A 72,089-nucleotide genomic window follows, 5' to 3' on the forward strand; every position below is an offset into this window, starting at 1 on the left:
AAGTTTATAGGATTACTCTCTATGCCATTATCCAAATCAATTATGAAGATATTGAATAGAACCAGACCCAAGACAGATCCCTATGGGACTCCACTTGATATGCCCTTTCAGTCTGACTATGAACCATTGATAATTACTCTGAGTATGGTTTTCCAGCTGTTGTACACCCAGCCTTTATCCCAAGCTGGTCTTCCAATAACTAGAAAAGTGAGTAGAACAGAAGACTCCAGGAAGTCCAGTAGGGAACTCACTCTGGTATCCCTATCAGATGGGGGAAGTCATAAATAACAATGAAAGAAACTAATGACAATTATTTCATTCTTGGTTAAATGGTTGCTAACATTTCTGTAGGCAGCAGTAGTGGTTTTTTAATGCTACTACTAGTGGGCACTAACATCTTATGTTATGAACAGCTTCACTTTGTAAATTTCCAGCTGCTGCAGTGACACTTTATAAATAAATAATAAAAAACCTAGCAAATGTGTCATATAGTATGTATGTTCTTAACACATCATACATTGTAATGTAAATTTTAGCTCCTAGGAGAGAAAGTATAGTATAGCTGAATTCTACACAAAATAGCTGATTTACTTACTATGTGTGAATATGTATATACACATTATTACTTTGCCATTGGTTGCTATTTTGTAAATCTACAATAACCCCCAACAACAAAATTGAACATATAAAGGCATGTAACAAGTAAGAATTTAAAGTCTTATATACTAATATATTGTACTTGTGATCAAATTCATGATTTCTTAATTCTGGGATGAAAAGTAATTAACGTAGTAATTAACTCATCCATCACAGAAAATTGGCTAATGCAGTCACTTGAGGAAACATTGCCGAGTGCACCTTTCTCCAAATCAGTTCCCCAGTCAAGATTTTCAATATTGCTCTTCAGTTTTGGATTTAGCACAATCATCAGTCTATCATAAATAAAACAATCATTTGGTGTTTCAATTATGCTTGAAAACTTTAGATGTGAAGTGGGATTAGTATTGTCTTGGAATCACAACACACTGAATTTTCAACTCTCTGTATAAGACTAGAGCAGTGGTTCCCAAACTTGTTCCGCCGCTTGTGCAGGGAAAGACCCTGGTGGGCCAGGACAGTTTGTTTACCTGCCGCGTCCGCAGGTTTGGCTGATCGTGGATCCCAGTGGCCGTGGTTCGCTGCTCCAGGCCAATGGGAGCTGCTGGAAGTGGCATGGGCTGAGGGATGTACTGGCCACCATGTCCAGCAGCTCCCATTGGCCTGGAGCAGCGAACCGCGGCCACTGGGAGCTGTGATCGGCTGAACCTGTGAACAAGGCAGGTAAACAAAGCGGCCTGGCCCACCAGGGGCTTTCCCTGCACAAGCGGCGAACAAGTTTGTGAACCACTGGACTAGAGTAAGGGATGGTGTATAAGATGCACCAGTTCAGGAGTAGTGCTGGCAGGAACATTTACAATCAGAAAAACACACAAGTCACAATTCCTCCCCTGCTTCTAGCCAGGGAAAGACATTTGTTGCTGGTGTAGATACCTCCTGCACTGACTCAGCCAGTCTGGCCCCAGTGAGTGTGTGGGGGGTGGGGAACCAGCCAAATGGTGTAAGTGGCAGGGTGTGTGTGTCCAAATCTCCCAGTGGGACTGCGTAGCCAGAAAAATGATGTAAGCAGCAAGTGTCAGTCTGGCCCCTACTGTTTCTGACCGTAGACATAAGGATTGATTTTCACCATCATTTTAAAATGCAGACTTGGGTATGTTAATATGCTAGGAATTAAATATTGCTGTGTTAACCATTTGACCTCTGGAGTAAAGGTTGTTTCATGGCAAGATACACTCTGTTTCTTAGAAATCTATAATTCAGCTATAAAATTCAAAGTAGGCTGAAGACTTGGCATACAGGTTTCAGTGAAGAGTGCTTTATACATTTTCCTAAATTATATAAGTATAAAGAACCAGAAGGTCAGATGCATCTATTCTTCACATTATCATCTCTCTCACTCAGATACCTTTGTTGTTGGCCACCTGTTATTCAGGGGCTAAAGAAGTCTGGGAGTTAGAACATATGGCCCAGATCCACAAAGGGACTTAGGCACCTAAACTCCAGATTTAACCACTACTGTGATCCATAAAACCCCTGTTCAGCTGTCACTTAACCCGATAGGCATCTAAAATGACAAAGTGCTTAAATTTTTGTTGTAAATCTTCCCAACGTGCCTAAATTTCTGCCTCTCATTATGTACACTGCTGCCTCAGGCAGGCACCCAGATGCCTCTCCGAAGCCAAAGCGCAATCCACAAACCGAGTGGAGATAGGTGTTTCTCTGCCTATGTCACCTGCAGGCACTGATCTGGTAGGCAGGCTTACAGTATCCCTAGCTCCACACACATTACAGCTGGAGGAAGAGGACAACTCATTTATAACACTGGGATTTGGGAGACCCTGTTTCAAATCCCCACCTGCCTGATGAAGAGAAGGGATTTAAACAGAAGTTTCCACTTCTCAGGTGAGTTCTCTAGCTCCTGGGGTATGGGATATTCTGATGTGGGTTTCTCTCAGTTTCTCCTGTTGAAGTTGTTCCAGTTCCTTAAACAATTAATATCCAATGGGCCAGAGAGAGTGGGAGAATGGTGCATCAGTTTCTCTCTCACACACACACACACTCACACACACTCACCCCTTAAACAGAGTCAGGATTTCACCCCAAGCGTGAGGGGCATACTTTGTGTGTGGATGTAAAGAAGACTAAGCAATAAACATTTTTGTCTGCACTGAATGGAGCTGGCTCTTAAATCCTAGAAACTCATACTCCTATTTTCAAAAATGTGAAAGAAAAGGGGTGGTGTAGGCATATGGGGTAAATGAAGATCTCCTCAAAAATCTCATCCTGGGTTTACATGTGGGGGTACTTCAAATCTTCACTCTGATCTCGGCTACATCAATGTAAATACAAACGATTGCCCCTAACTTCAGAGGAATTGTTCTGGATTTACAAGAGGGTAACTGAGATCACAATCTGACACTAAATTTTTTCCTTGATCTCCTATAGAAGCAAAAGGTGTGTATTGGCAGAAATTGTTATAATTCATCACACATATTTGAATTAGTATATAGATAGACATCAACATTACCTCTACATTTCAGCACAAGTAAATGTCCTCAGCTGGTGTAAATTGTCATACTTTCTGTGAAATCGGGAGCAGATCCTCAGTGTCCAAAATACCCACAGCCCAAATAAGACATTTAAAAATAATTCACTATTCAGAATGACCAAAATAACCAGCAAAGGGAGTCAGTTTGGCATCTTAGAGGTTAATCATGTGCCTAGTTTCAGGCTGTTTTCAACAAAGACACTGCTCATAGTAATTATTGGGACACCTTTCTGTTTATTCTGCAGTGCTGCATTGCCATTATAATTTTCCTCCTGCAATGGTGCTATTCATAGACATATTGCCTAGGGATGCTAGCAAGCCAGCAGAATACAAAAGGAAAATGACTACCGCAGGCTGACATGCTGATTTGCTTATTTTATAGTCCAGTCTAACGGTAGCTGCCTCCCACCACCAAAAAATATACAATAATTTTGTGTGAAGCTGATACAACACACACATTCCAGTTACCAACCTATGCACAATTCTTTTCTGTTGAAATGCTTGCTTTTGATAATAGATGGAATTCTGTAGAAAATTCCACAAATCCTTAGAAAAACTGACATGAGAAATTACTAGACACAGGTAATAGTCATATGAATCAGACCATTAGGAACAGTTTACAAACTGTTACAGGCCAAACTTCCAGTTAGTAATGGTTTAATTTAGGTAAACAACTAAAACATTATAGGCCATATCCTCAGGTAGTGTAAATCAGCATAAGTCCATTGTATACAATGATTTATGCCTGTAGAAAAAGAAGTTGGGTGGAGGTGGAGGGGAGAAGATATGTTATTTCAGCATTTTTTTAACGTGCAGAAAAAATAAGTTCAAGTTTTAGGTAGAGATTTTGGTCAGAAATGGGCAAATAAAACCAAACAAAACCAGTAGTAGTTTGAATGTTCTTAACAGATTTACTTCAGCTGTGTTTATGTCCTTTTCGATGTTTGGTTTCTATTAATACAATGGAGATATTAACACAAATGCTTGTGGAAAGCTAATTTTAACTAATGGGCTCATATAAGTACAGAAAGAAAATGTAAAATTCCCTTTCTATAAGCAATCACACCAGAGTTTTGATTACAAAAATTGCATTTATCCAAACAGGAAACAGAAACCAAACCATGTGACCCTTCACAACTCAGCAACATGGCTCAAACTTCGGATTTCCAATGTGGAATACCAAAATGCAGAGTAAATTAAATATGTGAAAACTGTTGTTGAATAATTTCAAATACTAGTACATCCAAGTGTGATCTGTTTGGGGATATTCCATGAGCACAGAGAGAGAGAGAGTCAAAATTGATTTAAGAATTATTTGTTATGAAATAGTTGCTTGGTTCTAGTCAGTTTCACCCTGTTCACTCAACCCTACATTCAGTTTTTCAAGCCATTTTACTACATTAAATCCAGGCTGGTTAATAAGCACCTCTGTCTCCCTACTTTATTTATACTTGTCAACACATTCCTGGGGTTTCCTTTCACAATGGGTCCCAGAGCAGTGGAAGAAGAGGGAAGGTACATGAGCTGCATGGCTATTCTTAGTAGTGTGTAAGATGTGCCCCCCAAAGTAATCACATTCTTGCTCTAAATAAGCTACTTAATGGTTGCTTAGCTAATGAACTAGAATGCATCCTCCCCAAATCATGATCCTCCTGGTGACTTTTACAAGTACACAAGAAAGCTGAAAGATCTTCATTATAGATTAGGAGGAAAAGGGAATTTTAGGAAACTTAACATTTCCTTTGTGGGCCACCAAGGCTTCATTCTGATATATATTAGGGTACTTCAAGGTTCACTGGCTTGATAGAGTTGAAATTAATTTTATATCTTAATACTCAAACAAAGAAACTGCATGTTTACACATGGCCTTAGTTGCAAATGTGTTTTATAGCCTTTTCTATTTATATAACAGTCTCTGCCCAAGGACTCTGGCAAGAGGTTTCTAAGCTGCCAGCCTGGATCATCTCATCAGAAAGGATTTACTGCCATGTCCAAATTTCTTTCAAGACCTCCCTGAAGGAGCACAATGTACTAACTCAAATGCAGAACTTAGACAAAAGAGCCAAACAAAACAATTCCTCTGCCCACCCTGGGCTACTATGCCCAGAGCATTATCCCCTGCCTTCAGTCTCTTGCTTCAGAGTCTACTGCAAGAACTTACCTCCCTCCTACAATTCCTCCTTAGAGGAGCCACTTGCTGGCTTTTGTAATCACTTGATCCCTTCCCAGCTGTGTTGGATAAATGAATAGGGGTGGCTAGCTCAGACTCCCTGGCCTTTAAAGGGGTAGGCTACCCTGTTACAGAGTTCCAAGCTGTGTAAACATATTTCTCACTCCTATAAGATATACTGTTTCCAAAGGAAATATTCAAGTGTACAAGCTTAATACTGTGTTCCCCTGAGCATTTGAGTGAGATAAACAATCATTGTAAGCTTTGTAGAAAGCAAAACCAAAAAGGGATATGAGCTTGTCTCAAAAATCATTCATTTTAAAATGCAGATGTATACTTGCAAAAATGTTTTGTATCCACCTAGCTGTATTCCTCACTTACTAGAATAAAAAGAATATTTCCCGTCTGTCTTTTTATTAACCATAATGCTCAGTCCTTTCTATCGCCAGAAAAAAATTTCTTCTGAACATATTTATACTTTTCTCTTCAATTAGATTCTTCAGCAATTTATTCAAAATACCTGTTTATTACTCTTTGAGCAATAGTGTAAGCAGTGCTTGCAATTCCACAAAGAATGTGTTCTAACATGAAAAGCATATCCACCATGGGTAACTGAGAAAAAATGGAGAAAGAGATATTAATTTGAACTGCTTCAGTTCAGTGCCATTATGTGATTCCATTTTTTCTGTTAACACAGGAAAAACACTGTTATAAACGAGCTTAGAAAACAGTTTTTTGGGTAGTGCTCAGCTACGCGCATATGCACACCTAGAGATAGAGAGATATATTCACTTACATACACACACACACACACATACACATCGTTCAAAATCAACCAACCATTACCAACTTACTGTTGTAGGAAGTATCTGTAGTATCTCAGATACTGTAGGGTGATAATGGATATTAAAAACTGACTTATTAAATGAAGAGGACTGAAGCTGTGTGTGTGGAGGCATTTTAAAGAAGAAAGAAACAGCGTTATGGAAGAAGAGACAGAAATACAGCATCACTTTCTGTAAAGGTTCTTTAGAAGTTGCTATAATCTCTGGTGCATTTACAGAAGTTCACAAAACATAGTCTACTACATAGGCACGCTGAAGACAAAGTGAAATAGTCTAAAATATCAAAATTGGGAGACCAAAACATGAGAAATTACAAACAGTTCTTGATTTTTTCCTCACAACAATTAAGAGAGCCATCCCAGTTATGATTGTAATCAATTTTCAGCAGATCATTCCAAAAAATTAATTACATTCAATCTTGTTACTATTAACTTTCAAACTGCAATAGAACTTCTAAAAGCAAAGACTGATTGAAGTTTGGAAGAGGCATGAGACAACTGTCATGTCGCAATTTCCCAAGGAGCTTTGGATCCCTGTTTGGCCTAACAATCGAGATGGGCTGGATTGACAATATCCTCTGATCTGATGGTTTATGTGAAATGTTGTCAGGCAGTCTAAGGTAAATGGTGATGAAAGGTTTCTACATCCCAAAACCACCACCACAGGTATCACCCCGCTTGCATAGAGGCCAATGAATGAATGGGCCCTGAATACTGAACTATTCCCCAATCCATAGGAGAGGTTCCAACAGGGCTCAGTTGAAACAGAGAGCCAGTGTAGGGAAATTTACATAGTCACTTCCCATGTTGTACCTGTGCAGCCTCTAATACCAGTTGTCTAGTACCTTTCACCAGCAGTAAGCTTAATAAGCCAGATAATATGACATGTGAGTATGCTGAGCATCCCAATCAAGTTGAAAGGTGAAAGCTGGTGGGTTTGACTAACCAAACAACTTGACTCCATTTTTCCAGCAGTAGAACTCCATTGGTTTCACGGACAACACAAAGTAATGAAACATAAGGCATTTCTATAATTGTGATGTGAAAGCGTCAGTCATTTAGCATTTCAGAGGCTTCAGCATCATTATTACTGCATGGAATGTCACTAGAAAATATGATACTACCCACCATTCTTTGGAAGGAAGAAAAGTACTGAAAGAAAATTACCTGACCTCCCAAGTCCTTGGTGGGGCCCAATTTTTGTTTTTAACCATCTCACTCTACGAGTCAGGAAGGAATTTTTCTACCATGTACAATTGCCATTTTATATTCCTCTTCTCCCATCCTCGGTCCTCCACCATAGAGTATCAGACACAGGACACTGCTGGAAACTGGATACAACATCTGATGGAGGAAGGGGCCAATATGGTATGTTAAATTCTATGCTCCTGTACTCTTAACACAATTTGTCACATCAAAATGTTTAATTTTTCCCCAACTTTCTTGGTGTTTCTAAAAATAAATGACAGCTCATATTGTGCGTAGGTTCTTGTTCATGACAGTTCAGTCTGCTAACAGATTGCTAAACTGATAACTGGTCTTATAAAATATCTTAAAGATGCAATTTCCTTCTGCTTTCCAGCTACAATATGAGAAACTTATTTCCTCATATTAAATCATTATTATTATGAATTATTTCCATGGTACCCAAAGATATTTAAAGGGATACCATACTCACCCATTCCTACTTCAAAACACAAGTACCAAAAGGTGAGTTAATCGACCCCACTAGTCCACAAAAATATGGGTTAAGAAGATAATTAGCACTGAGATTCATTAATCAAAATGCAATGTCTAATGATGGGAGGAAAGAACCATAATGGAATTTTACTCTTGCACATAAGACATGAAAAAAAGGGTGTGGGGAGAAGAAACCACCAACAATGAACACTGGGAAGAAAGAAAAAGAAAGGAATGAGTTTTCCTCCGATAGGACTCTTTATCTTCCCCTTGGTAAGGCAGTTGGCAGTGGAATTAGTACAGTACCTGCACATCTGCATATCTGCCAAACAACCATGTAATGTGATATTTGCTGGGTTTCCAAAGCAGTAGATAGATGAGTTGCAAATAGAGGAACCGTAATGCATTAATCATCCTCCACAGGCTCCTTGCTTCAGTTTCCTTTCTCTTCTCCATGCACTTGCATGACATGTTTGGATTTGCAATACAAAGCATATCGTCAACACTGAGGACGCTCAGGGGGCTCTAATGAACGTGCTCATTAGCATGATTTCTTTTTTCTCTGTCTGGAGCAAGTACTTATAAGTTTGAAGAGAAACATTATTTTATAGTCCCCAATGAGTTTGCTGTTGATTAACTTATCTGACTAAGCATGGAAGCCATATCAGTCATTTAAAATTATTATTAATATTATTGATTATTTGTATTGAAGTAGTGACTAGGAACCCCACTCCTGGAGCAGGACCATATTTTCCTGGGTGCTGTACAAACTCAGAACAAAAAGATGGTCCCTGCCTCAAAGACGGTCTCTGTCTAAGTAATGGTTTTCATATAGTTTCATGCACATAAGGTCAAATGCTGACCATGCATAATAGCTTCATGCTGACCTGACTGGCACTAGTGATACTCAGGCCATGGGGAACAGAGAGACTTCTTAACTATTTCATCATCCTGACTCAGAAAACCTCAAAGGGGGATGAGGAGCTCCTGCAAATTAATTCCCTGACGCCTCCACTGTTCTTCTATAGATCCTGCCCCTCTATTTACTCTAACCAGGGACCACAGAACAACCTGTATGGGATGGGAAATAGAATGGACTAAGTATGAGGAGTTCTGTTACAGCCCCTCCAAATGGCACTGGTAGCTGGAGAGGGGGCTTGCAAATAATTAGGGGATGTATGTTTTTCTCCTCACACTTGTTTTTCTCCTCACACTAGTAGCCCAGGGAAAAAAAGTACCTTACACCCTTATTGATCATACTCCTGTGTGACAACTGCATTTTGGAACTGTCAACTGACTTCATATGGTGGAGGCTACCTCACTGTTTCTCTGTCAGTCAGGGAAAGTCTACCCGTCCTTTAATATGACTGTCCAGTGACCTCACCACTATATACAGAAGTGAGAGAAGAAGAGGGGTGCGTGGAATCAAACTGTACTTTGGGGGTGGCTAGGTCATGGTGGAAGATATTGAGGGAGCTTCCCCTCTCAGAATTATTTTAGCAGGATTCTATGAGTGTAGTATCCAGTGAGCCACAGAGTTCTGGCCAAACTCCATGCTTATGAAGGACCAGGGTCAGGATTTTTTAATTATTATTTAAATTTCAGTGCCTCTCCAGAGGCACCTCTCCAGAGGCACCTCTCCAGAGGCACCACCCACATTTTAAGAACAAACTGTTAGAAAATCCAAACTTTATGAGAACAATATTTCAGTTAATCAAATTTCATTTACTTGTTTCCAATTAAAAGACTCTCCTACAAAAACCAAAGTGCTCCAACAGCCATACAATTCTATAAAGAATGCACTCAAACCATCTCTTAATCTTCAGCCTGCACCCTCCTTAAACACCTTTGGGGAACTTTGGACAGTGCTTAGAAGTGACCAGGGAGCTTTTGCGACCAGGGGCTACTAACAGGGAGTTTCGCAAGGGAGTTTGGAAGGGGAGTGGGAAGGGAGCGGGGGTCCCTTTATTCCCCTTAAAACTTATAAACCAAACTACATTCAAAACCTTTTGCTTCAACAACCCTTTCAGTAACTAGGAGACAATGCAGGCAGAAGCCCAGCTGCAGAGTGGGGGCTATCCAGTTTATTGCACTGAGTACAGCATATATGATTACCTGACCTGTGGGCGGGTGGCGTATGTGTGCATTTGGTGCAAGGAGCTCCTGGCCCTCAGAGACCACGTACGGACTTTGGAGGCCAGGGTAGTGGAACTGGAGGAGCTAAGGGAGGCAGAGAGGTATATTGATGAGGCTTTCCGGGACACTGTAGAATTGTCCCACCTCCGGTCAGACAGCCCCTGTGCTGTTGAGGAGGATGAAAGCCCCAGGGAAGCAGAGCAGTTAACGGGAGCAGAGGGAAACCTTCCCACAGTTGGGACCCTCCTTCCAGATGATGCTGGGGTTACCTCTCGCACTGAGGTTGCCTCTCCAGGGGAGGGAACTCCAGTTGCTAAGAAAAGGCAGGTGTTAGTAATGGGAGATTCAATCATTAGAAACGTAGATAGCTGGGTTTGTGATGACCGGGAGAACCGCATGGTGACCTGCCTGCTCGGTGCGAAGGTTGCGGATCTCTTGAGGCATCTAGACAGTCTTATGTGTAGTGCTGGGGAGGAGCTGGTGGTCGTGGTACATGTAGGTACCAATGACATAGGGAAGGGTAGGAGAGATGTCCTGGAGGCCAAATTTAGGCTGCTAGGGAAGAGACTGAAATCCAGGACCTCTATGGTGGCATTCTCAGAAATGCTCCCAGTTCCACGCGCAGGGCCAGGTGGGCAGACAGAGCTTCAGAGTCTTAATGCGTGGATGAGACGATGGTGTAGAGAGGAGGGGTTTACATTCATTAGGAACTGGGGAAACTTTTGGAATGGGGGGAGCCTATACAGGAGAGATGGGCTCCACCTAAACCAAAGTGGAACCAGACTGCTGGCACTAAACATTAAAAAGGTTGTAGAGCAGTTTTTAAACTAGGAGATGGGGGAAAGCTGACTGCTGCAGAGGAGCATGTGGATCGGACAGAGACTTCTCTTAGGGGAGAGTCTAATGATAGAGAATCTCCAGCTTATAGTCAGGAGCAGAGGATGGAGGAGGATAATGTAAGGGCCAGATCAGATGATAAACATTTACATAAAGAATCGGACACATCAGAAAAGGGCAGACAAATAAACAGTGACAAGTTTTTAAAGTGCTTGTACACAAATGCTAGAAGTCTAAATAATAAAATGGGTGAACTAGAGTGCCTCGTGATAAAGGATATTGATATAATAGGCATCACAGAAACCTGGTGGACTGAGAGCAATCAATGGGACACAATCATTCCGGGGTACAAAATATATCGGAAGGACAGAACAGGTCGTGCAGGTAGGGGAGTGGCACTATATGTGAAAGAAAATGTAGAATCAACTGAAGTAAAAATCGTAAGTGAATCCACATGTTCTATAAAATCTCTATGGATAGAAATTTCATGCTCTAATAAGAATATAACATTAGGGATCTATTATAGACCACCTGACCAGGACAGTGATAGTGATGATGAAATGCTAACGGAAATTAGAGAGGCTATCAAAATTAAGAACCCAATAATAGTGGGGGATTTCAATTATCCCCATATTGACTGGGAACATTTCACTTCAGGAAGAAATGCAGAGATAAATTTTCTCGATACTTTAAATGACTGCTTCCTGGAGCAGCTGGTACGGGAACTCACAAGGGGAGAGGCAACTCTAGATTTAGACCTGAGTGGAGTGCAGGAGCTGGTCCAAGAGGTAATTATAACAGGACCGCTTGGAAATAGTGACCATAATACAATAGCATTCAACATCCCTGTGGTGGGAAGAACATCTCAACAGCCCAACACTGTGGCATTTAATTTCAAAAGGGGAAACTATGCAAAAATGAGGGGGTTAGTTAAACAGAAGTTAAAAAGTACAGTGACTAAAGTGAAATCCCTGCAAGCTGCATGGGCGCTTTTTAAAGATACCATAATAGAGGCCCAACTTCAATGTATGCCCCAAATTAAGAAACACAGTAAAAGAACTAAAAAAGAGCCACCGTGGCTTAACAACCATGTAAAAGAAGCAGTAAGAGATAAAAAGACTTCCTTTAAAAAGTGGAAGTCAAATCCTAGTGAGGCAAATAGAAAGGAGCATAAACACTGCCAAATTAAGTGCAAGAATGTAATAAGAAAAGCCAAAGAGGAGTTTGAAGAACTAGCCAAAAACTCCAAAGGTAATAACAAAATGTTTTTTAAGTATATCAAAAGCAGGAAGCCTGCTAAACAACCAGTGGTGCCCCTTGATGATCGAGATATAAAAGGAGCACTTAAAGACAATAAAGTCATTGCGGAGAAACTAAATGGATTCTTTGCTTCAGTCTTCATGGCTGAGGATGTTAGGGAGATTCCCAAACCTGAACCGGCTTTTGTAGGTGACAAATCTGAGGATCTGTCACAGATTGAAATGTCGCTAGAGGAGGTTTTGGAATTAATTGATAAACTTAACATTAACCGGGACCAGATGGCATTCACTCAAGAGTTCTGAAAGAACTCAAATGTGAAGTTGCGGAACTATTAACTAAGGTTTGTAACCTGTCCTTCTGTACCCAATGACTGGAAGTTAGCTAATGTAACGCCAATATTTAAAAAGGGCTCTAGAGGTGATCCCGGCAATTACAGACCGGTACCGGGCAAATTAGTCGAAACAATAGTTAAGAATAAAATTTTCAGATACATAGAAAAACATAAACTGTTGAGCAATAATCAATATGGTTTCTGTAAAGGGAAATCGTGTCTTACTAATCTATTAGAGTTCTTTGAAGGGGTCAACAAACATGTGGACAAGGGGGATCCAGTGGATATAGTGTACTTAGATTTCCAGAAAGCCTTTGACAAGGTCCCTCACCAAAGGCTCTTACGTAAATTAAGTTGTCATGGGATAAAAGGGAAGGTCCTTTCATGGATTGAGAACTGGTTAAAAGACCGGGAACAAAGGGTAGGAATTAATGGTAAATTCTCAGAATGGAGAGGGGTAACTAGTGGTGTTCCCCAAGGGTCAGTCCTCGGACCAATCCTATTCAACTTATTTATAAATGATCTGGAGAAAGGGGTAAACAGTGAGGTGGCAAAGTTTGCAGATGATACTAAACTGCTCAAGATAGTTAAGACCAAAGCAGACTGTGATGAACTTCAAAAAGATTTCACAAAACTAAATGATTGGACAACAAAATGGCAAATGAAATTTAATGTGGATAAATGTAAAGTAATGCACATTGGAAAAAAATAACCCCAACTATACATACAATATGATGAGGGCTAATTTAGCTACAACAAGTAAGGAAAAAGATCTTGGAGTCATCGTGGATAGTTCTCTGAAGATGTCTGCGCAGTGTGCAGAGGCGGTCAAAAAATCAAACAGGATGTTAGGGATCATTAAAAAGGGGATAGAGAATAAGACTGAGAATATATTATTGCCCTTATATAAATCGACGGTATGCCCACATCTCGAATACTGCGTATGGATGTGGTCTCCTCATCTAAAAAAAGATATACTGGCACTAGAAAAGGTTCAGAAAAGGGCAACTAAAATGATTAGGGGTTTGGAACGGGTCCCATATGAGGAGAGATTAAAGAGGCTAGGACTCTTCAACTTGGAAAAGAAGAGACTAAGGGGGGATATGATAGAGGTATATAAAATCATGAGTGATGTGGAGAAAGTGGATAAGGAAAAGTTATTTACTTATTCCCATAATACAAGAACTAGGGGTCACCAAATGAAATTAATAGGCAGCAGGTTTAAAACAAATAAAAGGAAGTTCTTCTTCACGCAGCACATGGTCAACTTGTGGAACTCCTTACCTGAGGAGGTTGTGAAGGTAGGACTATAACAGTGTTTAAAAGAGAACTGGATAAATTCATGGTGGTTAAGTCCATTAATGGCTATTAGCCAGTATGGGTAAGGAATGGTGTCCCTAGTCTCTGTTTGTCAGAGGATGGAGATGGATGGCAGGAGAGAGATCACTTGATCATTGCCTGTTCGTCCACTCCTTCAGTGGCATTGGCCACTGTCGGTAGACAGGATACTGGGCTAGATGGACCTTTGGTCTGACCCGGTATGGTCATTCTTATGTTCTTAGAAGGTTAACACATTTGACCAATAAAGATAAGATTTTGGGTTGAATATAGCTGCAATTAATGAAGAATTTATGAGATAAATATGTGGATTAACCATTGGAGTAGACGCCACATGATAGAAATCACTATTATAGCTAAGGTAAAATGAAGGTGGTGGATGGGTCTGGCATATCTGGTAGGGGTAATCAGACAGGAGCTCCATTCCTGTGAACTTTAGCTGCTTGTCTCCCTGTTAGCCTCATAACACTACTATCAGTAGCAACCATCATTAGAGAGATAGTTACTAGCACATATTGAGAAGTTCAGTGACTTACTCAAGGTTAAGAAGAAATTCTGTAACAAAGGCAGCAATTGAACTCAGCTCACCTGTCCAGTGTTTTAACCACAAAACCACCTTTTACCTACTGTATGTGCTGTTCTACATTATCCTCTCTATAGTCAATCCTTACTTCATTCTTCTCATCAACAATCTCCACTTCCTGCCTCACCCTGTATTTGTCTCTCTTGTCTCTTTAGGGTAGTGATCATATTGTAAAGCTTCATATACTTATAGTTCTCCAGAAATATTATTAATAAGAATGCTAATAATAATATTATAACAACTTTGCATATAAGGAAATCAGTATCTGTAGAAAAAAAGGACACAGCTTTTGACTTGATTAATAAGACTTCCCCAGTTAAGCAATTAATTAACAAATTTATTTCAAAGGCTATTGGTTAATAGACTTATTTTATTGTTTCTTTGGTGATTTTTAACATGATACTGAAACAATTGTCCACACAACCCACCCAAAAAAATACATAGTGGTAGAAATGTCACACTGAGAGTTCTTAAAACAATAACACTGTGCTAATTTTTCTGACATAGTGTGAGTGTAGGGTGTTTTTTTTTTTAAAAAAATTGTTTCCATTTGTTTCTACAGCAATTTAAATTTCCATAAACGTGATTGGATGTGTTTTTTTCTGAACCTTTATGGAATTCTTAAATGCACCGAAGCAGAATGTGCTGTTGTAAGTGTACCATGGCCATCACCAGTTCCTGAAGGAGATGCCTTTTTATAACATACAGGCATTTTTTAAAAAAATTAAAAATAAAACAAAATACAAATAAAAAGTTCTAGATGGCTCAGATGTTCCAAGGTCAAAACATCTGCTCCAAGGGAACAGAAGTAGATTTCTTGCTGAATCCTTTTTTCCCAGGCTGATAAAATAGAAAACAACCTGAGATATAAACAAAGGGAATAGCTGATAGAATTAGCTGAGCATCAAATGATTTCATGATTAAGAAATAGACATGAGCCAGTAGAAAATGACTATTACCCAGAGGTAATGGTTGGCAGAAAACAGGTGAATGGGACAGTAACAAGCAACAGCAAGTCTGCTGGGATTCTCAGTGGGAGATAACTAATTTCTGCATAATTAGTGTCTTCTTTCTGTATTATAATTTTTCAAAAATGGAAAGACGTGTTAACATTTTCGGGTTATTTTTGATTCCTATTATTTTTCAAGTTAAAAGAAATTCAAATAAATTAATTTTCAAGGCATCTGGCCTAGGACCAGGAACAGAAAACACTTCAGGAGAAAAGCAAAGTGGAAGAAAACCCAGTACCCAGGTAAAATAACAACAATCAACAACAACAAGACATTTAGGGATAGTTTTTGATTGCCTTACTCATGCTAAGTTGTAGTTTAGGAGTAGTCCAGCTGAACCCAGTGGGACTACAGTTTCAAAAGGGGAACGCTTAGCATAAGGCTATCAGAATATTGCCTTGAGCACTGAAATAATAGAAACAAGAAGGTTAAGGATCACGTGCAGTATCTAGAATCTGGAAAGTCAACTGAAGTCAGTTAAGACTCTAAGGGCAGGTCTATACTATGGGGCTAAGTTGACCTAAGTTACACAACTCAATAACATAGTTGGAGTCGACGTAGCTTAAGTCGACTTATTGTGGTGTCTGCACCACGCTGGGTTGATGGGAGAAACTCTCCCGTCAACTTACCTTAAACTTCTCATTCTTGTAGAGTACCAGAGTCGATGGGAGAGCTATCTGTGGTTGATTTAGAGGGTCTTCATTAGACCCGCTAAATTGACCCCTGATGGATCGATTGCTGCAGCATCGATCCACAGTAAGTGTAGACATGCCCTAATTGTCTTCAGTGAACTTTGGATAGGCCCATATACCAGTTAAAATCAAGTACATATCCTTTGAAGTCAATGCAGTTACTGCAGTGTAAAATTGGTGTGAAAGTATCACACCCAGAAATGTGTGCAAGAGAAAGTAAAGGAGAAAATGGGCAGCACCTGGAATTGAGATGTGCCAACTGCCCCCCCCCCCCCGAGGTGTCACGCAATGCTGTGACTATGGGTAACAAACCCTTGCTGCATATATACAGATGTCATGGGACACCAAAGGGGATTGAAGTCAGGAGCATTAGAACCAATGACATAAATCATTATGAATTAAGATAAAGAAAGAAATCTACTGGCAGTCAGAAAAGGGCTTTAACCTCATTGGGGTCAGCCAAGAGAGGGAGACATGATTACACATACACAAAGTTTCTGTATTACACTTACAAAGTTTCAAGCCATTCAGGCTGAGAATCTTTGGAGTCTATCTAATTAGAAATCCCCAGAAGTGCATGTGATTTGATCTGACTATACATAGGAAAAAACAGACATATTCTGAGCTCTACGGTGAAAACTTCCTGCACAGAAGATTGAGTTTGGTTGCAGGTGTAACCCACACACCTTCTGGGTGTGGTGCTCTGTCCCATCTAATGACACCGAGACCACTAGAGAAAGATTAATGAGTCTGCTTTACAGCCTTAGCTAAAAGCTGTGTAGCTGTTAGCTCATGCAGTAGCGGCTCATGCATTTAGTTCCAGGGGTCCCAAGTTCAATCCCAATGACCAAGGTCTGTCAGTGTTACCAAGGAATATGAGAAAGTTAAATACCTGGTGCAAGGGGAAAAAACTGGAAAGAACTTGTAAGGAAACCTGCCCAGGATACATCTGTCTCTGGCATAGATAACTTCTTCTTGTTTCCATAAAGTTATATTAATGCATTCACAAAGCTGTAGCAGCAAACGTTCTATTAGAGTTTCCATTCCAAGTCCTCATTTCTAAGGTAAACAGTTTAGGAAAAATAAAATCAATTTTGCTTGAAAGTTGGGGTGCAAGCTGTCGGAATCAAAACAAACTTCCGTATGGCTTTAATAATCAGTTGACATTTGTTTCATATGCAACAACTCATCAAATCTAAAGAGAAGGCTTGATTGTGCTGGTTGGTGCACAGCTGGGGGATTAGTCAATACTTTGCCCCGGCTGACCAATCCTTAGCCAATTGTACAAGAAGAAGAGTAGCTGTTGTTCAAAAGCTGATTCTCCCTGTGCGAAGACTGGCTACATAGGTGGCCTGCACTAGGGCGGAAAGGAGTGCCTTATGCCACTTTATTCTTTGGTGAAGGGATGGTAAGGCTGATCGCAACTAAGCCAAAATACATTGTGAACATTAATTAAAAGACTGATCAAATTTATTGTTTACAAACATAAATGGATTAATCCAACTGAAGAAAAGAGATTGGAAAGTTTAACACTTGAATTCTGAATTTCCTAGTTTCCATTTCCCCCCAGTCCATAAGAGCCAGGCAAAGTTCATTTTAAGCATGAACAGGACAGTTTTATAGCTAAATGATATTTTCCCCTGGCCTGTATTGACTAATGTTTACTTGAAAAGGGCAATAAAACATACCTGGGGAATACAAAAATATTAGACAGGTTTCTTATAATGGAAAATGATCCAATATTATTGACAGTAATTTGCCCCCTGGTTGGCTGTTTCAGCCCAGAGGCCAAAGAACGAATCTGCCATAGACACTTATCTACTTCCTTTTCCCAGAAACAGATTCTCCTCTCTCTTACTCCAGTGTAAGTCTATAGAAGTAACTTGATTTACACCAATGTGAATGCAACATGCATAAGGCCTTGTCTCTCCAAAAAGAGTTAAGAATAAGCTATATGGATAAGCTAGCATGGAGAAGCACTCATGTCTGCTATTTGTTCTGTACTTTTGCTGCTGATAAACAGAAGAGTATTGGTTTAGCATCCTTTCTGAGCACTAAAAATCACACAAATAAATAGGCAAATAAAAACAAAAATAAAAAAGAGATTATCCCTCATCTGTATCTGGCACAAAAAAGATAAAGTTCTTAATAATTTGCCTGGTACCTTCTTAAAACTGAACACTTTGAAACCTGAAGATACATTAAAGGCATTCATGGCGGTCATATTATTTGATGCTGCTTCCATCATAAAATTTAGTTTTATGGGTTGCTGTCCATGGAGCTGTGATCCCTAAAAAAATATTTTTTGTTGTGCAGCCCCCTTTCTACACCTCATAAATTCTTCTTGCCCAGAGTAACTGGAAATTGCAATACCCAGCCTTAAAGAGAGAGAGAGAGAGAGAGAAGAGTAGATTAGTTTAAGAGGATTAGCTAGCCATAGGCTTTTCAATGACCATCTGAAAAGTGGGGTTCCTAAACATAGGTAGGCAGAACTTCTCTGGAATTATTGGCAACTGAAGTGTTCTTGAAAAAATGTCATGAACAATGATAGTGATGGAAGTTGTTCACATTCAGGTTTCAGAGCAAGGCTTCCTTATCTCAAGATGTTCAGCTATTGTGGTGATGATGACTGGATAGATAGTGTCACAGGGCGAGCTGGCCTCTTGAGAGGGTTTAGAGGTCAGCTACCAGATGTCATCCATCTCCCGAGGTGGACATAGTGAGTGAAGTCATTTGACAAGGGTTCGGGTGACTAGGAGCAGGACCCAGGAGAAAAAAGAGGAGTGGGTCTCATTGTGTTGTAGAGGGAAGACAGGCAACACAAAAGTAGGGTGAGGTGGCTGATTTTGAACAATGTCAAGGTGTTGCTCTGCATTCAGACAACACTGAGATCTTTTGAATTTTTTTTTTTTTGGTGAAAAATAAGAGATAGAGATGCCAGAATGCCTAACAGTCCAGTAGTTAGGGCACTCATTGGGGATTTTGAAGACTCAGGTTCAAGTCTCTGCTCTGCTTGATTTGGAGCTATTGGCAACCCTGGGATGGGTCTCTCTTAGTCTCTCCTTTTGGACATGTTCCACTTGGTATAAATAATTAAATAATCATTGAGAGATAGAGTCTGACTCTACAGCCTAGTGTCTAGGGTAGCAGATTGAGCACAAGAGTCTCACACATACCAAGTGAGTGCCCTGACCAGGGCCGGCTCCAGGTTTTCTGCTGCCCCAAGCGGCCAAAAAAAAAAAAAAAAGGCCAATTGGCGGCACCTCGACGACAGCTCAATCGCGCTGCACCATTCTTCAGCAGCAGCTCAAAGAGGAAGAGAGGGACTGAGGGACCCGCCACCGAATTCCTGCCAAAGACCAGGCCATGCTGCCCCAATAGCGGACGGAGTGCTGTCCCTTTGTATTGGCTGCCCCAAGTGCCTGCTTCCTAAGCTGGTGCCTAGAGCCAGCCTGGCCCTGACCATAGACTCAGGGCCGGCCTTAGCAAGAGCAGGGCCCGATTCCTGGGGGCGGGGCTTGCCGCTGGCAAGCCCCGCCCCCAAGAATTGGGTCCCGTTTGGGCTGGGGTCGCGGGGTTTGGGTCCAGGCCGGAGCCGCTGGGGCCAGGGCCGGGCCGGAGTTGCTCGGCCCGGGGCCGAGCCGGCGCGCTCGGCTAGGGACGCGGCCGGCGCCCCAGGGCCCGAGCCAGAGCCGCTGGGGCCAGAGGGGCTGGGGCCGGGGCCGCTCGGGCCAGCGCCCTGGGGCCCGAGCCGGGCCGGGGGTGCTTGGCCGGGGCCGGAGCCATGGGGCTGTGCTGGGGGTGCTCGGCCGGAACTGGGGCTGCTGCCCTGGGGCCCGAGCCGGGCCGGAGCCAGAGCCAGAGCCGCTTGGCTAGGGCCAGAGCCGCTCGGGCCGGGGCTGCGGGTGCTCGGCCGGCGCCAGGGCCGGGCCGGAGCCGTGAGGCTGGGCCGGCGCGCTCAGCTGGGGCCGGTGCCCTGGGGCCCGTGCCGGGCTGAAGCCAGAGCCGCTGGGGCCGGGGCTGGGGGTGCTCGGCCAGGGCTGGACTGGGCCCCCCCCAGCATACCTGTTGCTGCCGCCCCTGCCCCTGCTTCTTTTCAGACTTCCCGCGAACATCTGATTCGCGGGAAGCAGGGGAAGGGGAGGAACAGGGGGCGGAGCATTCAGGGGAGGCTAGGAGGGGGAAGTGAGCTGGGGGCGGAGTGGACAACTGCGGGGGCCCTCTTAAGCGCAGGGCCCAATTCAGCCGAATCGGCTGAATCGGCCTAAAGCCGGCCCTGCATAGACTATTATTTATTTTGCAGTTTGGGATAGGAGATGGTCTCTCTCTCTCTCTCTGTCTCCCTTCCTTCCTTTCTCTCCACCCAAAATCCCATCTTGGACCTGAGGAATCAGTGAATATTAAAAAAAATGGCTTTGCCAGCTGTATCAACCATGTGGTGATATGAGTCACCTTTCTATATACTGCATGTACATTGTAACAGTAACTCCACAGACTATGAGAGCATTACTGCATTATCTTATGATATATTATGATGATGTATTTCTAAAGGGAACTTGAGTTACCAGTGTCCTTCCAAACATTTATTTGGAAACCCTACAAATAGAACTGTAGTTAATCTATGCCCTAGGCATTCTGAAACCTATATTCTCTTTAGAGATGAGTGTTAAGATAATATATCTAACACTTTGGTCCTGGTGCTCTCTACAGAAACAATTTAGCTGACAGAATCAATGAAAAGGAGATACAAATTTTCTGATGACACCAAACTAAGCATCTGGCCAAATAATCTAGAATGACACAGGAAGGATTATTCAGGATTTAGACAGCCATTCAATAGCATCCAGTGTTTGCTGGCATTCTGCTTAGAGGCCTGCAAAATTAGTTGAGGCATTCATAATTTGAAGGACACAGAGGTGTTGGGGAGTGGCCAACAAATGTAACATGGACTCTTAACAATAATTGATTGTTATGGGGGGACCAAATGGTTTAGATTATTTGAAGTGCTGCACAATATTTAAAAAACATTTATGGACATGTGACTTTTGGTAAATTGGACACTTTATTAAAAGGAATGGATAATATATTAAGAAGAATAACTCTTTCGTAATGAAAAACTACAGCTGAGGAAAAATTCCAGAACACTAATGAATGGGGATTTTTAATTTTTTTTCACTAGAGCTGTGATAAATGGTAAGTCTAATATAATGAAGACCTTTCAAGAAACATAGTCTTTGGGCATGCACAGTAAATCTGTTCTAATGCTGTGATTATTTTAGTGCCTTAGAAAACATTAACAGTAGAGATTTTCATCTCACATATATACCAAGGATAATGGAGCATCACAGAACAGATTTGCCATTTCTTTCTTTATTGGTATCCATTTTAGCTGATAATTAGTTGATAATTCAAAACAAATAATTTATTCAATATATTTTGTATATGGTGTGGAGAGGTAGATTTGTGACTTCCATAAAATAAAACCTGCTGATTCACTTTGCTGATGTCCCCTTTTATTTGCTTATCTGTAAGTATTTAACTGAGGGAGACATTAGTCACAAAAAATAAAAGCAATCCAGAGGAAATATTTTCATCTAGAATTCTCATTTTGTTTTTCTACACTCTGACTGACTCAGACATCACCACCTTGGAGAAAAGTTCAGTGGAAAATAAGCAAGTTTTTTTTTTTCTACTGACAAGTAATCACTAACAATTTGTAACCAAACATTTCCAGTCTCTGCTGGAGAGACTACAGATAAACAGGTCGCCACACACACATTTTCCAAGAATACCCTCAGATCCAGAACTTTTGGTTGCATATATATATATATAATAGATTGCAATATACTTTCAATACAGAGTCTGATAAAAACCCTTACTTTGGAACATACCTCCCACCCTTTAGAAAAACAAACAAACAAACAAACAAACAAACACTGAAGAAGAGGTAGTGAAAATAGGAAGAGAAATAGGAGTCCAAGAAGCTGCGAAGTGGGAAGTGATCAGGTACATCAAAAATAGCCACTACATCAAGGAGAATTGGGACAGAAAAGGGGCTATTAGCTTTAGACAGGAAGGGATTGTTAGTGACATTGGTAGGAGGAGATGCAGCATTTTGAAGCTGAGGAAAACCTGGTGGAAGAGGCTTAAAGAGAAATTTGGGAGACGAACATGGAGGCAGTAGGAGTTGACTACTCCCTTGAGAAGTTTGGTGACAAAGGTATAAGAGGATAGTTAGGAGGTAAATGAGTTAGAATTTTGTTTACTGTTTGTTTGTTTTTTAATTTTCAGGATAAGCAATATAAGGACATGTTTATAGGTGGAGGGAAAGAGAAAGGCAGAGGACAAGAGAGGAATGAGGAGTTAGAGAGAGAATGGGCATTTGACTGAGGTGATAAATTGTAAGCCTGGCAGATCTAGGAAGAGAACCCAAACCACCAAATTCCCAGTTTGGTGCAGTATCCACAACACCACTCTGCCTTCCTTCTCACCTAATCCATCTCTCCAAACCTACACTTTTTTACCTTCTGTCCTCTGACTTGCTGTGCCACGTTGGACATATCACTTCATCTGTTTTCCCTCCTCTTTGTCTGTTTTCTATACTTGGATTACAAACTCTTAGATTAGAAGCACGGCCTGTCAATGACTATGTGTCTGAACAATGACTAGCACAGTTGGACACTATTGAAGCTAGTCATACAAATAATATCAGGAGAAGTCCAGTCAAGTGGCATTGATTTATTTTTTGGAGGGGAGGGGGAAGTTATTCTTACTATGCTTCCTTCAAATTACACATCTTGGAAGAGAGTGTTGTTACAATGGCACTAACTAACCAGTCTGTGTATTATGGCCTTCTTCATTTGAATTTTACTCTGCACCCTGGCTGCAGAGTAAAAGATCAATGGAGAATCACTTCTTTATCACCATTCTGCAGTTTTCCCTGACATCACAGCTGACTGCAGTGCTGGCTTACCTTAAACAGAAGAAACAGAGTGTAATTCAATCTATTTCTGAAAGCTTTCCTTCTTCAGAGTGCTGTTTACAGTAATAGCACTGCTGAACAGTCTGTGCAGGGAGCTATGACATACGTGACTGTAGAAAAGATGCTGGGAAGCTTCTAACACATGGTGTCTTTTCTGCCTCAAAGGATAAATACTTGAAAATATATATATAATGAGAAATCTTAACATACAAAGTAATGGGCATTATTCTATTTTGATTCCTATTTCAAAGATATCCCCATATAGGACCATGAAAACACTTTTGTTTTTACATGCATAGTTCTCTAGGGAGCATATGCTAAGAGAAATTTATAGACAGTAAAGCTTCTGTAAAATATGTGTTCTCATGAGATACTATATTTGAATTGATCAGTACATCAGATCCAGGAATATTTTAAATATTTTAAAATTCTATGGCCTGTGTTATACAGGAAGTCAGATTAGATTATCATAATGATCCCTTCCGGCCTTAGAATCTATGAATAAATGCTGGTAAATATAGGTAGTCATGACATATCCAAATGGATTGGTAGTGGATAAGATATATTTTTCAGGGACTCATCTTTATGGAGTCTTGAGGACACCTTTAATAATTGTCCCATTTGAACCCCCCACTCCCATTTTGCAGCCCTTTTCCAGCCAGCAAAAATGTATTGAATAGGGTTCTCTCCATAGTAAATCAACTAATTTTTAATGAACCCAAAGGGTGGTTGCTGAGTAATCCAAAGCACTCTTCTGCATCCAACTACCCAGGGGCTGAGCCTGCTGCTATCACAAATTGCCATCTTTGATACCTGAATTCCTTATTAAAAAATTCAAGCAAAATGTCATCCAATTATTTGTGAGACATGAGTCCATAAAGAAAATGGTGTGTTCACATTACACTGTGAAGTGTGACTCAGCCACTTTCTGTTCTTTTCTTGCAAATGATGGAAAGAAGAGTGGCTTATGCAACCAACAGTTGAATCAATGGAATTAGGTGCATTCACATGAAATTCAAATAGACTCAGATTTCTGTATTTAAAAAAAAAACAAAAACAATTTTTCATTAACAAGTCAGCCTTGTTTTCTCTACTTAAAAGCCTGGGCCAGGGCTGAATCAAGCCAATCAGGACTACGCCATGCACATCTCACCATGGGAGTGTACCGTAGCTGATCCCCACCTCAAGGCTCTACCCCCATCCCCTGGCGCTGCCCCTTTTCGGAGTAGTAGTGGCAGGGGCACCAACCTAAGAGCTGTCTGTTTATTCACTGGGGGTCCCATGTTGTGTGTAGTCCTGTACTCAGTTGTCCAAGGTAACTGAAATCTAGCTCAGCCTGCTGCATAGAATTGTTTGTGAAAGTCAGCAAGAGCTGGGGACAAATGGACTGGTACAAACTGAATTATATGATTTAAAAGAACTGTGATAAGGGGGCTTTAAGGCTCCTGGTAAAATCATGGATTGGCATGACAATGAACTGAAAAATCTTAGATATGGAGGAAATGTTCATTGTTGAAATAACCAAAATATGTGTTGACTGTTTTAATGACATGTGGCTGCCAACTTGTTACTTCTGTTCGGACATTGCCCTGAAAGGAATGACTGTGATGGTGGACTGGAAGGAGCAAGCTTTACCAACATGGCTATCACCGTCACCATTTCCTAGTATGCCAGGATTCACTGTAACTCCAAAAAGCCTTTATCAGCCTGATTCTGAAAGGCATCTTGACCAGACAGAGCCAGAAAGAGGGAACCAGATGATATTACCAACTCCATAGGTTTCAGCTAAATCCTGAACTACACCTGGGATGTGAACCTGTTATCCCCTCCTTAGTATGTCATTTTCCTTCCCCACCTTATTTCTCCTCTTTCCTATCTCTCTCTTTTGCCTCTCTCGATTATGAGTCTGGTTTAGCCAGCCAAGACAATGCCATCTTTTGCAACACAGCTGTGAGCCTGGGACCAGAAAGGCAACTAAAAGCAAGTCCAGAAACAGTCTAGAGCTGGTAGAAGTTTGCCAGGTCTCAAAGTGGCTGTCAGGGTTCCTTCCCCACTCTGAACTCTGGGGTACAGATGTGGGGACCCACATGAAAGACCCCCTCAGCTTATTTTTACCAGCTTAGGTTAAAAACTTTCCCAAGGCACAAATTCCACCTTGTCCTTGAACAGTATTTTGCCACCACCAAGTGATTTAGACAAAGAATCAGGGAAAGGACCACTTGGAGTTCTATTCCCCCAAAATATTCCCCTAAGCCCTGCACCCCCTTTCCTGGGGAAGGCTTGAGAATAATATCCTCATCAATTGGTGAACACAGATCCAAACCCTTGGATCTTAAGAACAATGAAAAATCAATCAGGTTGTTAAAAGAAGAATATATTTAAAAAAAGATAAAATAATTGCCTCTGTAAAATCCGGATGGAAGATAACTTTACAGGGTAACAAAATGATTCAAAACACAAGGATTTCCCCTCCAGGCAAAACAGGGATAAACCTCCCTCATAGCACAGGGAAAATTCACAAGCTACAACAAAAAATAATCTAACACATTTCCTTACTATTTCTGCAATATTAGAAGCTTAGTCCAGATACGGCTTAGGGAGATGTATTTTCCCTGCCATGGTTCCTTGTTGACTCTGAGAGAAAACACACACACACACACACACACACACACACACACACACACACACACACACACACACACACACACCTTCCCCCACAGATTTGAAAGTATCTTCTTCCCTTATTGGTCCTTTTGGTCAGGTGCCAACCAGGTTATCTGAACTTCTTAACCCTTTACAGGTAAGGAGGGATTTTATGCTACCCTTAGCTGTACGTTTATGACAGTGGCTAATCAGACTTGTATGCTGGGGCTGTGTTTCTCCAGCAGCAAGATTGTCCGTGTAAGTCAACATCAGAGGCAGAACCCATAAATTGAGTCTTTGCAATTCTTTTCATTTCCGTGTGTGTGTGCTCGCACGTATGTATGTGTTGTTTGTAGTTTTTCTTAAATGGAGCAGATTCATTCTTCAGCATCAATAGTTCCAGATCTTCTAAACTATCTTTTTTTCTCTTCCCTGTCCTCCCCACCCCGCCCCAAAAAGACAGTTAATACCATGTCAAACACAAGTTACTCTTTATAAAGACTATATATGGCTAATGGAACTGAGATGTATTGCTAAAATGAACCTTTATTTAATACTTTACATTTCAAGTGCTTTAACTATCTGTCCTTTTACTTTGTGCTTAATAAAAGGTTTAAAAGATTTTTTTAATGGTCATTGTTACAATGGGAGCAAGGCAGAGATAACTGACATGAAACCTCTGGAACACACTTAACTGTTGTAACAGTCAACAAAGGTTTTATTAACTTATCCCAGGGGTGGCCAACCTGTGGCTCTGGAGCCATATGCGGCTCCTTGTATAGGCACCGACTCCAGGGCTGGAGATACAAGCACCAACTTTCTGGGTGGGGGCTCACTGCTCAACCCCTGGCTCTGCCACAGGCCCTGCCCCCACTCCACCCCTTTCCTCACCCTCCCCTGAGCCTGCCATTACCTCGTTCCTCCCCCTCTCCCCCCAGAGCCTCCTACATGCCACAAAACAGCTGACCAGGAGGTGCGGGGAGGGAGAGGCGCTAATTGGCGGGGCTGCCGATGGGCGGGAGGCGCTGGGAATGGGGGGGGCATATGAAGCTGATGGGGGGCTGCTGACATATTACTGTGTCTCTTTGGCAATGTACATTGGTAAATTCTGGGTCCTTCTCAGGCTCAGGTTGGCCACGCGTGACTTATCCCAACACATGCCCTTATCAGTACAATGTGCATCACTCGTCTTTGGACATGCTGGGGCCTCCACTCTCAAGAGACCATCACTCCCAGCTTTCACATAGGCTGGGTCCATCCTGGAAGAAAGCAGAGGACATGGGTGGGGTGAAGGAGCCTGCTGAAACCATCCATGCTTCAGATTTGTTCACATTTTCTTCACAACTTGAGGGCTATAAACTCCTTTTTAAACAAAAGCTTAGATTCTGACATTAATCATGTGACCCCAGTAGCTAGGGCCCAAGCACGAGTCTAGAGTGCCTATGGGCACTGGTTTTAGCATATATCCTGTCTGGCCCAATATACTGGAAATGCAATGCACCCAGTATGCTGGAAGGTGTGAGCAAAGTTCCTTACAAACACTGATAAGTTAGTGTTGTTCAGGCCTAACAAAACAGTTTTTCAACAGGAAGTGAAAAAGACTACATCTATCTGAAACTGCAGGGGAACTTAGAATAAAAAAATATTTACTTGAGTTAGAATATGGCCAGGAAACTAGGGTCAATACTCTTATTCATAGAACAATATGTACTTTGATCTTAATAAGCATAAATTGTCAACGGTTAATGTAAGCCAGTATGAGTTACTGTCTGAGACAGATAATAGATGCCATATCACTTGAGACTTTTACTACTAAACTGGAAAAATGCTAGAAAATGTAGTGTGGGGAACAATCTTTCTATGAGATGGAGATGGAAAGCAGGACCTAATACGTATTTTTCATCTCTAATGTCCCTGACTGTGATTCCAGCAGAGTTCCAACTATCTTCTTCAAGGGATAATGAAAGCAAAATAAGAAAAATCTCTGTGTCTGTTAATTGGGACAGTGGGTTGCATTTCCTCAGGAGGTTTTGGAGTATGAGTGGGGGTTTTGTTGACAGCTCCATCTGGTACTATAATCTCAAAATATTCACTGCCGTATCACATACTATAATTTAAGACAAAACAATAGAGCCCAAATGACTGTCCCTGGAAGAAAAATATCCACGCTAACCTGAAGGTTTGAGCAATGGACTGGGACACAGATGATCAGGGTTCAGTTTCCAGCTCTTCTACCTTTTTGCTATGTGACCTTGAACAAATCAGTTTGTCTCTCAGACTCAGTCCTTCCCCTTTCCCCCCCACAAAAAGTGTATAATAATATTACTGACAATCTTGTTATCATCTTATTTAACTAACTCCCAGTGGTTTTTAAATTTGTGAGGTTTAATCAAAGCCCTATGAGACCATCACTGGGAAGGCAAGATAGCAAAACCCTCCAAAATAATATTGCATCACTATGAATCTTCATCTGGTAGCTGCCTGAGGCTTTTTTTGCATTTATCTACACTTGTCCTCTTAAACCATTAGCTGCTTGGAGAAAGAAACAACTCTTACCCTATTTCCTGAATGCACCAAGCATACTGCCATTATTTAACTGATAATAATACATGCATGCAAAGTATAAAAGTATTGTCTCTAATAATAATTTTATAGTGTGTATTCCTATATGTATTATTTATTAGTGATATTGTTAGCAGTAAAGGGAATAACTGACAACTGAAACAGCTGGTGGTCATGATACCTAGATTATGAACCAATACTGTGGTACACCCCTACTTGGAAAGTTATTAATACCCCAGAATCTTTACCTTCCCCACCAACTCATTGACTGGTTCAAACTTTTAGTAGTCATCCAGCTAACAGCATGCTTGAATAGATCTGTATTTTAGGTTTGTATTTCAGGAGCTAAATTTGCTGAGGTGGCTTTTCTGTGAAGCAGTAAAGCTTCTTATTTCTTAGGAATTATGAGAACAACTTTATTGTGCACATGTAGTTTTTTCAGCAGCATCAGACATCCACATGAAGTGTTTTTAAGTGGCATTGAAATAATCAACATTTCCAATTGCATACTTTGTTTTGGGCCTTTGAAAAAAAAGGTGATTATTGATGGCCATTCATTTCCATCAGTATATGAATTCCTAAATTATATTTCTGTAGAATGAAATATTCTTCAGATTTTCCTGTACCATATTATTTGGAGGGGGTTTGCCTTCTCCAAAGGAACAGATCAGGGACCGGACTAACAAATGGCCCCTCAATATGTCTGGATTGTGAGAGGATATGCCAGACCCTGGGCAGGGGCGGCTCTATGTTTTTAGCCACCCCAAGCACTGCAGTCAGGCAGCCTTTGGCGGCATGCCTGCGGGTGATCTGCCAGTCCCTCAGCTTTGGAATACTCACCGCCGAATTGCTGCTGAAACCGCGGGGACTGGCGGACCTCCCGCAGGCACGCTGCCGAAGGCTGCCTGACTGCCACCCTCACGGTGACCGGCACGCCGCCCCCCACGGGTTACCGCCCCAGGCACGCGCTTGCTGCGCTGTTGCCTGGAGCCGCCCCTGATCCTGGGATCCTTTGGAAGATTTAATTGGAATATCTTCCTGCATCTGTCTTCTGGGGAGTGAGAAAAGTAGAAACTAACAAATCCCTCAGTCCCAAATGACCCCAGAACTTTATCTATTTATTTGAAGTCTAGTGTCTTTCTGACCCCTATCTTCAAGAGTAGCTGACTGCCTTGCTCCTGTATCTAGGGGACCAGCAAGTGGGTTCACTGCCTTGCCATCCACAGAATTATCATTTGGGTGTCTACCACCTTGCAACAGCAGGTTCCTGAATATTCTCTTGATCCTGCTGCTGTCACTATATTGGTTCAGGGTGTTCCAGGGTTAAAATGCCTGTGAGTGAACTTCACTTTTCAGAATTCCCTTTCTGTCCCATGATGTAATATCCTAGTAACATTTGTTTGGCTAAATGACACTGATATTTATGCACTTCAACAAGTTTGTCTTTCATTTTGCTGAATCTTATATGGTATGATTTCTTTAAAAGATTCACCAACTTACAAATCCGTACAGCTCCCACCTGGATGTAGTTAGGTTGAAGAGGAGACTCCATCCACCCCTCTGCCAAGAACTCCAGTCTCTGGCCCCAGAAAGAAAGCTAGCAGCCCCTAATCCAAATCTTCAACTCCCTCTCATTGTTTGCCCAAGTCTATTTCTACAATTCTTTCCAGGGTTCTATCCTTAGTCCCTTTGCTTCCCTCATTTCCACAACATTTTAATTTGTCTGTGTCTTGTTCTCTGGCCAAACTAAACTAACTGTCTATTACCCCAGTAAAGATTGTCTGTTCATTTCTGCTCTGCCTTCCTAGGTTTTGCAACAAAGACAACTGCCAACATCAGATGTCCCCAGGAGTCCTGTGTCCATGTCTAAGACCAAAACTCTCCTACTTCCTTAAATAGCCTTGATCTGAAAGACCCCTTACACTATTCTTCTAAGATTGCTACACACCGCACCATTTCAATTTCAATTTCATTTTCATCCCCCTCCCCCTCCACTTCCTTTTCCTGCTTATTTGTATGTGTTTTAATGGAGCACAGGTGCAAACACTTCCTCTAACTAACAGGCTGAGTAGATTCCTCAGGCATAGTAGGTCCTTTGCCTGCTGCCAGCACCACGGCCACTTCAGCTGCGGGGAATTAACCATTTCCCTGGCTCAACAATTGTGGGGTTTGTCCATCCCATCACAAAGTCCTAAGAGGGATTCAGAGAACTGCCAAACCAGTTCTAGTTGTCATCTTGGATTCTTTCCTCAAATGGGCAATAATCCTTAAGGCAAAATTTTCAGAATTAAGAAATACAGATTTTGTCTCTCAGCAGCGAATTGTGAATTGATTCTGCTCAAAAAAAGAAGTTGGTGAGAACTAAATAACAAATTTTCAAACACTGCAAACTGCTCATGAGGACACATTTCATCCTAGGTTGCCACCACCTGATGACCCCTATGGCCCACTCCTTTTTGTCTCATACATTCACCATGCTTTTAAATCACCATTAAATGAATGGTGTATTAGGAATAGGATTGTTTCCATCACTCAGATTTTTAAATCCATCTGCACATTAAGACGACTGATCTAATAGCATAATAAATCCATTATAGGAACACTTTTATTAATAAGTTTTAGCAATTTAAGTTTCTTAGCTGGATATTAACTTACTGATAAAGAAAAGAAAAGAATATCAGGCTACTTATAAATTATGCTGATTCATCCATCCTTACAATGAGGGGAGATGGGGAGTACAGGAAACTGAAATTGCCATTACTGTCTATCTTAAAGTTAAAATAGCCTCAAAGGAAAGCACTGTTTATCATCAAAGACAGCTTTGCATACAAGCACTTTGAAACAATGACCTCAAAGGACATGTGCTTCTTAGCATGCTAATTGCTTCCAACTCTGGGTAGTGATAAAGTTCCACTTAACTGTTTTGCTTGCACAATGCATAATATGCATATTCGACACCTAAAATGCATCAGAAAGAGAATTCTAATTATATGTTTCATTAACTTTCAGAAAAATAATATGCACTGGTGACTTACAGGTGCCATAATGTATGCTATTGGATATGCTATTTCCTGCCACCTCCCCCAGCTAATTTATTCTGTTTCAAAATATTCCTCTTCAGTTTAAACAAAAAACGTTGTGGAAATAGTGAAAGAATCAGCAGGAGAAATATTTTCTTTTTACTACAGACTATTCCTGGAGAAGGAAAATGATTATAGTGTAAATTGTAGTTAAATAATCCTGCTTACTTAACATGAAAAGGCTTTGATGTCACAACATCTGCAAAAAGCAAAATAGCAAGAACAACGCTTGAAATCAACAGAAAAAATACAGTTTTTTTGCGTATGAATATATAAGAGTTCTGCTTGATTCCTTGAAGCCCATAGTGTGCTCCTTACAGACGAGCTTTTGATAAGGTATTGGCTCTACTTTAGTGCACTTTTTGATCTTCACTCAGATTTATATAACTGCCTGAGTGAAGATCAAATATTTACATATTATATATATATATATATATATATATATATAATTTGTGAAATTATATATATAATTTGTGGATAAATACAGAGCTGGTCAAAAATGGGGGAAAAAACCACCAATAAATGCCCCTTTAGGTAAAAATAATTCAAACACTGTATATATTGATTGGCCCATATAGTTTCACTTTATGTGAATGTTATGTACCATACTAAGGGCTAACAGAGTATACACTTATTTTTCATATTTTTATAACATCTTAAAATTCAGAATGCCCTTACCTGTGAAGAGCAGAAAACAAGTTTATATATATATAAGTTCTGGCAAACATATAGTCCCATGAAGAAGGAACCATGTAATAGTTTAAATCTAACAAAGAAACTTGCAGAGTATTAAACTTCAAAAATTGCCACTAATTCAGTGTGTCCCACATAAATTTCTTAATATATTGTATATTTATGGTTAACGGTTATAAAGTGGAGCCTGATTAAAACTAAGTGTTATTAAACTTGGATAAATCACTGTGGATTCTTCAGGGACTTGACTGTGTTCCTTCTGTAAGAGCCCCTTTTTTCACAGAAATGTTCCCAATGGACTTTAGGCATCTTGACTGGAATTAGAATGCCTGTCTCTGCATCAGAGAGCTACAATAGAATTGCTTTTCGGAAAACATATGCTGTTTTAAGAGTGTAAATTATAGAGACCTTGGAACATTTTTACAAATCTCAGAAGAATTAGGCAGCAGAAAAGTGACAGAGCTCTTACTATAGGCATATATCCAGAGATGGTCTTGGATTGTGCGGGTGTGGGGTAGAGGAAGATTGTTTGGTTGAGGGTTTGTTTTTTTTTTTTTTCATTCTACCACAAAAACTAACCTTGTAATCTTTTTCTTATGGCTCCTGTTATTGACTTCATTAATTGGGTTTTCTAATCAGAAACAGAGAACCAAAAGTCAAGTGCAATCAGGGATTTTTAGCAAGAAGTGATTTAGATAAGAATGTAAAGATGAAAACCAAAAGCTATATCAAAATACACACCCTTTAAACTCAGAAAGTATGGATTGTCTCAGAAAGGTAGTTGTTTTCTTCCTCTTCTACCCATGTAACTAAATAATTGGTTGAGTTATTCCGATTCCTCCCTACTCCTCAGAATGGAATATATTCTGCTCCCAATTACACTTCACCAGACTTTCTCTAGATGTAAAGTGGTGTAAACACAAGAATTGCATGTTGTATGTCTATGGTCTTCAATCAAACATTCATCAAAAAGGGAAAATGCATGGTTTAGGGTAATGGGATAAAGCCTTGTACATCCAGGACATTAGAACCCAATCCATACTAGTGATCAAAAGCTGATACTATCTGATAGCATTTTGCTGGGTTATGTGAGATCAATTCATGTTCTCTTTCTAGTGTCCAAAGTACAAATGCTACCTCAGAAAAAAAAAACCTACCACCAAAATTGGCATTAATTAGCACTTTTGTGGACAGTCTCAGCAGAGACCAAGGACTACTTGGAAAGGAGAAACAACTATCCTAGAACTGGTCCTGTCTAGGTCAATATGTAAGCACATTGGCAATGCAATGTGAGGAAGCTAGCTCTGATGTTACATACTCATGCTGCCCATGTTCTGTCAATAACTAAGTAAGTCTTCACTCTCCAGGACTGTCAACATAGTACTTTTTTCCATCTGTAAGTTCATTATTGAAATGTATTATATTCCAAAATACCAGATTGACTACAGATTTCACATGTAGGAGGCTGTGCACTTCCCACACATGTCATAAGTAATGTGGCCACCTTAAACACATATAGATAAAATCACACCACATCATCATGTATTCTTTATGTGTTTTCTAAAGAAGCTATTGCAAGAGATAAGAGACAGAGAATATATAGTTGAATTTGGTGTCTACTAATACAAAGTCAATTTTAAAAACAAAAACAGGGGAAAAAGTGAGCACTTTTTTCTTCCATAACTTAATCAGTAATAAATGATTCTCTGGGGACAGACACTGTTAGGAAGAAAAGACTTTATGTCCAGGGGATATTATCAAAATTATACACCATTCTTTAATGATTATGCTAATTCTAATTATGAAAAGTTCTGCAGAGAATGATTCTTCTGAAAATTCTTCTAAAGGAACATCCCCTTCAAAAAAGACATGAGCAGCTACACGGTAGAAAGTTACAGATCATGGAATGTCCGCTAGTGATATGTAGCATCTTCAAAAGAAGACCTCTCCCTGTCTTGGGCATCTCTGAAAGGGATATCCCTAAACAATGTGAAATTGTTTGAACTGGAGTCACCTCAAGCACTATGAGATAATGGGAAAAGGCCAATTTCAGCTACATTGAAGAATATCTCCACTACTATTAGGAACTTTTAGAAATGCTGCTAAGTGTACATTAATAACAAAAATTAGAGGGATGTTGATAAGATTTCCCCTTTCCGCCCCAAACTTTCTGAATTAATGAGAGAGTTATTTTTGTCCAGTTCAATACTGAATTGCATCTGCTTGAGTTGACAGAGTGACTGGTTGGAATGGTACTCTCAGTTTCTCATGCCCCCATTCTCCTCTATGACCATGCCCCTTAGTCAGACTGTAGCTCCCATGAAGTCCCATGATGCTCCATGGTGGTTCAACCCGAGAGGAGATCACAGGGCATCATGTAGTCCAGCAGGGGAACTAGGCCTTTAGGGGAAAGTTATGGGCATGAAAGACCCAGAACTACAACTCCCTTGAAATAGTGCATTGGCTCAGGCAGATGCAGAGATGAATGTTTACCTGAAATGAAATGTTTTAATTTGTGTCCATGTCACAGGGCTCTTCACTTTCAGAGGGGGGATGGGGAGGAGCCCCCACATACCCACTGCAGGGTCGATACACCCCATCACACAGTCATCGAAACTCTCAGCTGGATCAGACTACCACAGTCAGAGACTTCAGCCCTCCGGGTGTGGCAGCACAAATGAACAGTCTATAGCTGGGTCTCTGGCAGTAATGCCCACCTGCCAGTGCAGGGTAGAAGGTTGGGAAACCCAGGTCCATCTTACTCCACCAGGTTCTAACTGTTGAGGGCCCTGTGGAGACAGCAACCTCCCTGTTCAGGGTTCAAGAATAAATTCCCCATACATTCCCTGGGTCACTTCGTATCCTTAAGTCCACTTCGGTCCTGTCCTCTCTAGCCAGTGGCGTGGCATCTCCATTGGTATCCACAGCTGGTGGGTTGTCCCTAGCATATTCAGGGATATGTACCTCATCAGTTTGAAGGGCTGACCATCCTTCAGTAGAAGTCAGCAGCACACATCCACCCTCCTCCTCAGACAGCCCAGAGTGAGTTGACCAGCTTCCTTTTATCTGCTCCCTCAACATGGAGCATGTGCAGCAGAAGTGAGGGGGCCCTGGCCTCTTGGGCCCAAAGTGACTGGTTAACCCCCACTTGCCCAGTGTGGTGTTGATACACCCCCATCACAGTCACCAAAATCTAAATGCTTTGTTTTGATTTTTCTCAGTGGAAAATTCCAGTGAAATAGATTTTCGTCTGGACGAAAATTTCAATGTTCCCATTTTCTGATGGGAAAATATGTCATTCATAATTTTTCAACCAGCCCTAGCTATAAATCACTTAAACCCCCCCTCCCCTGCAAAATTCATGTAGAATCAGCTCCCCTACTAGGCAGTAAATAAAAGCAAGAAATGAAAAAAGCTTGCCAACTGTGGGGCTTTGGGGAAGTCATATGGCTTGCAGCTGAGACTTATTAAACTATAAGCCAGAGTTCAATTCCCAGCATTTCCATAGGTGCTGCTCACATGTGAATTTATGACAATCAAAATGACAACTTTGTAGAGTACTTAAAGAGTAAATTGTATGTCCCGGCAATTCTTCCAGTTTTCAATTTAGTAGCTTTATGTCCCAGGACAAAGCAACCAGATCATCCAGACACTGCAGCATGACAGATGACAGAGGTGGATTGTTTTATGCACTGCATGAGCAATGCATCTGATATTAAAAACACAGAAAGATTAGAAAAAAAGAATAGAGAACAAATTAATATTCAATGCACATTTTCTTTTCTTTTTAATCAGTTCTCTCTTTTCACCGTTAATATGTATACAGGGTCTATTTAACTTAACTGCTCAATAGAAATTAAGAGAAGAAATAAAAGAATAATAGTTTCCCCAAATACAGCAAGGTAGTGATTATTGTTAGAGCAAAGTGAGATCTCAAGAGTAGAAATATTTGTATGTTATTTTTCCCAAACAGAAAATTTTGTTATAAAATTGCTAAGGTCAAGAGTGTTTCAGTGGGGCTACAAAAACATTACAGCATCTTCTTTTGGCTACAGATCCTGTCCAGGTCCTTCATGGCTGATGCTGCTAAACCAATTCTTTTCTACTTTGGAAGTGAATTAAGGTAACTTAAATTAAAGCCATTTTAATTCTGAATTAGGGTATGGACACGGGTTTAATGAGATTTAACCAGTCTACTTTCAATTCACAGCTTTAGTTAATTCAGATTAATTTTCCTGGATGTTTCTGTGTAGACAAGCCCTAAATCAATATTATTGTCAATCAATTCATATTTACCCATGTCTTTACTGATTTTTTAAAATAATTTGATCATTCATGTATACTAAGAAACTATTTAAACTTCTATTTACAGGAAAAAATGTCTAATATTTTTCCATCAAAACTTGTACGGATAAATATTTATAACAATAAAAAGTATTATCTTTCCACAATTTTGTGATATATTTTCCTCTTCTCTTCTCCTCCTCTTCTTCATTTTTCTTCTTGTTTGAGTTATTAGTTTTTTTCAATCCACCCATGTTTTCCAGGCATCAAAGGATGTTGGTGACACTGGAGCCTGAATTGGTCTACTGCCATCCATATATAGTGTCATTGCATACTGCTGACACTGGAATCCATATATATATATGCAGAGATCCTTGGCTATTGTAAAATGGTGTAGGCTGATTTACACCAGCTGCAGAGTTGGATACTGAACAGACTGGTGAGAATATTGAACCTTGTGGGATTTCACATTTTGGGAGATTTAGGTGCCGATCTAATTTCCACCAGAATCAACACCTGCTCCAGTTATCAGTAAAATCTGGTAGTTCCACTGCTTCCTCACCCTGATCCTTAATCCTGGCCATAACCATGGATTGGGATGATGCAAGGTGCCTGTACCACTTCGGAGGGTGGAAGAAGAATACATATATATCTTGTCATGTCCCGCCTCTCCTCCCCATCCCCCGCCAATTGATTGGGTGTGTATATACCAGTTGATATATTTTCCACCCCAGAGATGCTTGTGTTTAAAATGACCCAGTTCAAAGCCCTGGGATTCCCTACAGCACCACACAATGTGTGACAGAGTAACCACGGTGTACATTCCAAACTGAATCTAGCAATTTCTGCATGGAAGCCACAATAATCCAGCATTTTCTTTAAGGAAGGGTCGCAGGTTTTGATTAAACAAAATGAGAGGAGCAAATACCCATATTTGTCTTTCTGATCCACCTTAGAAGTTGAAAAAACATGGTTAGTGGGCATATTTTACTTTAAATGTGAATTCAGCTGTATGTTTAAATATCATAAGGCTAGACAGCACATTTAAGTACAACCCTGAGAGTGTGACAGACACACCTGACTGTCACAATTCCTCATGTGTTTTACCCTTGTTCCTGGAGTGTAGTAATTAATTGAGGGCCAATACGAGCAGTAAGTTACCGCTCTGTGCAAGCTCAAATACTCTTGCCAATGAATAGGAGGGAAGGAGCCAATGTTCCACCAATTCCCTATCCACCCAGAACTGGCGCAACCCATTAGATGACCTAGGTGGTCGCCTAGGGCATTACAATTTGAGGAGCAGCGACCGCGGCGGTATTTTGGCGGAGGGACCTTCCGCTGCCTCTTTGGGGGGCGGCATTTCAGGGTGGGACCTTCCATCGCCTACGGCGGCAGAAAAGCTGGCAGCGCTCCTGTATCCACCTGCTTCAGCTAGGGAGTAAGCAGCTAAGTAGCCCTGATTCAAGGTTTGGTCAATCTTTGTGTTATGGGATAGGTGAAGGTTTTTACTCCCTCTGATTCTTCTGCAAGGGACAACAGTCCAAGTTACAATCTAGCCTGTAGTAAACTTGGCATAAAAATGGAAGAAGAAAGGAATCGTACCCAATTCTTCCCATCCACCCACTTTCAAAACGTTGCAGATAAACTTTATGATTCATTCACACTCATAGATGACAATAATAACTTCAGAGTAGATGTGCCATTTCTTTTACACATTTTCATAACAAGTCAGATGATACATTTAGCTTCTACTCATGCATTGCAATGATGAATTAGGACAAGACACAGATTGGCTTATAAACAGTTAATCGCTAAGGGACTGGCTGTGTCTCGGCTTTTCTTCTGCAATATTTCTAAGGCTGTGCCCATTAAATGCAAATGAAGAAGGAAGCGATCTTGGCAGAACAGGAAAAGTGATGCACATTTGATGTTCTCATTGAATTTAAATATTATTTATGGCACATAGCCTGGTCCTTTCTCAGGCTGATTCCAAGGCAGAAGTGCTATTTGGCCACTTACTGTTCCACCACATTATAAAATTGCTAAGGAGAATTTTATAGCAGCTTTCCTGGTTTGTTGTACAGATAACCAGAGACATCCACTGGCACTAGCCTCTTGACGCTATCCTTGAGCCATTTTTGCATGCGTGATTTTTGGCACTGAGAAATATGCAGAAAGCTATAATGTCTCAAAAATAGATCAATGGGCACTCTAATGCTCAGGGAACACAGATTGAATCGAGCTATGCACTAATTGCTTTCTGGGATGTTATAACAAGTAAATGGTAATGATTAACTATTGAAGAAGGATATGTGGCTACAGCATTACTGCCACTTTATTGTTTTAGAGTGGGATTATTGACAGAGGTACAAGGGAGTCATATGACTTGTTAAAGGGCAGGCAGTAATTCAGGTCTCCTGGCCACCTGGCCCTTTGCTCCTTCCAACAGACTTAGTGCCATTGCGCTCATGAATCAGTGTCAGTTTTTCCTCTGGGGCACTGAGTCATTCAAAGAAGAGAGAGAAGAAATGAAATCAGTTTAAAATAAATGTATCTTCATCCCAATTATATCTACCAAAGCAGCAGCAGCGGGGCTACAGAAAGGGCACTTCACTGAATAGCTCAGCCACCAAAACGAAGGACTGAGGGACTCTTTTGAAAATGTCCTTAATTAAGGAACACATGAAGTTATGCAGCACTTTAGGGCTCAGAGCCACTACTGAATCTGTTATTGACAGAGACAAATCCTCAGCTGATGTCAAACCATGGTGGCTCCATTTGACCCTCAGTGAGTCTTCATAGAATTCTGCAGCTAAGAGAAGAAAACTGTACTATTTTGTCCATTTTTTCTGTTCACTAAAAGCTCAGTTTTCCAGCAAGCATTTAAAAAAAAAAGATACCTAATATTTTTTTCATTTCCCTGCTTCTCAACTGCCTGCAGAACATTTCTATAAACTGGAAATGTAGTGATATTTCCTAGCTGCCTTATTCTTTACAGGATTCTATTCTTGCAGCCAATGCATTGAGACTAATACACTGGAGAACACTGAGAAGATAATCTTCTGGCATCAGCCAAATCACGACAGCTGGAATCACTGATGGGAGATGCCTTTGAGAGCACAAGGTGAAAAGCATCTGTTTTTCTTCTCACATGATTCATAACCTCTTTACTTGTATCTTACAGGAATGTCTGGTAGAGAAAAGAATATCCAGCCTTAAATGACCTTATACTTCATGACAGTGGATTCTGAGTGCAACAATCATTGTTTTTTGTAGAATTTTCCCTTTCCCATCTCCGTCTTTCTGATAGTGATGGATTAGATCTGGCTGAACACAGATTGTATGATCTCAGGGACAGAATATTTTCTGAGGGGGTCTCATGCATTATGACTACATTCTGCTTTCCCTGGAAATACATGAGCAGATTTGAGACCCCCATTTCTAATATCACAAAATGTGATAATTTCCCCTTCTCAGAAAAACAGATTAGGGCCCTTGTGGGGGGAGGGATAGCTAAACCTAGGGTTGTGAGTTCAATGCTTGAAGGGGCCACTTAGGGATCTGGGGCAAAAATCAGTACTTGGTCCTGCTAGTGAAGGCAGGGGGCTGGACTCAATGACCTTTCAGGGTCGCTTCCAGTTCTATGAGATAGGTATGTCGCCCTATATTATTATGTGTTCTGCATCATTCCCAAACACATTTTGCCATAATCTATGCATGTTTATTGGAATTCACTTGACATTTCTCACAGTCAATCTTTTTCTTTGTTTTTGATACCAGAATATTAATTGATGTCTCTCTTTCTTATGCAGACTTTTCACAGTAAATGCCTATAGCAGTTCTGGAATATAAAAAAAAAATAACCAGTTATGCTGTTACTTCTAGAATATACAATTTACAGTATTAGGCTGAGAGCTGCTGTGATTAATGGTAGAAATAAGAAACCATGTTATGATTTCATATATACAAAAAAGGTAATATTATTTTATTTATCATTAATACCTAGGCACTGTCATATTACTGCCTTTGGCTGTAATATGGTGATATTAATGCCACATGCTGATATAAATGCCCCATATCAACTGATTTGAAAAATTGTGCTCCTAGAGATGACAGTGTGCATATTATACTTGAAAATGGTATATTGAAGCTTATCGGTCATACTGACAGCACAGTGACATCTTTATTGATGACAGAATGTATACATATATATTGTACGGTTTTCCAATTAGGAATTCATCAAGACTTTTCTGACTTTTGCTATCTGATTCAGTGCAAGATGAGATATAAATGTTCTTTTTATTCCAGCTATATCTCTGAACATTTCGTATTTTTTCACCTCCGCCTCTCCACTTTCTAATGGTTTATATTCTTTAAGTGAAAGAAAGTACCTAGATATGTGTTGTAGCCCCTATTGAATAAAACTGTTAAATTATCCTTTGCGGCATTGGGTGTTGAATTATTGTTTTCTGCCATGGTCCTTGATCCTGCTCTAATATTAACTCTCACTTGGGAAGACTGACTGAGTTTTCAACATACCCTGATGTCATTTCTCAGCTTGTTCTTCCCTAACATAGATTGCTTCTGCCTGAGACCAACTATGACAGATAGTCTGTGTGTTAGAAAGTAATCATCACAAGCCCATTAGCTGGAGCCATTCTGTCTTTTGTCCCAAAGCAAGTTTATTCTGCAGTGGCACCATCCATCAAAGAGGGAGGAGGGAGACTCCCTCTGGAACCCCATCATTTCTGCTTGGTGCTCAGCCACCAAAGGTCACTCTCATCATGAAAATATGTTCACACTGTTTTCTTAACGGGCCTTCAAAGCCCTGGCTAGTTTAGGTACAGAAAGAAAAGTGTCAATCAGACTTGTAGTCTATGCATTAGCTTATGGGTTACACCAGGGGTCGGCAACGTTTGGCACGTGGCTCACCAGGGTAAGCACCCTGGCGGGCTGGGCCAGTTTATTTACTTGTTGACGCGGCAGGTTCAGCCGATTGCGGCCCCCACTGGCCGCGGTTCGCCGTCCCGGGCCAATGGGGACAGCGGGAAGCAGCGCGGGCGAGGGATGTGCTGGCCGCGGCTTCCCGCCGCCCCCATGGCCCGGGACGGTGAACTGCAGCCAGTGGGGGCCGCGATCAGTCGAACCTGCCGCGTCAACAGGTAAATAAATTGGCCTGGCCCAGCAGGGTGCTTACCCTGGCGAGCCGCGTGCCAAATGTTGCCGACCCCTGGGTTACACAATGAGCCAAAAGCTAGCTTACAAATATTAAGATAAGATGTAAGGCAGAAATTCAAGAAGCCTACAGGCCTCAGTCTGTGAGATAGTAGCTTCAATAATTAACACAAGGATATGAGGCCTGTGAACTTTGACGTATAGTTTGGCAAATTGTTTAGTGTAACATAAATAAGTTAATTAGCAGTGACCCTAAGTCAGAAGATGGCAAAAGACATAATTTTGTAATAAAAGATTCTGTTAAAATTCTATGGAAAGATAACAGGTAACCGCATCATTTAGCTGATGCCAGTTTGGAGTACTTTGGGATAGGGACATCAGCATGAGCAAGGCCAGCAAGATCTTGATCCTGGGAATCATTTGGCATGCCAGAAAGAGTATTGGATTCCTGTAGACTGCCACCTGTCTTACTACTTCTAAGTCTCCACAAGAATAGTTGTGAGAATGCATATGATATAACACCAGACATCAAATTATTATTGCATTATTCAGACTTTCTTGTCTGTATTGGAACATTTCTGTGTTTAGTAAAAAGAGCAAAAGATCTTTTCCATGTGTCGGTTGCAACCATGCACGTCAGGTTTCCCAGTTGAACAATAATCTTGATAATACTGGGCCGAATCTCGGGACAAGAACCTACCAAATCTCAGAACGTTAAATTGTTAATTGGTAATTCTTAAGTAATCAGTATCATTAATATACCATCAACAGGCTCCACAGCCAGATTTTCAAAAGCGTCCAGCAGAACAATAGGAGTTGCTGAATGCCAAGTGCTTTTTGGAATTCGGCCCCTAATCTCTCGGATGGAAACATGCAGAGAACCATTCTCACTGGGCCATATTGTAATGGAAGCAAGGGAAATCTGTTCTGTAATGCATCATTGTAGATCTTTGTAGGCAGAAACAGAAGAGAAATCCTCAAAATTTTGAACTCAGGCAGGTCCAAATTGAATTAGGGTTATTTAAGGAACTTGTCCTTTTTTCATTTTTAAAGTAATTTTGTTTTAGCAATTTTAATTGGACACCAAGGAGAAATGAAGGACCTACTAATCTGAAATGTCATAATTATCATTGCCATATGCTCACAGACATGTTTTCTTGAAGGGAAAATACTGACTTATGATAGGAGTTACTGTTATCTCTGAGCCTTTCCAGGCAATTGTTTCTATAGACACAACAAGGAAAAGAGACTGCACAAAATAGCACCTTGCCGCTACTGGCATTGTCTAGGCCCATTAGGCAGGGATTTCATTTCAGTGCATCACCAACAAACAACAATGCCTTGTCTTTGCAATTTGTCACCTTTTACTGTATATTATAATGAAGTCTCATCACTGCTAGAGGCTAATGGCCAAGAACAAAATTCAGTCAGGACTGAAAAAATAAAGGAAAGGGGGAGTCACAAAGGAATAGGTAAATTGAGCATTCACCTGTATGAAACTTGTTGTTTTATGCTATTTCCACCACTTATTTTGTTTTGGGAGTTCCTATCTACATATAACATTTCTGCCTGCTGGATAACTACAAGTCCAGGACTATATGGGAAATCATCAGGGCATTCCATAACTGGTTTCTAAAATGCAGCATCTTCCCCTCAGTTAACAAGGAAGAAGGGAATTGGGGACAAGAGCATACCTGGCTCAGCTCTGAGTGCCCTGAAATATCCTCTTTTATTTTGACACTATTGTCTGCAAGGCAAGAGTGAATGGGAAATGATTGCAAATGGAAAATTATTGCAGACATTATAGTTACCAATTAAAGACTTACATGTGGTAGATCTGATCCTCAATCTCACTTAGTCAGTGCAAAGTAGCCCTAGAGTTACTTAACTGGACCTTTGATGATTCCTGCATTGGGAAATTCTCAGGTGACATAGCAACACCATAGAGGCTCCTATGCCACCCCCATTCTTGGACTTTAACACATATTGGGTAACAAAGGAAAGAGGGTGTGGCTTAGGATGGGGGCCCCGGGTAGCTGACAGAAGATAGAGTAGCTTTCAAGCGTCTCTAACTTGTGTTGGGGAACCAGGCTGGTATAAACCAGCCTGAGGATTTAGAGAAACAGTACATGCATCCCCCTCCACTCTCTGCAGTCTTACTATGGGTATGGACTGGGTTAGATATTTCTCTTTAGTTATTGCAATAATGCAAACTTTTAAGTGTCCATATATTTATATGTGTTTGTGCATGTGTATGCATGTACATATATATATTATATTATGTATCCACAGACATCATATTGTGAAAGGGCATATAAAGTGAAAAGGAGATTGATTCTATTGTTAGCTCTTTCATTAACATATGAACAACAGTTTAACTGAAAGATGTTATCAATTTTATTTTTTCTTCCCCATACTCAAATAGTATGGCCTTTTCTTCCAGATTCAAACCTCACGATAGTGATTCATCCCTTCCAGATCTCACAGAGGTGATCCATGCCTGTAATCTCTAAACTGGATGGAATCTCCAGCATTTAAAGTCTTTAAATCAAGACTGAATATGTTTCTAAAACATATGCTCTAGTTTAATAACAAGCTATTGTGCTTGATACAGGAATTGGTGGGTGAAATTCTATGGTCTGTGTTATGCAGGAGGTCAGACTAGTTGATCCCAATAGTTCTTTCTAGCCTTAATATCTACAAATCTATGAAAATGGACCAATGTAATGTGCATTACTGGAATCTATCATTGAAAAAGCAGTTGTACCCTACCCCTCGTGCAGAAAACTAGAGCCTGTTCTCAAGGGCTGTGGCTCCTGAGTCAAGTGATGTCTATACTCTGCCACCTGTAGCACTTGATATCCAAAAAGTGTACATTAAGGTCTTGCTATATCAATTATTAGCCTTAAGCAATATGAGACCAAGTGCCTTTATGTCAGTTACAATCAGTGGTAATTAAGTTGATTGCCCCTTGATATTACCTCAAGAAGACAGGAAGCATCTCCATCAAGCATCTCTCTCTCTAGACTCTCTAGCTCTTAGAGTATAAGAGGAAAACTTATTTTGGGATTCATTCACTGGCATGGGGCTCTGGAAAGCAATGTTCAATTCCTAGTTCTGCCAGAAGACTCCCTGTGTAACCTCCCTGTGCCTCAATTCCCCATATGTAAAATGGGAGATGATAATACTTCCTTTCTCTCACCCTTTGTCTATTGTAAACTCTTCAGGGCAGGGACTGTTTCTTATACACTATTCAATGCCTGGCATGATGGAGACCCAGTCTTGGGTGGGGCTTCTAGGCACTAGTTTCAGACAAATAATAAATAAGCATCAGTGCATCTCTGGCATCCTTCCAGATGAGGCTGAGCTGTTTTCATGTTCTCTTTAGTTAATATTTGTTGGAAAGGTACTTTTTCATATTGTATGTTGGGGGCGGATGGTACCAGGACAGGTTATATTATGATTTCATTTTTCTCCTACATTCACTCTGGTAATTAATGTGCTAGTTACCATTTTATTTATTATATGTGTAGGTTCTAATTATATTGCGTTAGGCACCCACAGGCATTTGTGCATGGGGTATTTTATAAATAAATTCAGCATGTACTGTTATTATTGCTACCCCACAGGCTTTCTGGTTCCTGGAACATCAATCAAAGCTTGAACAACAAGGCATAATGTTGCTGAAATCTCCTCCGGTGCTGATGTCTATTGTCATTGAAGAATTGTTCAGCAAAAGACTGCTGAAGAAAAACATTATTAAAGATGACAAAATTCAGTCTAATGAAACCAGTTGCTAAAATTATTAATAAAATAATAATAATAAGGCTCAATATTCCTTCTACATTTTCCTCTTCTAAAATCATTATCTCACAGGAAAAGGCGGCTTTAAAACCCTATTCTCACTAACATAATTTGGGACATCTCTCTGTGTGATCAAAAGAGGAACTTGAATTGAATCCCTCAGTTTCTATGGGAGAGGACTCTTCATGAAGGATCCTCATCTGTGAAATTTCCTTGTATTTGTTAATCTTCCAACATGTTGTGAAGCCAATATTTTTTTTCTCAAACATTCGGAGAGGAGATCTACTGTAGGGTAGGAGAGGCAAGGCCTGTATTGTTGTATAATGAATACATCTATGTTTATTATACCTGTAGCTCTGGAGAGGTTTGGTTTGAATATGAATCTATTTAAGTTCCAAAATGTAACAAACCTTTTCAGTCTCTAGCTTTCATGATATGTAACTACAGTGGGTAAGTAGTGAGGTAGTATGGGGCTAGATAATAGAAATTTGGGATGGATTCTGTCCCTGGCTTGCTTGTTAGGTGACCATATTATTGTTAAAACATGTAAACTGGCTATTTCTGCTAATGTGAGAAGCATCAAATAGTTCACAAAAGATCCACTTAAATTATCATTATTTGGCTTCAGAGTTAATAAGCCAGGAAAATGAATAGGGACAGTTTACATCTCTAAGGGTACGTCTATACTTACCCGCTGGTTCGGCGGCAAGCAACTGATCTTCTGGGATCGATTTATCGCGTCTTGTCTAGATGCGATAAATCGATCCTGGAAGTGCTCGCCGTCGCCGCCAGTAATCCTGCTCCGCAAGAGGAGTAGGCGGAGTCGATGGGGGAGCCTGCCTGCCACGTGTGGACTCGTGGTAAGTACCTTTAAGTTTGAACTAAGATACTTCGACTTCAGCTACGTTATTCACATAGCTGAAGTTGCGTATCTTAGTTCGAACTGGGGGCTTAGTGTGGACCAGCCCTTAGTTCCATTGTCTTAGGCTGCTAGTCTACAGCGTTGCTGCAGTGTTACATTGTACGCAGAAGATTTACTTCATAACTGTATGACTAGATATTAATGTTTATCTCATATGCAAGCTGAAATCCTGGTAAGCTACAATACAGTTCAATGAGCCACATGTTGCTTGCGTGCTATAAGCTGCACGCTGGCAATATGGTATGACATAAGAATATGGCGGGGTCAAGGGCTAGAAGAGCTGGGGTTGATTTATAACACTGAGTATATCTCAGATAGTCATCTCCTGCCATTACTGTGGCCTTGAGCACTGGTGCACCTTGGTCCCTCCTGCTCCCTGCCTGAAGCAGATATTAGTCTAGTCTCCTGTAGGCGGTAATACATTCATCTAATTTCAGTTGTTGGGTTTAGCATACAGGTGCTTGGTGGTTTTGGTGGCTTGGGATATGCAGGAGGTCAGACTAGATGATCAGGCGGTCCCTTCTGGCCTTATGCTCCATGTCACTGGTGCTCCAGTCAGTCAGATTAAAAAGACAAAAATTCCTTTATTGATTCTGCCTTTCCCCAGTGTAGGGGAAAAGGGCCAGAACAACAGCAACCAACCCACCCACATCCCCAGGACTGGCAATAGCTGGACTAGCTAAGTCCAAGACAGCCTCTATTAGCTAGCCCCCACCTGCTTCCTGAGTCCCTGCTATTGCTACTTGTACAGTTTTTTACAATTTCCTATCACCTTAATGGGCTAGCCTGACACAGCTGCTGCAGTTACCAGTGGCCTTTGATAACAACAGCTGGTTCCCACGAGTGTGAACTTGAGCTATCCTCACACAAATCAGTGAGCCAAATCCTGAAGGAAAAGGCAGCTTCTTAAGGTAATCAACCACCCTGCCAAGTGCCAGAAAATGGAATATGTTAGAGAAGGACACCGAACAGCATGAAACATTTTTTTCTACTTCTTACTGCACTTCTTCTATCCCCTCTTCTCTACTTTCTGGGGGCTTAGTATCCTTTCATTTATTGCACCTCTATTTTTCCTCTACACTTAATTTGTTCTTTGATTTTAATTAAGCTGTCCCCGCACAAGAGGCTTACTCCAGTAAGTTTTGCCCAAACTCTAATTATGTCATAATTTAAAATTTAAAAGAAAACGAACTGTTTCATATTGGAAGCTTCTGCTTGAGAGATGCTTGCAGTATGGAAAGAGGCATATTTTACTGAAGAACTTATCTTCATTAGCAAATACTAGTGTATACAGAAAGCTGCCCATACAATATAACATTGATCTCTCCTGTGGGGGCAGGAGGGAGGCAGGAAATAATCCTATTGGATTTTATTAATATATTGCAAGGTTTTTTCATGCTGTTTGAATACTAAAACTCTAATGTTTTTATATATATAAATAATTCAGCAAATTTGAGTAGAAAAATCGGGGCTTAAAAATGCTTAACTTGAATGTAGGCAAGAAAAGAATGAATTCCTCATGGCTGTATGTTGTTGTATTGTGAAGGAAATAAAGTTGAATGAGTTAAACAGAGTGAGAGATGTCAAGAGTCAAGCTAGAAGCTTTCAAATGCCAGGATAAGGCATTGAGTGAATGATAATGCATGGAACTTTAAAAGGCGCATGATGTGCTTAGAATCTATAAGAAGCAGTGTTGATGTAGGAGAGAATCACTCCTATGTATTTTTTCTTCATTTTTGCTGTTTCCTGATGCTTAACGTTAGAGATATGTGTCTTTCTTGAGACTGGGAGTGAACTAGAAATAACCAATTAAAACAAAGTTAAATTGAAAAGAAAATATAAAGCCTAGACATCAAAGAGACTAACTTGTATGTGCATTCCCTCTGAGCTAATATAATTGTTGGATGTTTGCAGATCATATTAGATCTTGGCCATGGAGGAGCTGCAGTTATTGTTTCTTACACTCTGCCATTCATAGGAGAACAATTCTTTCATTGTTAGGATCCCATGGCCTGTTTATCTAAGGTGGGAGTGTTATCTCATTTTTTCCCATTCTTCCTTCTCTCTCATACACACACACGCACACGCAGACACACACACACCTATTTGGTATGCCTACAGCTACACTAAGGTTTGCCATGACCAGATATGGGAACTTGTATTTCTCTGCTGTTGCTATTGCTATTCACATCTAGTGAAATACTGAACCACCATCATTCTGTTTGTACCAATGAATCTTGACAGCTCTAATATAAGAAGCTTCTCCAAGGAAATTACTGCACATTTCTTTGCTCCTCTGTTGAAAGAGTGCATGATTTTATTTTGATATATTTTATGAGAACTCTTTGAAATCTAGTACTAATCTGGTAACAGGGATAAGTGGCAATAGAATAAAGTCTTAACCTTCACTCCTGATGACCTATTGCAGATTTGATTCTTGATTAGTCACAAGCAAAATTGATTTGATCTTTGCATTCTAGGCCTAAAAATAAATTTGTGACATTTGCCCACATATGAAATGACTAAGGATTTTGGCAGGTTAATAGTCTAAATTTGAGAGGCCCAGGATGGGGATAGCAGAGACCTGCCCCTCGAAATTTCCATTACATGCATCCGACCAAGTGGGCATTCACCCACGAAAGCTTATGCTCCAATGCATCTGTTAGTCTTAAAGGTGCCACAGGACTCTGTTGCTTTTTACAGATCCAGACTAACACCGCTACCCCTCTGATACTTGACACCATGCAAGGCACTGCATTTAGCCGTATGGAATCAAAATCTATCAACCTCATGAAGAAACTTGCACAAGTACAGACAGAAATCATCTTCCTTTCTAAATGCAAATGGAGGGACATCATACCAAATGGACTGAAGGTGAAAAATCCATTGCTATCTACATACTGCACAGACCACAGTGAGAGATTATGCCATACACTATCAAAGAAACTGAGGAACCACCTGATCAGCATCCTATTCAGCAAACAGGAAAACATCAAAAAAAAGCTCTCCAACCTGGAGACTTTCATTAATAACCAACCCTCCACACAAATGGACTTCATTAAAATAAGACAGGAGATCTACACTACACACTTCACCTCTCTACAAAGGTAAAAGGACCGTAAGCTGTCTAAACTCCTACCTGCCACATGGGGCCACAACAGTGGTACCCCTAACTCACCCAGCAATATCGTCAATTTATCCAGTTAGACTCTTCTGCTGGGTTGAGTGTATGTCCTATCTCAGGGACTCTCTTTTTGCCCCAGCACCCCCACGAACATGATATAGTTCCGTGGTGATCTAGAAGCCTACTTTCGCTGCCTCTGACTCAAAGAATACTTTCAAGATAACACTGAACAGTGCACTGATACACAGATACCCTCCCACCAACAACACAGGAAGAAGAACTCCACATGGACTCCTCCTGAGGGTCGAAATGACAGTCTGGACCTATACATAGAATGCTTCCGCCGATGTGCACAGGCAGAAATTGTGGAAAAACAACATCACCTGCCTCATAACCTAAGTCATGCAGAACGCAATGCCATCCACAGCCTCAGAAACAACCCTGACATTATCATCAAAGAGGCTGATAAAGGAGGTGCCGTTGTCATCATGAACAGGTCTGACTACCAGATGGAGGCTGTCAGACAACTCTCCAATACCAAATTCTACAGGCCACTTTCCTCAGATCCCACTGAGGAATATACTAAGAAACACCATCTACTCCAGGACATTCCCTACACTAACACAGGAACAATTCAACATACCCTTGGAGCCCCGACCGGGGTTATTCTATCTACTACCCAAGATCCACAAACCTGGAAATCCTGGACGCCCCATCATCTCTGGAATTGGCACTCTCACTGAAGGACTATCCAGATATGTAGACTCTGCTCAGACCCTATGCCACCAGCACGCACAGCTATCTCTGTGACACCACTGATTTCCTGAGAAAATTACAATGCATTGGTGATCTCCCAGAAAACACCAACCTAGCCACCATGGATGTGGAGGCTCTCTACACAAAACATCCCACACACAGACGGAATACAAGCTGTCAGGAACAGTACCCTTGATGATGACACAGCACAACTTGTTGCTGAACTCTGTGACTTTATCCTCACGCACAACTATTTCAAATTTGGTGACAATATACACCTCCAGACCAGTGGCACCACCATGGGCACCCGAATGGCCCCACAATATGCCAACATTTTTATGGCTGACCTGGAACAATGCTTCCTCAGCTCTTGTCCACTCACGCCCCTCCTCTACCTACTCTACATTGATGATATCTTCATCATCTGGACCCCTGGGAAGGAGACTCTGGAAGAATTCCACCACAATTTCAACAGCTTCCACCCCACCATCAACCTCAGCCTGGACCAATCTACACGGGAGGTCCACTTCCTAGACACCACAGTACAAATAAGTGATGGCCACGTTAACACCACCCTATACCGAAAACCCACCAACCGCTATGCCTACCTTCATGCCTCCAGCTTCCACCCCAGACACACCACACGATCCATTGTCTACAGCCAAGCACTGAGGTACAACCGCATCTGCTCCAACCCCTCAGACAAAGAGCAACACCTACAAGATCTTCACCAAGCATTCTCAAAACTATGATACCCGCACAAGGAAATAAGGAAACAAATCAACAGAGCCAGACGTGTACCCAGAAGCCTCCTGCTACAAGACAGGCCCAAAAAAGAAACCAACAGAACTCCACTGGCCATCACCTACAGTCCTCAGCTTAAACCTCTCCAATGCATCATCAGTGATCTACAACCCATCCTGGACAATGATCCCTCTCTTTCACAGACCATGGGAGGCAGGCCAGTCCTCGCCCACGGACAACCTGCCAACCTTAAGCATATTCTCACCAGCCACCACACACCGCACCATAACAACTCTAACTCAGGATCCAATCCATGCAACAAACCTCGATGCCAACTCTGCCCACATATCTACACCAACAACACCATCACAGGACCTAACCAGATCAGCTACAACATCACTGGTTCATGCACCTGCACGTCCACCAATGTTATATATGCCATCATGTGCCAGCAATGCCGCTCTGCTATGTACATTGGCCAAACTGGACAGTCACTACATAAAAAGATAAATGGACAGAAGTCAGATATCAGGAATGCCAATATACAAAAACCTGTAGGAGAACACTTCAGCCTCCCTGGCCACACAATAGCAGATGTAAAGGTAGCCATCTTACAGAAAAAAAACTTCAGGACCGGACTCCAAAGAGAAACTGCTGAGCTTCAGTTTATTTGCAAATTTTACACCATCAGATCAGGATTAAACAAAGATTGTGACTGGCTAGCCAACTACAGAAGCAGTTTCTCCTCCCTTGGTGTTCACCCTTCAACTGCTAGCAGAGGACCTCACCCTCCCTGATTGAACTAACCTCGTTATCTCCAGACTGATTCTTGCCAGCATATTTATACCTGCCCCTGGAAATTTCCATTACATGCATCCGATGAAGTGGGCATTCACCCACGAAAGCTTATGCTCCAATACATCTGTTAGTCTTAAAGGTGCCACAGAACTCTCTGTTGCTCTTTACAGATCCAGATTAACATGGCTACCCCTCTGATACTGTGAAAGGAAGTTAGCTCAATTACTGTTTGCTTTAGTCTCTTCTTTCAATGAGCACCAAAATTCACACAACAAAATATTGGATAGTAACTTTTAAAGCTTATGACTTATTATGACTTCTCCCTTTTACATGACAATTACTTATGTCTCCTTTGTTTGATGCATATTGCAAATTTCCAAGCACATGTTGCAATATCCAAACTTTCCCTAATAATGCAGTCAGTACATCTTGCAGTTAGAACACTTGTTCTGATAACCAGGGTATTATGCTATTAAGGAACTAAACTCTCCACTCTCACTAAAGTAAAATTTCCATTCTTACACAATTTAACATTATTATTACAAAATATTCTTTAAGCTTGCTAGGGGTTTGGTTCACTGGACAATAGGGTTTTACTTAGCAATAGGCCCTTAGGGCCTAACGGTCAACAGCTGGCCTTTTCCAGAATGGCTCTGCTCTCATCTTTGTCACAGAGGCCCCTAGTCTGGAGACAACCTGAGGAACCCCCCCACCCCCCTTAAAACACACACACACACATTCCTATGTCATTTGTGACTGGCAGAGCCAGTCTCACTGGTCACTTACGTATCTGAGGTCAGCCTCTGTTTCCACTGCTCCTCTGTAACCCTGAGTAGAGACACTAAGGGTGACCACTCCTCCTTGTTTCCAGATGCTTCCACAGACCTCCAGTAAAGGAAACTGGAAACAAGGAGGAAGAATCAGCACAATGCGACTAGTCAGTTCTCTATGGACAAGAATTTTGGAACGTGTTTTAAATATTCTTCACTCACATGTAATTTAAAAATATCCCACATGGCCTAGATGATGTTTGCTTGTCTGACCATTATATTCAATAATGGACAGTAATTATAATGCTAACATATTATTTAAAATCTAATTTATATAGTATCATATATCTTTATGTGCTATACAGTCACCCTATCTGACCTAAAAAGCTTACAGATTGTAGACTTGCAGGCTTTCAAGTGTCTACCTTTTCTTTTAAGTGGAACCTTAACATTGTATTTCTATGCTTTACTGCAATGTTCATTTAAAATGTTTTCCAAAAAGGTTACCATTATATTGTCTCAGCCTTAATTCCTGATTAACGAAGTTTCTTCTTTCCTGGAACTATCATATAGTTTCATACAAGCTTGTGCTATCATTTTCTATTCTAATAAATCAGGAAGGTCACAATATAGAAACTTGATATTTATATGTCAATCTAGTCAAGAAATACTGTGTTAGTTTAGTCCCTTTCCTCAGCTAAAGCGAACATAAAATTAAAATATAATTGGATGAGAGAGGGTATTTTATTATTTATATGACTATGAAACTATTTCTATAAAAACACTATCAAAGCTGATTATTCTCATTAGCTCATAACTTTTTTTCCAGGTAACTTGGTGAGGCAGTTAAACAAAAAGAAGAACAGGAGTATTTGTGGCACCTTACAGACTATAAGGTGCCACAAGTACTCCTGTTCTTCTTTTTGCGGATACAGACTAACACGGCTGCTACTCTGAAACCAGTTAAACAAAGTACATTATAAAACATTATAAACATGTCTATTTATATGGTCTATTACAGTGGTTCTCAAACTTTTGTACTGGTGACCCCTTTCACATAGCAAGCCTCAGAGTGTGACCCCCCCCCCCCACCTTATAAATTAAAAACACTTTTAAATATATTTAACACTATTATAAATGCAGGAGGCAAAGCGGGGTTTGGGGTGGCGGCTGGCAGCTCATGACCCCCCCATGTAATAACCTCACGACCACCTGAGGGGTGGTCCTGACCCCCAGTTTGAGAACTCCTGGTCTATTATGTTATTAGAAAACTATATTTCATAGAGTTGTGATGTTATAGAAATGAAGTTGGACAATAAGATTATAAAATTACAATATTGATATTATTTTCAATAAAACATGGGAGCATCTATCCGGATCGGCAGAAGCCCGGCTCCACCCCCTTCCCCATCTAACTCACCTGGCCAGTGAAGTTAAGGGGAGCAACTAATTGGTAACAACAAGACGGAGTGTGCTTGTGTGTGTGTGAGTATTTAAAAGTCACTATCATTGAACAAAAAAACTTCAGAAACAGACTTCAAAGAGAAACAGCAGAACTAAAATTCATTTGCAAATTCAACACCATTAATCTGGGCTTGAATAGGGACTGGGAGTGGCTGGCTCATTACAGAAGCAGCTTTTCCTCTCCTGGAATTGACACCTCCTCATCTATTATTGGGAGTGGACTGCATCCACCCTGATTGAATTGGCCCTGTCAACACTGGTTCTCCACTTGTGAAGTAACTCCCTGCTCTCCATGTGTCAGTATATAATGCCTGCATCTGTAACTTTAACTCTATGCATCCGAAGAAGTGAGGTTTTTACTCACGAAAGCTTATGCCCAAATAAATCTGTTAGTCTTTAAGGTGCCACCAGACTCCTTGTTGTTTTTGACTATGCAAATTAATTAATCAATACAGTATCTTTATTGGGTGGGGTACCACTGGTACCAATAACTGTCTTGCGTATTATTGTGAGATGATATTAGCCATAACACCAAGGGTAGGAAAGGGAACACCAAGGAGAATGTAAATATACACAAGGGATATTAAATAGAAGTCACTCTGGTCACAAGAGAAGGTTACATCTGTAGTGGAGCTTCCTTAGCACAAAAGCTGATTTGGCAGAGGCATATGAAATTGCCAGTGAAAGGCTTACAAATAGACAATCCACCAACTCTGTCTTTTTTTACAGCGTTTGCACTGAGCATGGGGATAATAGCGAAGGAAAACACTCAGGAGAAACCTCAATTGCCAAAGGGGTATAGCCACATCCAGCACCAAAGCATGTTGTTCACCAATCCCAATGTCATCTGAAATGTGCCCCAAGGTCAGAGAAAATGGTGTTGCAGGTGTCTGTGTTGGAGCTAGTAGATCTAGATCCTAAATTCTCTTGTATTCCATAGGCTCATATAACCAAACATTGCCACATGAATTGAAAATATTCACAACTAGAGCTGGTCAAAAAACAGGATGATACTTTGATGAACATTTTGTCAAAATTTTTCACAATGGACTGTTCACGAATGATCTATACATCAAGCAGAAATTTAAAACTATTTCAAATAATAAATTCAAATAAAGTATTGAGTGTGAATTAGTCACATAGCTATTATTTTTTTATTCTCAAATAAGACTGTAAAATGATAAGGCTCCTGGAGAGAATCTTCCAGAATATGTCATGAATATCTATTAAACCTATTAGTAATTGTGGGGGGTCATATAGTTCCATTTATCCCAATGCACAATTAATTATTTTAAAGAAAATAAATGAGTTTTAAAAGTGACTCAAACAGTGGGAAACACAGAGAGCTTTCTGGAATGAGAACAAAAGACAAAGTGTTAAGAACTCTGTATTAATATATTATACTTAAATGGAACATCAGGCCAGTTATATGTTGTGACAGAGTTAGTGGGAAATTATCAGAAATGAGAACTGTAACTCACTGAAGCACTGTGTGGTTGGATGCAAATCAGATTCACATTGTAGTGAGTGTGAGTGAATAGTGCGGTGTCATCAAAATGTTGTGCTCATTATTGATTGGGGAAGAGTTTCATATGTGAATTGGATATATAATACATGAAAGTGAGATGCAGTCAGTACTGTGAAGTCGCTTAGCTTTGGAAATATGGAAACTTTTAGGATAGAGAATGACATATCAGATATGCTCGGAATTGTTTGATAATTAGGATTCAAGTTCTTTGTAGTTGTTTTTTGTGTGAGGTGGCCACTTGACTTGAGTAGCCTGTGAGGTGCTCAAAAATATTTAGGTATCTAGCTCCTACTGATTTTAGTGGGAATTAGGCACTGTTCTGATAACTGGTACTAAAAATTTACTCCAACTGTGAGCTCAACTATTAGAAGTAAGTGAAATTTCATAAATTTGTCACAGTAACCTGTATGTTGATGGAGAAAAATACCAAAGGGAGACAAAATGACTGAATTAGTCCAAACAAAAAAATAATGGACAGTATAAAGATTATGCCTGGTAACAAGAGAAGTGAGGGACCAGAAATCAATGGAGTAAAACTTGCATGTCAGAAATTAGGCCTAATTGTGAATAAAATAATGAGGGGGTGGACTATTCTACCCAACATTCCCCTTTTGGGATTGTGACAGACCCAGACCAGTGGGGTACAGGAATCTGGTAGAGGGCAAATATACTGGTCACTGGATGAGTAGTTTTCTGTTCCCTGAGTGACCAGACCTATTGGGATCCAGGAAGTGCTAAAGGATCCCCCCCAGCCTAAGGGGGGTCCACAGGACCTGGAGACCAAAAAATTACGGGGGACAACTAATCAAAGAACAGGGACAGGAGTGAGGTCAAAGGGTCGAACGAAGCAAACCAGACGGGGACACCGAGCAGAGAACCCCGGACAGCACCCACTGCTCCTCGAAGGCGTCAAGGGAGCCAGTGGATGCCACCCAGAGGAACTCTGCCCGTGAAAGAACGGAGGACCTGAAATACGCCCCACAGTCACAGGAAACTCCATCGGCCAACTGCCTTACTCTGGTTTTATAGATGACCAGTTTTGCTAGGGCCAGAAGCAGGTTGACCAGGAGGTCCCGCGACTTTGTGGGGCGACGGATAGGGAGTGCATAAATAAAAAGGTGAGGAGAAAAGAGCAACCAAAATCTTAACAAAACATCCGTGAGGAGCCGGAATAGGGGCTGCAGCCTGGCACACTCCAGGTAAACATGCACCAGGGTCTCCCTCACGCCACAAAAGGGGTAGGTGTCTGGAATAGGGGTAAACCGCACCAAATACATGCCCGTGCTCAGGGCTCTGTGAAGGAGCCGCCAACTGATGTCCCCGGTGGACTTCGGGATCAGAGCAGAATAAAGGCTGGCCCACCGGGGCTCCTCACCCTCCAGAGGTGGCAGAAGGTCCCACCACTTCGTATCTGGGCGGGACGCGAGGGTGAGGACATGAAGAACATGGAGCACGAGCATGTATAGATGTTTCCTTGGCGCGGTCCGGAACAGAACCGGCTGCAGATGGTGCAGCCGGCTCATGGCGAATGGACGGGGAGGGGGCTGGTTGGGTCCACGGGGCAGCGGCCCGATGAAAAAGTATGGAGGGCTCGGAGTGGAGGGTGGGCGGGGCGTGCCCTCTCGCAGGACCCGGTCAAGGTAGTCCCGAGCAGCGGGCGGCAAAGCGGCCCTCACCTCCTGAAGTACGCGCCGGGGAGTACGAGGTCTGGAGAGCCCCATGCGCTGAGCGAGCGTCAGGGGATCCAGCCAGTCTCCCTGGTCGTAGTCCAGGAGGTCTCCGACTTTGGTGACTTCTGCTAGGACCAACCTCTGGCGCACCATGGGGAACTCCGCCACCTGCACACGAAGCTGGGGGTTGTGTAGCAGAGGCTCTGCAAGGAGATCTGCCCCCACGGTGGCCGCCACGGACCTGGTCACTGAAAACAGTTTCCAGGTCCGGAGGAGGTAGAAGACCGGCAGCTCAGAGAGGCCTCGCGGAAGACCTCTTGGATGGAGACAAAGGAGCTGCCGGTCATATCAGAGCCCTCAGAAGCGGCGCAGGAAGGCGTGCGCCAATACGCTCCATGCCGGACTACCTGCATCATAAAGGAGCCTCTGCAGGGCCTGGAGGCAGAAGACGTGGACCTGAGCGTGCAGACACTTCAGGCCCTGCCCTCCCTCCTCCAGGGGTAGATGGAGAACCCCCGCAGAGACCCAGTGCAGTCCTGACCAAAAGAACTCCAGAATCAACGTCCGGAGGGTGGTCAGGAAGCCCGGGGCCGGGACCAGGGTGTTGAGCCGGTACCAGAGCATGGACAGTACTAGTTGATTGAGCACCAGTGCTCTCCCTCGAAGGGAGAGACACCGGAACAGTCCTGTCCATTTCCGGAGCCGCTCCGACACTCTGCCCTCTAAACCTAGCCAGTTCTCCGGTGAAGACGGATGCGTGGCAGAAAGGTAAACGCCAAGATAGAGCAGCGGACCCGCGCTCCACCGGATGGCCTGAAGCGCGGGTGGGAGGGAGCTCGCCTGCCACCCATCCCCTACCACCAGGCCAGAGCTCTTGACCCAATTGACCCGGGCGGAGGAGGCCGCCGAATAGATGGTCTGGCAAGCCTCCACCCGCACCAAGTCGCCCGGGTCCTGGACCACGAGGAGCACGTCATTGGCGTACGCCGACAGGACCAGCTGCAGCTCCGGCTCCCGCAGCACCAACCCTGCCAACCTCCTACGGAGGAGACAGAGGAAGGGCTCGATCGCCAGAGCATACAGCTGGCCCGAGAGGGGGCACCCTTGATGTACTCCTCGCCCGAAGCTGACCGGTTCGGTCAGGGTCCAGTTGAGCCTGACCAAACACTCTTCGGAGGCGTACAGCACCTGGAGAAAACACACAAACTGGGGCCCGAAGCCAAACGCTCGCAGAGTGCCCAGGAGATACCCATGGTCCACCCTGTCGAACGCCTTCTCCTGATCCAGGGACAGGAGGGCGAACGACAGACCGTCCCTACACCCGAGTTCCAAGAGGTCCTGGACCAGATACAAGTTGTTGAAGATGGTGCGGCCCGGGACAGTGTAGGTCTGGTCTGGGTGAATCACGTCCTCCAGCACGGACCCTAGCCACAGCGAGATGGCCTTCACTACGATTTTATAGTCCGTGCTGAGGAGCGAGATGGGACGCCAATTCCGTAAATCGCGGAGGTCCCCCTTCTTCGGCAATAAGGTGAGCATGGCTCGCCTTCACGAAAGAGGGAGGACCCCGCCCTGCAAGGACTCGGCCCAGACGGTGACAAGGTCCGGGCCTAGGACGTCCCAAAACACATGGTAGAACTCCACGGTCAGCCCGTCCATGCCCGGAGATTTATTGGTGGGCATGCGGCGGAGGGCTTCCGAGAACTCGGCCAGAGTGAGAGGCAGCTCCAGCCGGTCTCGGTCGCCCGTGCTGACCGTCGGGAGTTAATCCCAGAGCATTCTGCAAGCGTTAGGATCGGTCGGATCCGGGGAGAAAAGGCCTGCATAGAAGGCCCTGGCCCTTCCGCACATTTCCGCCGGATCCGTGAGGGGGGTGCCATCCTCTGCTAGAAGGCAGGTGACGTGCTTCTTGGCCCCCCTCTTTTTCTCCAGGGCATAGAAGAAGCGGGAGCCACGATCCTTCGGGAGGTGGATGCTGGATCGAACAAAGGTACCTCGGGCCAGATGGTCCTCGAGGGTCCGGAGCTCTTCCCGCTTCTCCCGGCACGCTCCGCAGAGGGATGGAACACCGGGGCTGGTGGCCAGACGCCTCTCCAGCTCTAAGACCTCCCGTTCCAACTGCTCTATCGCCGCATCCCTCCGTCGGCTGGCGCCCCGGGTCTAGTCACGGCAGAAGAGCCGGGCGCACACCTTCCCCAGGTCCCACCACCGCCGCGCCGAGGGAAAGGCACACTGCTGCCCTCGCCAGGCCAACCAGAACTCCCGGAAGGATGCCACGAAGCCCACATCCTCCAACAAGCTATTATTAAAGTGCCAATAGGCCGGCCCCAGCCTCTCCGCGCAGAGAGAGGCTGTCATGTGGCTAGATGGTGATCTGAAAAAGGGGCTGGCCGGACGCTGGAGGAGTGGGCCCGGGAAAGATGGAAGCGTGACATATAGTTGCAGTCTAACCGGGAGTGGTACGACCGATGGACCTCCACCCGGAATAAATGAATGTCGAAACATCATCCGGGTGGTGGTCGCGTCAGACGTCCACCAGGGAGTGATTTTCGACGATCTCCCGGAGGACATCTGCGGCGGCCGGGTGCTGCTCGGTCCCCGAGCAGTCCCGTTCCTCAAGGGTGGCGTTAAAGTCCCCGCCTAGGACCAGGCACTCGCAAGGATCCAAGGTGCCGAGGAAGGTGGATGCCTGCTGATAAAAACACAACCTCTCTGGGCCCAATGTCGGGGCGTAAACGTTGACGAGATTAACCACAAGCCCCTCCATGCGGACCCAGAGGTGCAGCAGGCGGCCTGGCACAGCCTCGGCGACCCCCAGCACCTCGGGCCGTAGGTCGGGGGAGAACAGGGTCGCCACTCCAGCCGTACGAACTGTGCGGTGGCTAAAATAGACCCTGTCCCCCCCACTCCAGCCGCCAGCTAGCTTCAGCGGCTGGATCCGTATGGGTCTCCTGCAGGAAAATCACAGAGTACCCCCCCTCCCGAAGGAAGGAGAGCACCTGGCTCCTGCGGAGACCCATCCTACAGCCCCGGGTGTTTAATGTTGATCAATGCCATGAGGATGGCTGGGGGGGGATCCTCGCTAGCAGAGACACCCACGGCCTCTGTCGGGCTGCGCAACAATCCATGACCTACCCCATAGGCGATTAAGGAGTCACGGAAGAGGCAGACCCGTTGGTAGGCTGTGGCGGCCTGCCTCCCGGTCCTCTTACCCTCCCCCATGAGGGCCCTCGCGGCCCGGAGGATCTGATGGAAATCCCCCCATCGCTGGAGTGCAAGCTGTACCTTGTTGCGGGAGCCACGGACGTCCTCAAGGAATTCTGTTACAGGAGGCACTATAGACAGCCTGCAGTCCACAGGGCCCTGGGCTGGAACCCAGAGTAGAGGGTGGGCCCGGGTTCTCCCCAAACCTCCCAATTGACCTGGACTGTGGGTTCTTCCAGAGGGGAAGGTCTCTGGGCTGTTCCCCAACCCACATGGTGAATCTCTGAGGCAAGAAAATCCGCCAATAAGTGTAGGACCCACCAAGAAGAGGAGGAACTTTGTCACAGGATCCTTGAAAGAAAATACTTTGCGGGGGGGAGTGGACAGCCTGATAGGTGCAAATATGACAATTGCTGGCTGAGAGGCAGGTGGACCAGAAGGAGCAAGCTTTAACATCATGGCTGCCACTATCTGCTGAGATCCCATAACCAATAATACAAGGTTGGGCCTTTGTCATCCAGATCCTGAATTATGTCCTGACCAGACTGAGCCAGAGAGAGGAACCCCGATGATATCACTAGCTCCACTGGTTTGGCTAAATCCTGAACACACCTGAGGTGTGAAAGTTGTTTTTTTCTCATGTCCCATGCCTGTTTTTCTCCAACAGTGAGGTTGCAAGTGAAAGTCAACACCAGAGACAAGAGGTATTCTCAAAGACCTCAGGTTAGATAGGAAAGGAAATTTAAGGATCCCACTGGTGATTAAGCACCCAAGCAGCTTGGCAGTGACATGACTTAGGCAGCTTTCTGCATATCCACCAGCAGAAATGTAGGCACCATGTGGACCTTATCTGTGGAAACTTAGATGCCTAGGGAAATTAGGCACCTACAGGCCTAGGCAGCAGCTGAATGGGGATCATGATCTAAAGTTTGGACTTAGACGTCTAAAATGGCAGTTGCCTAAATTCCTTTGTGGATCTAGACCTAAATCTTTTTGAAAGGGGACTTAGACTTGTCACTTAGCTACTTTTTCTGAAAAAAATGACCTTTACCTGAAAAGTTAGTGTGAACATTGTAAGGCAACTGAAAACACAGACATGGTTTAAATGAAAAAGGGCTTGTGATATCAAATTAAATTATCAGCATCTCAGCTATGGAGCAAATAGCTTGCATAACTGAATTGCTGTCTAGTACTAAACAGTTTATGGCTGTTTGTAATACTTAGTGGAAATAAAAGTATAGTCACCTAAAAAGATTACATTTGCTTTAAAATATTTGTAGTTATACTTTGCTGATGATTTAAAATAGAAAATTAGAAAGTAGCTGTAAACCAGGAAGTCTAAGTCCTTGCGGTTATTATTAATGTATGATATATTTAAGTATGTGTGAGAAAGGACAACAATGATAATTATTACCATGGAAGTGAATTTTGATTAAATGACACAAGTAATTAACATTCATTATTCAAAATATTTTATTTTCTAACTTTAAAGTAAGTGTTTGATTAAGCTGTCACATAGAAGCCATCTTAAACTTGATTGGCATGTAACGAGGTCCTATTTAAAATGAGCCATTACTGATTAAAAAAAAAAATAACAACAAAATCATCTTCCCAGAACAAGGAGTAAGAGAAGATTGTCACTTTGTTTCAAAAATGTGTTTGCCATTGTGAATTGAAATAATTAGGTTTGATTATCAATTCTTGATAAAACTTTGACTATGCCATCTTATTGTGTTTGATTTTGTTCTTACTATCATATAACAATCTAACTTTATTTTCTGTAATTTTTAGTAATTCTTTACAATTCATTTAATTTCAGCCAATAATAATCATGTCTTAAACAGAGACTCAAAAAAGATTATAAAAGTATTAATTATTCCATATTCTCAGTCATGTTACACAGTGATAATCTTTGTACAAAATAGACCTTGTGAGGTATCATTTGAAAACAATTAACTCAATCATATCATGGTCAACTGTATGTAGCAACATTATATGTAAAGTTCAGAATTCCCCCAGTGTGATGTTACTTGTTCTAAACCTGACAGCCCTGCCTAGGCAAAAGTTGTTAAACAGGCCTATCCTAAACAAAAGAATGTGTGTTTACCTCGATTTACATCTAAGTCATAAACACAACTATAATGACAATGGGGCAGGGAGAGATTGAACAATTTGTATTTTAGTAAACACAAGTGGAGGGCGAGCATGGAGTCTACTTCACCACCAGACTCCATGTCTCCTTCCTCACTGCTTGAATAACCTTTACTTTGAGGGGTAACCTTCAGAAGAATCCATTTCAAAAGTTCACTGGACTGTAAAAGAAAAAGGCAGAAAACCTCAACTTAACTCTTTCACCTCAGAAGACGATGGAACCAGCACCTTTGGAACTCTGGGAGAGATCCTGATCAAGAAGGATTTAGCCACCATCTTGCTGGAAGACTGTGGGTGATAAAAACTATCTTGAACCAAACGTTGCTAGATTAAGACTTTCAGATGTGTGTTTGATTTCCTTGTAACCATTTCTAATTTTAATGCTCATGCTTGAACTCACTGAAAATCCTATTTTCTTTGATAATAGACTTGTTTTACTATTGATCTAAACCAAAAGTGCTGTGGTTGTACTAAAGTGAATGTCAGCTCCAGTTAATGTGGCAGGCTGGTGGGTTTTGTCTCCTTAAAGGAGCAAACAGATCTTATTATTCATCTGAATGTTGCAGGAGAGAGCTGGACATATCGGAGAATATGGGTCTAGGGAAGTTTGGTACTGGTGGTGTGTTGGGGTCAAGTGCTAACGTTAACCAAGTCTAACAAAGACATAACTATGTCTGAGATAACGGATGGCAAGCTATTGGATTGAAAGTGGTTGAATCAGAGCTGTACAATATACAGAACAGGAAGTGCATACTTGCTTTGTCTATGTCCCAAGCAGGGAGCCACAAGTAGCAGAAGCATTTTGGGGCACTCAGAGTTTGATACAAGTGGTGACACAACTCACTGGTCTGAATTGCACCTCAGAATGTGACACCTTAATCAGTCCCTCCGGTTTTGGTTCCTGGAGGACCAGTGATAACCCTCGCTGCCCCTGACCTCCAGGAATTGTCTACAATCCCTGCCCCACAGTGCTAAATAAACATATACATTTCTGAAATATGGTTGGATGATTGTTGGAGGCTTCTTTCTCAGAAGCCCCAATCCCACTGCTGTTCTGCCCTTGCCCTTATGATACATACATAGACCTTTAATGGATGTCCAAGGATTTAATGAGTCCACTGATGCCAGCTCCCGTCCTTACTGTACACTTAAGGAGATGACCCATCAGGAAGTGAGGCTAATATTCAAACAAACAATCTCTTTTTTTATCCTGGCTAGTGAGAGGTGCACACAGTCTCCAGCAGTTGAATAGAATAACTTTAAGAGGTACACTGTATTAATTCCTTATAAGCATGTGGTTAAAGGATTCTAGGTTCAGGACTTATATTGTGCAAGAAGTCAGACATGTTAGAAAAAAAAAAGTAAAATGGAAGTGGATTATACAGGAGACACATTACTGCAACCTACATAATGAGGCATATTATGATAGGGCAGAAAATTTAGTTGCAAAAGGATGAAGTAAAGACACTTATTCAAACCCACAAGCCCCATTTTCTCTGCAATCCCATGTAGACTTCTGTTTTTCCAGAAAGTGAGACATCTGGAAACTAGGCAGAGGAAACACACAAATAGATTTTCTATTTAAACCCTCCTGACTTAAGGGTTAGTTGATCCTCCCTATAGCTGTCTTACAAGTGGGTTTTAAAATGACCTCTTCACTTTAACTTAACAGGTTCCTCTTCCTGAATGTAGTGTGCATTATATTCCAAGGAAGTTTCTCCAGGCCTGCTTGGAATTCTCCCCTGCAGGGAGTTTTGTTTGAGAACTGCAAAATTAGCTCTGGGATAATTAATAGTTCCCTTGTTCACATCATTTGAATTAAAGTAATTCTGATGTGATGCAATATGTTGAGCCATTATACCTTCACTATATCATTAACACTACCAAATCATGTTTACCTCTTTTTGTTCCTTTTTTCCCCCCAGATGAAAGTTTCCAGACTCTTAAGGAGTAATGGAATTCAGATACTATAGTGATAATACATTAAACATGGAAACTAAGAAATATTGATCTATTGCACTGACTTTCAGATGTGTGGACTCATTCTCTAAATAAAGTATTCAAATAAAAATATATTCCTTTACAATTAAAGTAACAAAAGCTGTGGCTTTAAAAAAATTTGTCTGAGAATTTCCTTCCTTTTTTATTTAATAAAGAAAAGTTCTTCCTAGGGAGTCTAATCTGATGTACCAGAAAGCAGCAAGCAGCCCAAGAAGTAAAAATTAGCTAGGACAGAAGATCCACTCATGCAATGCTTAGTAACCTGATTAGGCAGGAGCTCCAAATGCATCTTTGCTGTTGCATAGTTCATGAACTTGATCTGGCACAAAATATCAGCCTCTTGTCTTTCTTTTGAACCAGTGGAGTTCATAGTCTTATCATTAACATGTATTAGGGAACTTTTAGTGCTTGTTAGAAGGGTCTACAAGTGCCAGTTAGTGTGCAACACATTGGTACCCATTATAAGTTACACCCAACTTGTGTGCATTACTGCACTGTGTAGACAAAGCCTTTGAAATACAACAGATTCCCAAACCCTGATGACTCTCTCATACTGTAGATTTTATAAGCAGCATAGGCTTCCCCACACCAATTGCTTTTCCAGATAAGACCTGTTTGACATATTCCTCATAGCACCAACCGAAATAATCACACAATCATTAAGAATACTTCTTTAAAATTTCCATTGACTATGAGTTACTAAAATACTTTTGGAATTTCTTAATATTCCAAATATATTAGAAAAACTCTCCTATTTTTTCCACACATAAACAAAATAATCTCAGACTCTCAGAACAAATTCTCCTCTACTTGGAGACACAACATTGAAACGTTGAAACATGTAGGAACTGTTTAATATAATGGAAATCTTAACTATGGAGTAACAGTGTGGCTCCATTTTAACTGAAACCTTGAAGAACTATTGAAATACTGTGTACATAGTGCCTAGATGCTATAGTGATGGAGCTTTATAAGCATGACAAACAGGCAGACAGCCAACCATACCTACGGATTTGTAAAAGCAGCAACAACAACATTGTTGTTATACTTTTTTGTGACTCTTCATTTTACAATCACACTCAGTGCAGGAGCTGCCTGAATGTCGATAGCCTTGCTCAGAATAAAATCATATTTTAGTTTAAAAATAATTAAATTCACAGTGCATTTCTTTAGATTTTGTAGAACAAACTTAATAACAAAGATGAGTGCATGTCACGGCAGTTCAGTCTGCAGAATTTTAATTACAGCTCTGTCATTTTTAGAGCCTCAAATCTTGTTAAAAACACTATTATTTTGGAAAAGCTTGATTGCATCAATCATGTTGCTATTCCTTTACATGTTGGAATGCATTTGTTAAAGGTGACTTCATTTATCTCCATTTTCTAGTTCATCAATATGTTCCAGAATTTTTTTTAATAACTGCAAATGTGTAACATCAAATCTTAAAATACTAATTAAAGAGGTGTTTTGTGCCAACAAAGAAATTAAAAAGCATCAACCTTCATATATAATTATCAAGCAAATGGGCAAAAATTTCCATTACATAGAAGAAATGGTTTAGCATCCTAATTTTGCCATATCAGCTTTCTTTGACAACATAAATATTTATGATTCCACAACTATACAAGAAGTTTTCCAGATCAGTGTCTTTACAGACAGAAAAGTAAGTCCAACTTACTACAGTATTTCCCTAAATCTTCAAGAAAAGCATCTACAAGGGGGCAATACACAAAATAATGATAAATGGACATACAGAGAGACAGATAAGTTTGTTACATCTTCTTTGGGAATGGATATCACATTTGTACATATAGCTGGACCAAATGTGGGAGTTTGCTTGAGTAAGGATATCTAATAATGGAGAAAGAACCTAATATTTTGACCCAATAATAGTACTTCCATGAATGATCTCATCATGTGACAACTGAAATCTCTGCTCCCACAAACGATTGCTTTCAAGGGCAGTAATCTTGGGACTAATGTCAGAGGAAGTGATGGTGGCTGAAGTTCTGAGCATTCACTGGGTGGCAAGTATCAGAGGGGTAGCCTTGTTAGTCTGGATCTGTAAAAAGCAACAGACGGTCCTGTGGAACCTTTAAGACTAACAGATGTATTGGAGCATAAGCTTTCGCATCTGATGAAGTGGGCATTCACCCATGAAAGCTTATGCTCCAATACATCTGTTAGTCTTAAAGGTTCCACAGGACCCTCTGTTGCTTTTCACTGGGTGTGATAGTTAAAAGTTCTTCATAATAATTGGTTGAAAATATCTCCACCGTCAGAGTATAGTAAAATGTAGGAAACAAGGGCAAGGCTGAGACGATGGTATAATGACTAGGAACTCAACCAATTTCAACAGTTTAAAAAAGGAGGATGATTTCTGGCCAAATTTTCAAATGAGCTCCAATTCCATAAATGAAGTGACCAGAATGAGAGCTGCTGGGTGCTGAGCACTTCTGAAAATCTGCCCACTTTTTTATATGCCAAAATGGGAGCTGAGCTCTTTTGAAAATTTGGCCCTTAATCGACCAAATATCAGGTTTGAAGTGGCACAGGTTCAAATGCTGGCAGGTTTATCTAAGCCTTTTGGATTTCTTATGCAGGAAAATTGGGTACCATGAAATCAGTAGGATTACACACAGTAATAAAGTTAAGCATGTGCATAAGTGTTTGCAGGATCAGACCTTTGTGTGCAATTCAGCTCCACTGAGGTCATCCAAAATCTTTTCATTAACTGCACTGGGGATGGATCGGGCTTTTATACTGGAATCTGTTCCTGGGCACTGGCTCTTTTCTGATGTGAACAAGCTTATTTTTTTGCTTTAAAATGGTTTAGTCTCACTTACAAAACTAAATATTTCCACTTGAAAATATGTCCTTTCCAAAGGGAAAATGAGAACACTTTCAGTCAAAATAGTTCCAGGTTTTATTTTAAGAAAAAAAATACAAGATTTTGGAAGATGTCCATGAACACTGAACATTTTTTGTATTGGTAGCAACACTGGAAAAATCTCAAATTTGAGGATTTCCTCTTTTCTTGCAAATATTTTAAAGACCTCTGGATTTCACCATGTAACTGTGAAATTGCTGAGTGTCACTCGTGTGTGTTTCACTTGAGAAGGACAAGATGAGTGATCCCTGTGGGAAAATAAACCTGCCCTGATTCTGAGGCAAGAATACATTATTCATATGTATAAAGTCTAGTTTTTTTCTTGGCATTTCATTTTCACATTACACGGTATTTCCAGGCAATTTACTACACTTCTTATACGATACCCTCCCTGCTTTTCTCCATGCTGAAGTGACTACTCTTACAGCATATGTAACAGTCAGGGTTCAAAAAGAAGAAGAAGAAGGAAAATCACTAGATCAGAAAAAAGAGAAATAAACTGGAAAAAATATAGAGCATGAATACTATGTGTGGTCATTAAAATATTTTTAAAGAGGATATGCAAATTATCGCTTCTCCATAATTCAGTAACGAGGACCCTAAAGTTGTGAGTCATTACTATCTCAGAGTTGCCCAGGCATCAAGACCCTTTAGAAAAGATAAAACACAGGGCTAGGAGAATAAAAATCCAAGGTTTAACAGATTTCTCAATAAGCTGAGTTGCTGCAGCCTTTCATAAGAGTGTACCATTGGTGCAGCTACATAGACTTCCCTTTTTCCCTGCCTGTGAATGAATTAAAATTTAAATTAATACCAAACATTGATATTATGTCTTGTGCCATTTTCAGCTGTAAATATGGAACTTTATGGAATCCAATATTATGGTTAAAATGTGTATAAAAGGAAAGTCAACTATAAGTGACACAGGTTTGGGCAAAATATTGTAAATGTTAGTGACATGGGCAATCCTGTTAGGAAATAAAGAGATTGTGTTCATATTTGATTTTTTAAAGTTCTAATATTTGCCATCAAGCATGCTTATATTATTGAGTTAGTGAAATACATCTCTGCTGAAAGTGACAGTAAATAAAAGGAATTGAAACCAAATAGTGTGTTTAAGAACACTTGACCACAAAGTGGAACAATCCAATATGTAACTATCTGATCAATAATGCACAGACTCAGCTCAGCCATACATACCAAGCTCCCACCACTCTTGTTAAAAGAATGAGAACAGAAATGGAAGATGTGTACAGCTGTTCAAGTCTTGTGGAGAACAATAGTTCTTGAAGTGAATTTGCATTGTATAATGGACTGTTAAAACAAGTTTAGAGAGCATCAAATATGAAAAGACTTTGTCTAAATTATATAAACTTTAAATTGAACATTTTAATAGCTAGCATTGTTGATGGAGAAACTGAAACTTGAGCAATCATAACCACAATGTTGATTAAAAGATGCACTACAAAAAGGCTCACAGAAAGTGACTTGCAGAGGTTAGTTGCTGACCAGAGCAAACCACTGGATGTTGAAGGTTTGTCCCAAGATGCTCGTACCAAAAGCTATGGCCTAACTTGTTTTACAGAAACTGCTGTGACAAGAAGAACAGGAGTACTTGTGGCACCTTAGAGACTAACAAATTTATTAGAGCATAAGCTTTCGTGAGCTACTGCCCACTTCTTCGGATGCATATACGTTTTCATATATGTTTTACAGAAACTGCTGTGACAAGATATGTTGCACACAGAGACTGGAAAATTCCAGTCCCAGTCCTAGTTGTAAATACTCAAAAGCTTATGTGTTGTTCCCTGATTGGATGGTGAGGGAGGCCAATTCTCATTTTGGTTGGACATTTCACATTTTCTGAAGAAATATGGGTCAACAGCTGATAGGCCTCACCCCACCTGCAAGAAGAGGAACCAAGTTGGACCAGCCAGAAGAAATGGGTCTCCTCCAGCAAATTATTTCCTGAAGGCTGAAGACATCTGAAAGGGAGAAGACTCAGGTCCTTGGCCAGTCTCCGGGTAGTCTTCCTGGTGATATCATGTACCTTGGATAGGCACCCTTAACTGTCTCTATTTTCTAGAAATTTGGGTTGACTGCTAGTGTAAACTGTATTTGTGTACATCATTTGTTCCACCTGTGTTTACAATGTCAGCTCCTGCTGTGAACAATAACTGAGATGAAAGCTGATGGCTGAGCATAGAATAATAGAATCATAGAATATTAGGGTTGGAAGAGACCTCAGGAGGTCATCTAGTTCAATCCCCTGCCCAAAGATCTGATGATAAGTAACACACAGACTTTTTCTTGGGTGATGATCCAAATCAGAGAATTGACCACTTCCTGAAACTGGGTACCTAATTAGTAAGGAAAGTATATCCATGTTTTGTAACAGTGCCACTCAAGTAAGCTGGAAAGTACAGGTCTGTCGTATCTTATGCACATTTAATATGCGCAATTTCAGTTTTACGCGGTCAGCAAAAACAAAAAAAAAAGAAAAATAACAATTTTAATACTGTACCTGTAGTGTGGGCGATTCTGCCCACCATTACACTCAATGTAATTTTGACTATACGTGATTTTCGCTTTACGCGCTGACTGCGGAACCTAACCCCAGCGTAAGATGCGACAGACCTGTAACTTTAAAACTGAACAAGTTACTGTTGTTGACTATGATAGTAGAACACTTTATATTTGTCTACCATAGTTAATGGTTTCATCCTGCCTTTCAAGGTCTAGGTGCATATAGACATAAAATGAGATCAAGCTTCTTGAAGTGCATTCTGTCTATATAGTCTGTCATCAATCTAGGAGTTTATTTTACTTTGGAGTGTTAATCAGATCCTGAGGCTAATATAATCAGTTGGGAAATAGGTTAAAAAGGTTAATTATTATAGATCCAATGGGAAGAATCTTGGTGAACTGGCATGTAAATAATTGACCAAATTGTTTTGTGATCTAGCGTTAGATTATTTTCCCTCTGTTGTGTTAGAAACACTGGAGTTGCCCAAGTAAGGCCCTATTCTGAAGGATTTAGTCAAAAATCTAGTCAAAAATCTTAGTAAAAAATCTAGGCAAAGTCACCTTCCCAACATAGTGACTGAGCGTAAGTGTTATTTTCTATTGTGGTTGTGTGATTTGATTCAGAAAACCTAAATGGTTATATGGACCAATTTTATAATTTATTTAAATCATAGTCCAATATTATATTTGGCTTCTGATAGCCTATACTATTAGTGGCTATTGTTAAGGATATTTAATAAAAATCTATAAAACTAAATTCAAATCTCAATTCCTTTTCTTTAGTTAAGCAATCAAAATTAAAAGAACCCTAAAAAAGGTGGTAAAGGTAATTAGTTAAGCACTTGTTTATCTGTGGTTTGTTTTATACTCTAAATGTAAGTTTTTTACAGTAGCAACCACTAAATACTTTTCAGTATGATTTGAGTCTATTTTAAAATACCTACATTTTTTTGCATTTATTAGTATCTGGATAGCCTTAGCAACTGTTGTTATAGTTAGAGTTATTACAAGTGTTCGGAGGTGGGGGCAGGAAGGAATTAGGTGTGGAAATGGCTGCTTGATAACCATATTCTAAATCCATTCCCCCAAACATCCATAAAAAGAGAGGGAAATAATTTTTCAAAATATTAACTACAGCTGAACTGTTTTTATTACAGGACATGAAAGAAAATCTTTCATTTGAAATGTGGCTAAAGAAAATACAAAAAAAAATTAATCACAGCTCAAACACAAATCACAGCACTATAGGTTCATGTCCACAGTCCCACTTCCTGGAATCATGTGATTACAACAGAATCTCAGCTTTCGTTTAAAAATAGAAGTCTCTAGTTCTCATGATTGTGAAGAAAAGCTTGAAAATATGATCCGAGTTTAACCACTACAATGATGTCTCTCTGAGATTGCAAACAGCCTGAAACAGTGTTTACATCCCACTGTCATAACTAACACTAGGTAGGGCCCAGGGAGCCCCTGCTACAGGACTGTATGGGTAGCAGGAGGAAAAAAGTATAGCAAGTACAGAGGGAGAGCTACCTTGGGCCGGCTCTACCATTTTTGCTGCCACAAGCAAAAAACAAAACAAAAAAAAGCCGCTCGGACTGCTGCCCCAAGAATGGACGGAATGCCGCCCCTTAGCATGTGCCACCCCAGGCCACATGATTCCTCCGCTGGTGCCTGGAGCCGGCCCTGCTTGGCTGCTCTGTTTACTGTTGGGAGATCTGATCACCAATGCCTTTCCAGAGGTGGGGAGGCCCTGCTTCTACTACGGAGGGGACAAGATGACCCAATGATGCACCCCTTCCTCTCTAGAAGGGGAGGGTGGCTCCCTGCCACCACCACTCCAAGTGAGAATGAGGCCACAGAACAGCAGTAGGACTGTGAAGCAGAGTCCTGAGGGGCACTCTGTCATAGTGTACCTAGGACCTTGGATTACCTTAATCGGAAACTGTCCCAAGAGCTGTTTGAGGATCACTGAGTACAAGCCAATTCTTTATGTACAGCGTATAAGAAACAAGGGAAGATAGCAACAACCCAGAGCTTAAACATTAAATTGCACCTGGGCAGAATGTCAAACTACTATTCATATACTGCCACCTGTATAAAATGTCTAGCCTTCACCAACTAACCACACTCCTAGTTACTGTACCATGGACAGTGTCTACATCATCTGCCTCTGATGCATAGATGATAGTGCTAAAAAGGACACCCACCCACATACATATATACAAAACATGCTTATTTGTTTATTAAAAAGAACCATGTTGCACTGGTCACCAATGTACTTAACTATAC

This window comes from Trachemys scripta, chromosome 8 (assembly GCF_013100865.1).
Source record: "Trachemys scripta elegans isolate TJP31775 chromosome 8, CAS_Tse_1.0, whole genome shotgun sequence".
In the NCBI taxonomy this organism is placed as follows: Eukaryota; Metazoa; Chordata; order Testudines; family Emydidae; genus Trachemys; species Trachemys scripta.